The sequence below is a fragment of the Primulina tabacum genome, chromosome 11 (genome assembly GCF_025594145.1).
Source record: "Primulina tabacum isolate GXHZ01 chromosome 11, ASM2559414v2, whole genome shotgun sequence".
Taxonomy (NCBI): domain Eukaryota; kingdom Viridiplantae; phylum Streptophyta; class Magnoliopsida; order Lamiales; family Gesneriaceae; genus Primulina; species Primulina tabacum.
Window position 1 is genome coordinate 38,586,888 of NC_134560.1, and position 70,143 is coordinate 38,657,030.

Below are 70,143 nucleotides of genomic sequence, written 5' to 3' on the forward strand. Positions count from 1 at the left end.
TGATGGTCCATTATAGATCCAATTTTTATTTTTCAAGTAAAAATATCGAGTTATATGTTAAAAAAATGATCAAAGCGCAAATATTATTTTCTATGTTGGGTTGTAATAGTTGTCTCTACTAGGTACATCAAGCGAAACACGACGCTTGATCTATTTTACAATTTAGAATTTTTGAGTTACATCATTACCACAAATATTATTTTTGGTAAAATATCTTCTACTCGATCTTACATTCTATAATAAAACTTTACATCAAATTCTAAAAATATTATTAATTTTCTCCTGCAACCTCCAACTTATGATGAGTACTGAATAGATGAGTACTGAATATAGTGTCAAACGAAAAAAAACATATAAATTGTAAGCGAGTATTTTTTTTTCAAATATTTATTCTGGTCGAATCCAGCACTCAAGAATGTGGTTCGAATTTTATCAAACCATGCACTTGTTTCAATCCATAAAGAGATTTACAAAGACCACAAACGAGAGTTTTTTCCGCTGGTAATCAGTGCATATAAACTATCTCCTTAAGATCACCATAAAGAAACGTGCCTCATACTTTAATGCAACTTGGGTAGAAGATTCAATCGAAATTATGAAATATTACCATCGGTTATAGTTTTTCAATATTTTTAATTATAGTCAATAGACGAGTGAGTATATATATATATTTATATATATAATTGTTTTGTATTCATCTGTAATGTACTTGGTATATTTGATACTTAATTACCTCTCATACGAATTACAAAATGTCGATTTCGATAAATAAAAAAAAAAAGAAGAAGAAGGGAGAAAATAATTAAAAGGTATAGGTGCCCAAACAGTGAGGAAGAGAAGATGAGAGGTGTGACCCCCTTTTGTTATTAGCCTTCGCTGTCTTGCATGTGAACCCCTCGGTACTACTCCTATATATATATATACAATTATCCATCATCAAGATACATCCCCTTTTTCTCCACAATCAATTTCATAAAAAATGGACGAAATCAAATATTTTAATTTGAACCAATTATTTGTAAGGGAATTTCAATGTAATATCTACAATATCGATCTATCCACTGCTCAATTAAGACACATGTATCCCACCCCCGTTATTAAATCTCATATATAATTGAGAGACCAAGGTGAAAATTACGGAGTTCGACAATAATTTTTTTGAACAAAATACAATATGAATGTTTTTACAGCTGTCAGATGTTGATTGCCTCCTTATTGAAACATCTACTTGTATTTACATCGAGGGGAAAGATATTTTAAGTTTGGTTATGTTGTGTCTCGTAGATATTAAAGTTTGGGTTTTGGTCTAGGTTATGTTTTGATTTTTATTTTTTTCGTCTGAGAGTTGACGTGAAATTTTGAATAGGAAAGCATTCAATGTATGAAATACATATGTTCAAGATCTTGAACAATGAAGTGAAAGCTCTAAGCTAGTTATTTGATCCCAGCAATATAATAGGTGTAATCGCGAACAAGCTATCAGGATACCTCAATCTGTCAAAGAGGAAACCCCATCGAAGAGATAAAACTACCTTGGCCTATTCCCAACCCTATCTTGGCTATGGATCTTAAAGGACGTGGCAGATTTCTTTACTAAACTAATTCAACTACTGATCCGACATGAAAGATAGAATAAAATGGGTCTCCCTTTGGTTGAGCAGTTGTGCTCCTCATTGACTGGAAATGATTGAGATTGTATCGCTCACTAGAGCTCCTGATAAGCTCAGAATGCAAACCCCAGCCCCATAGTATGAAAACCAACTCATCACTTTGTATTTTTTGGATGTGATATATAAAAATATTGATATGTTTCGCGTTACGTCAGCACTCTATAAAAAAACCATAACCAAGATCCTATTAATAACTAAATTTGGTATCTAAAATTCATAGCTTTTTTCCCCAAAAAATCCCTTCCCCTCACTACTCTCATTTATTGTAAGAAACAAATAAACAACACGAAATCTTATAAATAAATAAATCTACATCCTAATTAAAAATATTAATAAAAAAATAAAACCCTCAAAATTATCATATATTATAAATACAATGACCATCCACATTACAAATCCAACTGGCACAGTGAGACCCTCAATAGTCTTAACTCCAAGACAAACCCTTGTAAGATTTCATCCTCATTCTCTTTCGTCTTTTGCCCCCCCTCGCCCTACCCCATCCCCACACGTACGCTATAAACAAAAACAACAAGAAAAACCAACGTAAAATCGACTCAAAGGAACTCCAAATTCAACAACCAAACTCGCAAGAATGGAGTACATTTGCCCTTTTGAAGATAACCAAGAACTCAGCAGCAGTAGTGGGTGTGAATCAGGTTGGACGCTTTACCTTGGACATGACTCCTCCGTCTCTCCACCACAGGCCCTTCAGCAACGTCCAAGAACACGATTTCTTCGACGATGATGATGAAGATTTATCCATGGTTTCCGATGCTTCGTCGGGACCTCCACAGTACTACTTGAACGAAGAAGACAGCTATGGTTCTACTGGAAAAGACAACAACAATGGAGGATGCTTTTATCATTGCCAGATTGTTAAGGAATCTGCATTGTCTGGAAAGAATCTCAAGAGACAGAAAATAGAAGAAAATCGACTTGGAATCAAGGATATCAACGAATATCATCAGTCTTCTTCCAATTTGCTCGATGACACCGCTAGTTCTCCTTTCTTTGGCTTCTCCAATGTAAGCTTGTTTCCTTTATCAATGTATGTTGTTCTTTTGTAATGAATCGTTTGTTTAATGTTTTGAAATATATATGAATTTACAGGAAAGATTCTCCCACACAAGATCGAATCAGGCTTCCATGGAGAATGAGTTGGATTATTCACAAGGATACTCCACGACTCATTTTGAAGTATGTATGTATGTACATATATATATATATATATATATATATATATATATATAATATATATTCAATCTTTTTTTTTAAAAAAAGTAAATTTATTATTCAATTTTATTTTTTTCAGGGTAGAGCTCATAATTACCACGAGACTCATGATTTTTTCCAGTCAGTTTCTGGAAATCAGCAGTACCAAAAGGTCCAAAACCAGTTAAGTGTGTGTATATATATATATACATATCCCAATATATATATATATATATATATATATATATATATATATTGGGATATGTACTATTTAATCCATTTACCTTAGAATTTATTTATTAATTTGGATGTTAAATAAGTGGCTTACAATCTTGTCTTGTCCTATATTTATTTAGTTTTTGGACTCAAAATCTTGCAAGGTGGTTTGAAGGGAAGCGATGGTGATTCGAAGCACATTCGATATTATTTGCATCTCCGATCCTAATTAAGTCAAAAGGGAATTCATGAAGAGATGTTTCCCTTTTTCTTTCCTTTTCTCTTCATTTGTAGCTTTGAATGTAGTACGGATTGGGATTGGGAATGAAGCTTGGTAAATGAAATTAAAAAAAAAAAAATTTGTGGGAATTGAATTTCATTTTGTTCAAAGATTTAGCATTATTTCTTGTGTACAAATTAATAATGGAAATATTTGAGCAATTTCTTTCAATCTTTCTTGTTTTTTTGTTTGTTTGTCTGTCTTTTTATATATGGAGCCCCCATGTTCCCTACATTTTTTAACATGGGAAATTAAGGATAACCTTGTCCATAAAAAATAAAAATAGAAATGAAGGGATTTGGATCCTCGTTATAGTTGAAATAGAGCACTTGATGTTGTACACTTTTTATACGAGATAAATCAGTTGATCATCTGATGGATCTCACATAGTGTCAGATAAAATTTAAAAAAAATTCAGACGAAACGAGATAATCAGTTGATCATCTCGTGTAAAAAGAGCACAACACTGGTTGATGTGTTTTCAGCCACAGCTCAGGATTCAAATCCGAAATGAAGGCCTTAATTCTTGTCCATTTTAGAATAATTTTATAGATTTAAATCAATATTTATTTAGATATGCAAAATAATTAGATGCCATTTGTAAGAAATTAATTAAACAGTTATATATATCTTGTGATTGTGAACATGCATGCATGATTAATTGTGTTGATTTTCAGCTCGATCATTAAATTGTAGCATGCATCCCCAACTAATTCTTTAAATAATAATAATAATATAATAATAATAATAATAATAATAATAATTCTTAATTAATCATAATAATTATCAAAGGTGGACAACTTTAATTTAACCTTCGATATTATTGATGTTATAATCACGTGTGACGACAGCCAATACATATTCCTATATTATCACATGCTGTTACTCAATCCGAAAAAACAAATTAAAATAAAATAAAAATAGCATGCTTCCTCTGTCCAATGTTCGTGTAACTCTATAATGATAAATAGTTTCGGATTCTGATCCGTACGTGCTACAAGAAACGAGGCTATTAGCGACAGTTTTTAAAATTTCGAGTAAATTCATAATTATATGACAAGCACTCGAGACTAAATAATGTGTAATTTTTTTGTAATGGAAATAATTTTTTCTCACTAAATTATGAGACCCTTCGACTTATAATCTATTAATATTTTTTACAATGAAAAAATTCAATTTTTAAAATAAAAAATTTAGAATGGCACATTCCAAAAGGAGTACTACTTCCAAGAGTTAATTGATTCTTTTTTTAAGAGAAACTAACAAAATAAATTAATTTGAATGCTAATTATTATATGGATTTTTATATCAAATATATTTTAATTCTAGAAAATGGGCAAGCCTAATCATTATATTTCAAGAGCTGACTCCAAATTTTTTTTAAAAAAAAAAAACTAAAATTGATTTCATTACGTCCGAATTTTAAATTTTAGTTCGGATGAAATAAAATGGTATCGTACCACTTTTGAGATAAATTGGTTAATTCGATCCTACTCATAGGACATTGTACTAATTAAGAGTTGATTCAATGATATATACAATTAAGAACATACGATTTTTCATGCGAGACACAATGTATTAGACAACATAAAAAAGACAAAAACTAGTGTGAGACGATCTCACGGGTCGTATTTTGTGAGACAGATATCTTATTTGGATCATCCATAAAAAAGTATTACTTTTTATCCAATAGTATTACTTTTTATGATAAATATCGATAGGGTTGACCCGTCTCACAGGTAAAGATTCGTGAGACTGTCTCACAATTACTCCATGAAAAATCGGCATGATCTATATTATACAATTGCATCAACACTTTAGACAGTACCTTAAAGTGTAGGATGGAACGAAATTTTTACATATTGTTGTAGGATGCAATAATTTGGTAGGATGATTGATGTGTAAAAAGGGTGTAATTAATCCTAGGTTATGGGCAGTCAGAGAAGAGTGGAAATGACAAAATAATATGTTTGGAATATTTCATAATTCATCTTTTTAAAGTGCAGAGATCCTGCCTCGTATCTTCCTGACCTAAGGCAACATGCTCCATTTTTTATATTGCCAATTATTTTTCTATTTTAATTTGGGAAGTACGTAGCTTTGTGTTAACGCAAAAAAAAGCCAAAATATTTCATTTCAGTAGCCTTTTGTGGGTTCGAATGTGTCACGATATATGATGAATGCAACAAAGACAAGCAAGCGATGTCATCCCAAAAGGGTAAAAAAAATAATGATAATAATAACAGTAAATTGTTAGTAAGATATCTTGCATCGGTTAGCTAGAGTCTCTGAAAGTTGTATATATGGACTTAAGACAATCATCCTCATTTGAGCTAGCTTTTGAGATTGAGTTAGGTTCAAGTTTCGATCTTAACATGTTATCAGAGCTTAGACCCACTATTATGCATTGGATTATCCATATATAGTTGAGACACACGATAATGTCTTTGCCCTCTAGTTGTTCATTTTTTGGCGTGAAATGAGTGTGTTAAGATGTCTCGTTGGATAGAGTTCCTGGACCACCCGTTTTTGTATCCACGCTTCAATTGTTTATTCTTGAGCGTGAGAGATGAGTGTTAATATGTCTCTTATCAGTTGGATAGAGTTCATTGAAGTTGCATATATGGACTTGGACAATCATCACTTTTTGTGCTAGCTTTTTTTTTAATCCTAACCCTAACCAAAAGAAAGAAAAAAGGTTTGTGCCGCACTCTTCTGGGGAGAGATCTTTTATGAATACATTTCATCGGTATCAGCTCTTTTATGATTGATTTAGAGTGCAAGTTACAATTTTAACAATTGCAAGTATTGATTTTACTCGACAGAATTCAATCCATCTCAGACATCCAATTCTAAATATTTTTCTAATAGGGTGTGTTTTGATGATAAATATCATCATTTTTCCAATGATTAAATATTTAAATAACTCTCCGATCCTCATGCATTGATAGTGAAATATATATACTTTCTCAGACAAGAAGAGAAAAAAGAACCAACGTGTGTGCACTATGCCCAAATAACACAAAAAAGACAATAATTTTATAATAAAAAAAGCAAGAAACAAATTATCCAAGAAACGTCCCTTGCGTTGTACCCGAACCACACACAAAAAAAAGGGTTGATTGGACAATTCACTCTCTGATAATTGACAATGTTGGGTTGAGGATGAAAACCGAGTATGGAAGACAAGTTTTTTTGTCGCAACCAAGACAAACTCCCCAATCCTTTGTCACTATTTGTAAGAGATGATTCGAACACTAGTCCGATTTTGGGTATGTGCCCCAATCAATTTTTCACCTACGACTGTTCCCAATCCACTTGACAATCCTACATTATACCCACTGCATACAGACTAACTATTATGGCATTCTACTCTTATCTCTGCATTTCTTTTTCGTCACTTTTCCTAACTTTTTTTATGGCAACACAACCGTAGTCATTGTCTTTCAGTGTACATTGAGTAAACCATGTAAACCATCTCGGGTAAACTGAATGAATCGAATTCGTCACACTCACATACTCCATCAATCGAATTAGGACACTTTTCATGCCCTCTTTCTTTGTCTGTTTATGTATATATATGTTGTAGATATTATCATTACATGAAATCATATTTTTGCAGGCCTCCAGGGGGGGCACGTGCTTTGGATCAGTGACAGTGAACATTGGTGTAATTCCCCGTCTCTTGAAGTTACGGTATTTACTGACGTAACGTGGATTAGATGCAGTTCTGAATATTTTTCATCTCAAGATTAAAATATATTATTAAACCCCATTTTTAGAGAAAAAAAATTTCACGATTCTTTTTCCTTTTCTCCAGTGAAGGGTCTCAAAAAATAATCTTGAATTCTATAAATTAAAAAGAAAAAAAGAAAGAAAGTTAGAGAATATGCATGTGTGTGTGTATATATATACATACCACAAATCAATATGATGACGACTTTACTGCAAAGTACAAGCAAGAGTGGGTGGGGGGATTGAATCATGCAAGTTGGGGTTCAATGAACGTGGCCAGTCCAATCATCCCATCGGCCATGCATGCATCCATTCGTGCAGGGGACCCGACCTCCCTATCAACGCACTCAACAATTTAGACATCTCGATCCTTGAATAGTTTTTGATATCATGTATTTAATGTTAGAGGAAACTTTCATTATTTGAGATGCCTATGACCCATAATTTATTAAAATTTTCAACTCTTGTCTTTTAATTTTTTATTTATTTTAGAAAAGAATAGACAACAAGATATAAAGGGGGAGAATACCGTGAGCCCAACTGATCCGGACCGATTTTTTTCGAACCGGATGGGCTAATGTCGTCTCAGACGAAAAAACTATAGACACCGGAAGGAGGGTATGAATCCAAGTTCAAAAATGGCTCAACTGTGTCAGTCTATGAACAACAGCATGATTTAAAAGAAGTTGGATTAGATTGAGTTTCTGTAGTCTAAAGGACCAAAATAGGTGCTACACAAATTTTTGTAGTTGTAAACAAAAATAGAGATCCTAGCATGTTATACACAAGATGTAAGTAAGAGGATGAAGAAACATATGCATGGAATGGATGCTACCGAACCTCTCCATCCTCGCACGGCTCCTGATGACTCAGCTCCTTGACATCAACATCCTTGTTCCGACCATCCCGATGATCCCTTTTTTGTTTCTTGCTCTCGTTTTCAGGATCCACATCCGCGGTCGAGGATTGCTTCTCAATCTATTAAATTACATGATTAATACTGCTAGGTGTTAAAGCCTATGATTTGTGCAAAATTTAATTAATAGCACAGAAAGATACCTGTTTCGACTTTTTGGTATCAGTGCTGTGTCTATGAGACCTAGACCTATCCTTCTCATCACCGTCGAAACTGGCATCATCGAAATGATCCATACACCGCTTCCGATGTTTCTTGCTCCTGTCTCTCGACCTTCTATTCTCTTCAAAACTGTGAGACTTAGAGTCGTCACTATCGGTTTCACCTCTCTTATGTCTCTCCCTACCCTTTTTGCTTTCAGCTCTCCGAGCTTTATTCTTTCTCTCCTTATCCTCTCTCCTTTTTTCCTTCTTTGCCTATGAAGAACGTAGTTTAGTCCACATATTGCACGGTAAACACGATATCTACATTAAATTGATCAGTCCAAGGAAAGAAGAAGAAGCAATAATTAAGTAAATCATCAAGAAGGTCTCGACCTATTTATAAAAGGTTGAAAATAGTATGGAATCGCACATAGAAAAAAGAAATAAAGGTCATCTTATTCTCGGAAACTTTAGAACAATTCTTCATTTTAATATACAAATCCCAAAATTATGTAACAAAACAAAGGTGATGAGAAATTTTATTACCTTTTCCTCTCTTCTCCTTCGCTCCTTCTCTTTTGCCTTTTCTTTTAGTTCAATAATGAAGTTGTCAAAGATTTCCTGGAAAAAGCTTTCGTCTCCAAGAAACCTGTCCAAGGGCATATTCATACAAATTGATTGACTCAAGGTTGGGAAGAAAGGGGAAGCATCAGAGGATAATGTAGAAAGCACAAACATTAAACTGCATTTATAGATAAAAATTACACATCTGTAAAAGTTTTGAGCCAATAAAGTTATTCATGTTTTACAAGATTTGAGCACAAAAAAAAACAATGAATTGAAGCCAAATCTTCAAAAGCTACAACATGCTAATTTTTGCTATTGAATACAACAGAAGTTATGATAATTTAGTAAATTAGAGGTGTACCGATCTCCAACAAGTGGTTTGCAATCCTCCCACTTCGAGAATGCTGTTATTTCCTGCTTAAACATATTAAACAGTGTTATAGGATGACTATAAAGTAAATCTAGAACTTAATGAACTTGCATTACTAATTCAACATAAGTTACTGTACCTTTAAGGTAAAAAGGAAGTCATAGAAATCTTCAGCTAGACGTTTACGCTTCTTAGCTTCTTTTTCCTCTTTCTCTTTAGTTATTTCCATCAACTCATTATATACAAGCTGCAATATTATGAAATTATTGAGTATATCATATTTATAAACACAGACAAGCAATGGAAGAAAAGGAAAGAGAACAGAACTAGCAACCAGGTTCAAGTACTTTTAGTTGATAGATCAAATGTGCTGATCAACATATATAAGATCATACATGAGATGCAAAAATTCAGCAACAATGAGCCAGATTACCAAGTGAGAAGTAATGAAAAGAGCAGTAACAAGCCACGGTAGATATTAGCGAGTGAAACGGCCTAAAACTTAGTGCAAATTTAATGAGTGACATAAGATTTATGTTGCCATTTTTAATTATAATTATGTATTCAGGTACAATGACACGAATAGGTGATTTTATAAGTGGAGATAGGGAAATAGACATTTAATTGGTGGCATCTTCATTATAAAATGCTAACGAACAAAAAACAACAACCTAAAAGGTCAATTGCACGAAAATAGGTTAGCAATAACATTCAACTGAATTTTCTGACAATATAATAGTATGGACCTCAAAACTTTCCAGTATACCTTTAAGTTGATGTCAGATATTTTTGCCGATGTAATTTCTTTGGGAAGCGCAGCCTTGATGTCTTCAAAAGTACAAGATGTAGACAATGATATCTGCAACCACAACCTAAGTTGGTATACCGATAAATTGAACAATTCCCAAAAAAGCTAAAAGGGACAGCCAATTCAAGACCTTTCCATTCTTTATTGCACCTTCAATTTTCTCCTTGTCCTCCAAATACTGAAATTGAGTTATCAAAATAACACATAATGTACAAGCACCATGACAAATGAAAGGAGGAAAATAAGTGGCAGATATATTAACTATTGATTTACAGTAAATACAAAATACGATTGTTTGCTTACATATACAAGTGGATTATAGCAAGTCGCAGATTTAAACAACGATCTACAACATTCTCCAGGAAACTTACTGTCCTCTACAATTCAAGTTCGCGATCTTTTTTCCTTATCTTTCTTTATTTTCCACACGACGTAATACATATTATACATTAGAGATCGTCAAGTGTATAGGTGGTGAACATCCTCGTATTTTTAAAGGCGTATAGGTCTATAAGAATGTAATGACTTTCAAATTCCGTAACGTACAAAGTTTTGCCCCACATAGAATCAAAACATAGTGCTTCAAAGTTCTTATATGGTATCAAAAGCAATGAAATATGTCCAAGATCATTGAGATATTAAGCTAAAATACGACAACATTGGCCATCATTCCCGTTGGATACTTTTTAAGCAAAGTATGCAAACTTCGTTTAAAACCAAACAAATGAAGGTAGAATATTTTTCAGCAGTTCTATCACATCAGGATCTCAATTCCCATTTTGGAAAACACATCCATGAGCATAAAGACACGTGGGAAGGTGTCAAAGATACATATTAATTTTTTCGGGTCACCAAGGATCAATACCATATACTAGTCATACATAATAAGAGTATTAGCAGAAAATTATTTTTCAGATTCATAATCTTTTTTCATTAAAAAAAAGGACGGACTACCTGTTTTTCAAGGTCGTCTATGACATCCTCAAACAGATCTTTTGCTTTAGACCCTGAGGTGTTCGAAGATACTGCCAGATATGCGGTCATGTCTTTCACCTAAAACAAAGTTGAAGTTAAAGCACAATAAAAGAGATGTTCTTGGTCAACCCGTGTCATATGTATAATAGAACCAACCTTTGTACAATAGTCACGCCAATGAGTATTGGCAGTAAGTACGCCATTATCAACATGTTCCTCCATCAGCTTTCGAAATTCATCACGGTTTTTACGTTCTGCTTTCCTCATGTCCTCCTATTTCAGCAATTACAAATGGTTTACAGATGAAGAGAAGGGAGAGGAAGAGAAGGGAGGGATGGGGGAAGGGAGAGAAGAAGGTGCAAATAAATGCCAGAAAAGAATCTGGTTATATTACCATTCTTAATTTTCTTTGTTCCTCTTCTACCAACTCTAGATCTCGTATATATTCCTAAAACACATCCCAACAACAATGACTACAAATCTCATGCACAAAATAACTTAATAGCGATTTCATGGGAATACAGGGACTAATATTTACTTGGAAGATTTCCAAGCGCTCAATTTTTTCTAGGCGTGAGCATCTCCCATCATTTTCTAAACGATGTTGAATTTTACGCCATTGGCTACTCGCCTTGTAAATAAGACAAGCAAGCAACATGTTAGCCTGGCCGCACAGATTCAAGGACTAACAGAATGAATAAAGAGAGAAAAATACCTTGATAAAATCACAAGATTTTAGAAACTCCAAATACTCTGTCTTATGACGTTTGCGCTCCTCCAAAGCCTTTGCTCGTTCCTAACCGAGAAAGAAATATGCAAGAAAAAAGTTACATGTATTTCTAAAATGTTCGGTCCAATTGAATGCAAATCATTGTTGTGTACGCATGTAAATTCCTTGTTATGTTATTCAGTTGCCAATGATGGACAGAATCACCCCCCACCCCTCCAAACCTCCTTTAAAAGCTTGCTTAGCTGTTCGTGACCACCTCATTTTCTTACATGCTAATAGCAAACTATCAACAATACCTTTTTCTTCAGATCCTCTAAATGGTCTTCAAAGAGGTCCTCACGATCTTTAGCTCGTTCAAAAGCTTGAAAACGTTCATCATTTTCAAACATAGATGCTGCTTTGCTGCACCATCCGTCCAATGTTATCACAAAACATCAATCAGCAACGTAAGAAAAGAAGGCTAGACCATACTTCAATATGTTAAAACAGAATTAATAATATCTTAACAACAAAACCCGAAAACAAATACAAACCTCCATCTTGTTGATGAAGTCAAATCTTCTGATTCCTGCATAAATTATTACAGGGGTGAGTGACTTGATTATGGAATCACAAGTCATAACATTCATTGATGATAAAAGAACTAATGGCAATCTTTAGTAGAGTCAGAACAATCTACTAACATCTAACATTTTCTTGAAATCTTCCTGCGCTTTCTTCTGTCTGGCCCGCCTCTCGTCAACTTCCTGTTTTTTCTTTTGTCCCACAAACTGAACCACAAATCACATACTCGAAATAATTATTGGCAGAAAATTGAAAGCAACAACTAGAGACATTTAAACTGAGGTTATAACCATCAAAAGAAAATCATTGTAGTGAATGCAAAATCACCTCATTAAAAGCTTGCTTTCTTTCACCGAGAGTTCTTAGTGCACCATATCTCCGGTCATTTATTATCACTCTCATGGCCTGCTTAGATACAGCGTCTATATCAAAGATTTTCTCACAAAATCTTCAAGAGTGTTCAAAAAAGCAACCGACCTGGTCCCAATTCCAATCTGAGCCAACATTTGCTGTTTCCAAAAGAACTTTAAAAGCATTCTTCGCCTCCTAAAGCCAAAGCCAGGGAAAGAGAGATAGAAGGAGAGAATGATGTCATTAAGCTAAATAAAGGATTAAAAAAAATTTCTAAATGATCTTTCCCTCATAAAACTTAATACCTCAAGCAAAAGTTAATTAGATATAGAACAGGAACATAACCAATCCACAATACCTCTTTGCTCTCATAGACAACAGGTCCATGCTCTACTTTTTTCTCTTCAGGTGCAATGATGCTTCCGCTCCCAGATATCACAGATATTTCATTGGTTTCCTGCATAAAAATAAACAAGCAACGTGACATTTTAAGAAAAATGAGTAACAAAATGCATCTTTTAGTACCAAAAAACATTAATAAAAACTAAAGAAGTAATACCTCCAGACCTCCATCTGAAGTTTCATCGACAGACGGTGGTGTAGCTTCCCGAGGTGACATGCTATTAGCAGTTCTCCTGTAACAGCATTGCATTTAAGCTAAGATGTTAGGGGATCAAAAGAATATTCAATGGATAACTAAAGAAAACATGGAATACATTGGTGCAGTCATGGAGCTGTCAAGCACAATGGGAACTGATGTATCTACCGCAACCATTGAAGCAGCAATTTCTAAAGGATTATGCGATCCTGTTACATCTACTCTTGTATAAGCAGCCTCCTCTTGTTTGCCCGATAATCCAGAAAAGGCTGCAGGTTCTGGATTAACAGTAGGTTCCACTGAAACTGGGCTTGAAACAATTTTTTGACCACCTTTAGAAGATGAATTATTTGCATTCGGAATTGAAGCCGGGATCTCAGAAGTAGGAACACCAGCTGAGGCCTGGGAAGTAACATGCTTCATTACTGGTGTTCCTTCACATGAAATCACAGTCGCCCGTTCACGAGCCAACTATACAGTCATTTACACGTCAGACAAAAAACACCATTAAATAAGTGGCATGGTTATTTTTCTATTTTAGCAAGTTCAATATTTGGTGAATCAGATAAGAATACCTTGACTTCATCTGGAATGGCCCACTTCGATTGTTTGGTAACTTTATTGAAGAAATACCTGTTAAAAAAATCTAGAATTAACATAATTGGTATAAAACAAAACGAATGAGTGATTTTCTTTATTTTACCGCAATAGAAGCAAACACCATAAAACTATTAAGTTACGCACTTTCTTCCTTCGGGAGTAGTGAACTCTCTCCAGCCAGTTGATGCATCAGCCCTCTGTAATATTACAACATCATGAAATGAATTGATAACGCATAGAAAAAGAACTAGAAAATATGGAAGTCTGTGATTAAGGAATGTCATTTTTGGGAATCAGATTCCAATGATGCACCAAAAGACTCAATCGAAAACATTTGGGCAAATGACACAAGGACAAGACATTTACAGAAATTGAGTCAGGGACAACTCGTGTCATTATCTCAAACAAAATGGAAAAGTACAAGAAATAAATCGAATCTACAGCAAAGGTTGAAGTATGTCTCGCCTCAGTCAGGGTCATCAATTCTAACGGCTTCTCCCACAGAGAAATCCCTGTCCGTTTGTTGTAATAATATCTGCAGTTGAGATACATCAGGATTTGACAACCGAAAATATGAGAGCATAGCTCAAACGGAATAAACTTTCTAGTCACTCATGCAGACGTAATTATAGAACATATCATACTCAAGTTAATTTATTAATCATCAAAATCATACAGCAGAGATGTTAACAAGCTCAAATACCATAAAACAAAGAAAACATGTAATCAATATGAATAGCATGATATAAGTTGCTTAACAAATAAAATACTTTTTTCCATCACGAGAGCAGTATTCTTTCCATTCTGATAAAGCCTTTTCGATGAGGGCAGGGTTGGTAATTGTCCCCTGAAATCGAAAACATCAACAATTGTAGTCTTAAACAAAAGAAAGTGGAGTGGCCAACTATTTTTTACATACAGCAGAGAAGGAATATCAGAACTACTTCAGAAAATTGTCACTGGACTGACCATGACAGTGAGTTCCTCAGTCCGCTGAGAAGGTATTCCGGATTGTACATTCTGATTTGCACTTGGAAACAATTGTTGTGCACTAGCATTTTGCTCCCCGATCTGCTGCAAAGGGGTAACCGGTTTTAAATTCTGGTTCCCAGTTGTAAACCACGGTTGTCCTCCAGCACCTTGTTCCACCTCTTGCTGTGGTTGAATGGTCGATTGCGGGTTCTGATTTCCCATAGGATACCATGGGTGTCCGCTGATAGAAAAATTGGGAACATTGGTCTGGGGCATCGACTGATTCTGAGATATTGAGCCCACGTTCATTTGCTGTAGGCCACTAGATGACGAGGATACCTGAAAAACAAAGCCATAAATGTTAATAAATAATGACCTTGAAAGACACAACTTCACAACTAGGGAGGCCTTCTGAGGATATTACAGTGTATGCTGCTGGAGAAATAACAGGACCAGAAAAACCAGGCATGAAATTATTCGAGATTTGAGGCTGAACAGGAGCAGGCATCACAGGTCTATTAGGCTGGAAATCTGTCAGCGGCAGCGGTGGTCCTTGCGGCAGAACAAGACCAGTTCTTTGAGCTGGGGGGAGTGGGGGAGGCGGTGGCGCTCCTTGAGGATACTGAATTGGCATGGAATGAGGAGGCATCCCCATGTTTGAATGTCCAACTGGCTGAAATTGCTGAGGAGTCACAGGAATGTATGGTTGAGGCGGCTGTGGCTGTGGCTGTGGCTGTGGCGGGGGCGGAACTGCTGGTCGAAACTGAAATGAAATGATAATTAAAAGTTCTTCCTGGGGCAAAGATTACAAGGAAAACCTTTAAAAATACCCAATTTGAAATAAGATCCAAGTAAACCTTACTTGCATCGACATGGGAGGAAGAGGACTAGGAGGAGGACCCACATGACCACCAACTATGCGAGGCCGGAGAGCCTTTTTCCCACGATATCATGTTAATAAAGACAAAAGGAATAAGGCTCGTTGCGTGTATAATTACTCAAAATAAAAAAAGCAGGAAAATAAGATCGTCAAAAGAGATTTAGTATTAGAAACTAAAAACAATGTATGAGTGGTGACACGTCATCAATGTTATTGAAGCAAATCCAAGTGTGTACTCAAATATGCCATGAATGCTTCTAAATTGCTGAGGGAGTTACGGTTTTTGACATGTATCTGACTAGAACACATTGCAAGGCTACAAGTGTCCATCCCCAAAATTTATTTTGCCATCATTCATATGATTTAAATTTGAAACTTGTTATCTTTTAAAATAACTTTGCACTTCATAATTTTTGGCACATTATAATGTGACAGACTGTAGGTGCAGAGGCTTCAAGAAACTGTAGTTAGTAGGATATGGAAGGCTTATCAATAAATTATAATTAGTAGGATACGATACGTGTTTATCTTTTAGTTGTTTGAGTTACTCGCCTGAAGATTCCTTTCTACTTTAGTATTATGAGATGTTTAATACGTTAAGCTAAATAGCCAACATAAGAATAACATATTACGTAGAAAATAATAGAAATGCACAAGGACCTATATACACAAACAGAACATTCAAATTTCTTCGATAACTTTAAAAACCAATCTCAAATTGAAATGTTTATGAGACCATCTAAAATCCATACCTGCATGCCAGTGAACTGAGGATTATTGACCATTTCAAGATAATGGCCAATTTCTGTAACAATGATACAAAAGCACCAAATATTAGTTTATATATTTGAACGAGCTAATGGTCATATGGAAAAAAATATTAACAAATAAAAGGGATAACGACGACAAAACCTAGTATTACAGAATAAAATGTGAAAGGAGAAAGAATACAAGGAAGATGATCCATAAAGTAACTATATAACACATATAGTTGACCACACCTGAAAAATTAATAGTAACGAATTCTGGACATAACCGTTAATTTAGTTGTGGTAACTATCATTGCTTATTTTCCTCGTGTCAACACCAAAAAATATATAAACATAAAACCATGTCTATTCCACGCGTGATTCGGACCGATAACAAAAATATTCTGAATCTTGTGATTGTTCAACAAAGAGATAACATAAAGATATCAGAACAATAGCATTTCTCAATTCTTCTACAAATATCATCAGGTATTATCACCAAGTGCAGATTATTTCATCTGAAACATTTCTATTTTCATAATTTGTAATAGCAAAATCAATGACTAATACACAACAAAGATATTATTTAACAGAGGTGCAAATTGATCTAACCTAAAGTACAGAAAGTCAGATCCAACCTACAGATCATCGCAAGAAATATTAAAAAAAGGCTATTTGAAACATACATCTCATAATGGAATTCAGATCTTCGTGAAATTATTCTCATGTTTTTTTTTACTTTTCACTTCACCTCTTCTTTTTGTCATTTTTTTCATTCAAAAATCTCCATTTTCATGCAAAGTCGCTTAAAAAGCCAATGATTAGGCATTATAAAACATGAATTCAATCAAGTTAATCATGACTGATACGGCCACAGCTAATAACTCAGCAGCCACAGGAGAACTGAATTCTAAAAAGCATACATAAACACACCTGTTTTCGAAGGTAAACCCTAAAGAAACAACCAACACAATATAAACTACTACAAAAAAGGTTGCATTTCAAGTAGTTTTTAGCCCAACAAAAAAGGTAGCAAAAACCTATCAACAATGCAAAAGTTCCATAACCCAACTCCAAAACCAAGAGCCCATTGAAGTAAAAAGAAAATCACAAATCACGGGTGGGCTAATTAGGCGATGAAATTACATTGGAATTGAAGAGCAGAGGCTCCGTTTTGTGAATGCACCAACTGGCCAAGCGTCAGTATATCACGGCAGGGCAGAATAACACTAATAATAACTGGAAAAAAAAAAAGTGAGTACGATTGGACGGAAACAACAAACAAAAAGAGTGATGATGCTGAATAATTTTCTCAGTTGTTTTGCGGGATTTTGAATCAAACAAACAACACGGGGCAGCAGGTTTGGGAGGGTTTCTTGGTGGGATGAAACTGAAACTCGCTGTTTCTTATTTATACACGCCATGACAAACAAACGAGATATTTCCAGGATCCCTTCTCGCGGTTTTGGGTGTAAGATTTTGCAGATCCTGTATTCATTTTCTTGCCCTTTTCCTCCATCATTCAAAATTTGTCTTCTCGTTTTCTTCTCATACGATCATAATGTGAAAATGCTTTTATTTCACTAAATTTTCATGTTACTAAAGGTGTTCTGTTTTTACTTTCATACAAGATTTCATCTTTCTTCAATTCTTTTTTCCTATTTTTATCATCATATTAATTAATATTTCAATTTTTTTAATTAATAGACATGAAATATGCTGGTGATATTGGATTTATATATAATCCCAACTCTAATTCATTATATCCAACCCTGCGAATTCCATAGGACCTAGATTTGTGACAGTGTGATTGTTTGGTTCGATGTATAAAACATTAATTAGTTGAGCAGGTCTCTTGATAGACGATCTCACGAATTTTTATCTGTGAGACAGGTCAATCCTACCATATTCACAATAAAAAGTAATAATTTTCTATGGATTACCCAAATAAGATATATGTCTCACAAAATACGACTCGTAAGACCGTCTCATACAAGTTTTTACCTGATGAGTGGGTCTCATTGTTTTAACCAACGGTTGCATCATATTTAAAAAAATTAAAGTATAAATGATTATGTTATATGTATTATATGATTATGTCATATGATGAGTAGACAACCTGCTCTTGGAAGTGCAACAATCAAAGTTGTGACACAACCCGCTTCAACCTTAGGGTTTATCCACTGCCTAAGTTAAAACATATAATAACTTCATATAACCGTTGAGACACACAATCTGAAAACCAATATAATACAAAAATAAGATGATGAATCCTTTTAATTTTCAAATTGTCTAAAAACTTCTCAAACGATATTGGCAATGAACGTTCGAGTAGTTTGACAAAATCCTTGATGATTTGAATAAGTATTTTTTGGAGCGAGAGCTGAGCAGTTAGAAAGTACCAAAGTGATTGAAAGTCATTTTAAGAACGCAAGCTTGAATCGTCTATCTATTTTTAGCTCCTCTTGGCATTTTCTATTTATATTAACTTTTGCAATTTTCCGTTCAACGTTTGATTATAGCTCATTAAATGAGTTGATGCAAAAACATTGTTGTCGTTGTTATTTCTTGCTTTATCATACCTCTCAATTAATTAGCATATTGACATTTACCAAATATAATAGAAAACGGCCACTAACAGCATAAAGTAACTAGTTAGGCGCGTAAAATTTTGTGGAAAACATTATGATCTTCTGAAATTCTGTTTATTGAGTATAGTCAGTCTACCAACGTTTCTGATAAAATAGGTAAGATCTTTTTAAGATGCATTGACTCATCCGTTTATAGATATTATTTGATACAATGAATGGTTGAGTAGTTTGCCACAAACTGATGCGTAAACGGCGACGAGTAATTTAGTATTACGAGACTAGTTGAAAGGATTCTATTGAAGCAGTTGAATATCTGTAATAAAAATCAAACGACAGCTTGATCTAATACAATAAGTTATTACTTGTCATCATCAAAACTAAATATCGACCAAATATTTATTAGTAATTTATTATCAATAAATTAATGAGTAAAGCAAATAAAAAATTTAATATATACTTTTTTTTTAAATTATGGGGTATTTATCATATTTGGAAGAGTCAATTTGAGTTTGACCCGTGAAATCGATCCAACTCGTCATTAAAAAAATGTGAGTTGGTTTACGATTTTACCAAATTTGGAGGCAAATCAAAACAGACCAACATGTTTGGATAGCTTGTTGAGACGAATTGGACCATATTCACTGAAAAAATAATTTTTTATCAATTATTAAACAAATAATTTTCTTCTTCCATTCTCAATTTTTATTAATTATTTAAAAATAATTTTATTTACAAATTATGTAATATTTAGTTGATTTATTGATATTTTAATTTTTAACAAGTTTTTTTTTATCTTTTATGTATTTTATATGTAGATAATGGAGATAGTATAAATATATGAAGATAATCTTATTCGTCGAGGGTTCAAATATTTTGAAAATGATTCATGAAGAAAAATAAAAATATAAAGAGAAAATAACAAAATTTAAATGATATAATTTTTTTTATGGTCAATGAAATTGAATGATAAGTTAGATTTTTGTTTAACTGTATTCAATTTCAAATTTCAATTTCTTATTATAATGATATTATTATTTGATTAAATGTAAATATAAATAATAAATATTTTTACGGTTGTTTTTACTTATAGTTTTTTTTTTAACGGATTCGCCAACTCAATGCGAGTTGGGCATTAAGGTTTTCCCAATCCGCCAAAATATAAGCCGTTCCGGCCTATTTGGTGATGGGGTGAACAGATTCTTTTGACTCTCCAAAGTCTAACATGATCAATTAATTAATTTCTTAAAATAGATGTATTCAATTAATTATTAATTTCACAATCTACATCAAAATTAATTACAGAAGGTCGTCTCACATGTCAAGTTAGAAAATATTAATTTTGTAAGATGTATCTCCAACTTGGCAAAAATTTGTGTGAGACGATCTCACGTGTCGTATTTTGTGAGACATATATCTTATTTGGGTCATCTAAACTATGAAGAAGTCGTTTTGTCCACCTTAAGACACATTGAAGCATCACTTCTGCAAAAGTACTTTTAGCTCAGGGTCCTAACGTAAAAAGTAGACATTATGACGGAAATTTCCTTGTTATGGAACTGAAAATGTATTACTTTTTATGCCAAGAGTATTACTTTTATTGTGAATATCGGTAGAATTGACCCGTCTCATAGATAAAGATTCTTGATACCGTCTCATAAGAGACCTACTACTCCAACTTGACTTAGGGCACCAATATCGGTGTTCAAACCAAGAACACCAATGTGGTTTGAACACCAATAAAATGTTCATATCAATGTGGGTGGGTGATGCACTTGTGTCACATCATGTGGGAGTTTAATTCTTTGAACATCCCACGTCATACCATTTTTTTTTAATATTTTATTATTATTTTTTGAATTTAAAAGAAAGAGTGGTCCATATTAATTATTACATGTATTTATATATTTAATATATATATATATATTTATTAATTTAATAATTTATTTAAATTGTTAAAATAAAGATTATTTATTTGTAAAAGTATTTATTCTTAAATTAAAATAAGATGAATGAGTGGACAGCGAGACCTACAAATAATGAGTGTTAATATTAAAATGAATGTGGAAGAATATATGTGTTAATATAATGTATATGTCGCATGTGGATACTACGTTTTTTGATGAGTTGGTGGGTGTTATAATGGTAACGAATACGGATGTCCTTAGTTAATGAAAAATATTATTTTTTATTAATATTATTTTTTTATACACGATATGATGGACTAGTCTAATAGATATTTATTCCCGAATTTATTATTAAGTTGAGATAATTTTGTAGATAAAATTATATATTTTTTGATTTTAAAGAAAATTGAAACAATAAAACAAGATCCTCTAACTTTCCTAAAACCTTGAGTGAAGTCCTCACATAAACACAACCAAATTAGTCCCTGCCGGTTTCATTCGGTAGAGAAAGCTCCAGTCGCCGGTCTCATGGCGGCGACAATCGTCTCTATCCAACCTCGGCCTTGCTCCGCTAACTTCCAAGCACTGTCTCTCTATTCCTCCACCAACTCTCATCTTCCAATCAGCACCTTCCTGCAATTGCAGCGCCGGCCCGCCGCTACTCTTCTTCTCCTCCTCCAGGTCGCACTCTTCCTTGAAGTGTGCAATAGCAACTTAACATCTTATAATGCAATTTATTTAATACCTGAATTTCTTAAAATGAACAGAAAGGTCGGAATCCAATTCACAATAATGGTTTTTGGGGAGTGAGCTCGCGAAGTGGTATGGTGATGGGTGACTATGGAGGTGAGTTTGATGACAATGACGAGGATGATGAAGAAGATGAAGAGGAAGACAGGAGCTTGGATCTCCTGATCAGGTTTGTGGAGAATGTGTTCAAAAAGGTATCAAGGAAAGCACGGAAGGCAGTTAAATCTGTTCTTCCTATTCCCATCTCCACCAAATTGGTAGGACTGATTTCTCTGTTAATTGCTTTTTAGGTGTGTTTTGTCTAGTTAATCATCGGTCAGAAAGGTGGCGTAGTATGGAGTTGTTATATTTGCCATTTCCATTTCATATTTGATTTCTTCTGACTTGAATGGTCGAGAATAAATTCGAATTCTTTGCGTATTTGCTATTCTGAAAGCCATCAAAGTTTCCACCTGAGAGTGGATGATTGATTCTTAATCTTGATGTTTGAATTTGCTATAAAGCATTTAGATTGCGAGTACTGTATCCAAACTCCAAGACGTTGAATAAAAGTTGGCATCTAAAATTTCACTCTTTTTTCATGTTCGGAGCTTGGTCAATGAAAATATTTTGTCAAGCTTGCTGTGAATCGTTTCCAACAATCTAGTCGCCATTATGGCTGCAAAGTTTGTTTTTAGATTCATGACATCGCATGATTTTAATTGGCATTGGTCCAATTGTTTGTTTAGAGTGCTTTTTTAGCCAAGTCGTATGCACTTGTACAATAGGTTTGTTTGCAAAGAAACTGAAACCTTGTGGAAAAAGTAAACGACCAGCATTAATCAAGGTTTATAGAGCTGTGAAACTTACTGTTGGGTTTGTTTTATTTGTTTAAAACAACCGGTTTTAGTTTTTATCTGAAAGAGAGTTTTCGTTCTTGAAATTGGTTGTTAATTTCTTTTGGGATGTAGGTCGGATTTGCGGTCAATGGAACTATAATTCTAACCTTTTTGTGGGTTCTGAAGGCATTCTTGGAGGTAATGGAATTCTTCTTTAGCTCTCTTGCTTTCAAATTTGTTTTATATAAATGGAACGTTCTGCACTCTATCTGCTTGTTTTATTGTCCTTTTTATGTACCAATCCTTAGCAGGAAACAAAACTTTTTGTTATTCATCGTTAGCTTTGATCATTTAACAGAATGTAAGTTATTTTCTTCGTTCTGGGATTTTTGTATTACCTGTTCAAACAAAGTATTTTATGGTCTCTTGGCGTAATTTCTAGAAAACTTTAGTTACCTTTGTATATTTTGGATTGATTAAGGATGTCAATATTAAAGATGAGTTTGAAACCGATGTTTTAATATATTCAAAGGTTGGGTAGTAGCAAGGACGGTTAATATGGGAGTTATGATTTTGTCCTTCATAACAAAGTTGAAATTCTCACACTCATCGATGCATTTATATGAAGGGAGTACAGTCTCTGCCTGGGGAATCTTTTTCCTATAACTCTCTTCCTGACTGGTTTGATAGCTGCTTTTAACTAGAGGTTGATTCTATATTTTTCAACCATAAAGTACTATTTAAAATATTTGAATTATGTCTTTACCGTCAACTATAATTTTTGGTGTGATGGCATGCCCGATACTAGAATGTTACCACTTAATTTTCTTATTTTTAACTCAAATAATGCATATTTTAATTACGAAACATAATAAAATAATTTTTTGGATATTCCCGGAGCTTAAAATAGCAGGGTGGACAAAATTGAAGTGCAGATGTTTTTCAGGTAACAAAAGGGATTCAGCGTTCTCTCATCTGCAAAACATTAAAGAGTCTATGTGTCATCATTTCTTTATAATTTTCTACTTCAGAATAATTGTTTTCTTATTGTGTATCCATGCGAACAGAATTTCTCCTTTGGGGCAGGGAGGATTCGTTCGAGAAGAATGAATTACCTCTTGAATTTGCACCAATCTGCAGTTGAGTTGTCGGGCTTAGGATTTTTCCCTTATTCCCCGTTCCCTCCAATACTCGACCCATCCATGCTCCATGTGCCATATTCTATATATATATGGATTTTAGTCATGTATTCCTGTTCCCAGAAAAGCAGTTTCTGGCAATGGTTTTGCAAAACATGATTGCACCAACTGATTGGATGCATAGACTACATTCTGTTGCAATATGTATATACTTACATGATGTGCATGTTCTCCTTCAGTTTTTATGTCAGAGGATGATCATTCATGAATCGTGCTAGTTTTGATAATTCGGATCTCCAATTTGAAGATCAAAATTCTCATATTCGTTAGTTTTTTTGGTGCTCCGTTCAACACCTGATTGCTTCGGTTCCAACATCCCTTTTCTCGTTAGGTAATATGCACCCTTGGCAGTGTCGTATTTACAAGTATTCTGTTGATTCGTGGAATCTGGACTGGGATTTCCTACTTCCAAGAAACCCGCAGTTATAGACCTGAGGATGATGAGCCTGAAGCTTGGACTGGCACCCAACCTGCCATTTGAATGATCATTTGCACCAAGAAGAATGGTTCACAAGTCTCATACTTAAGTGGACACCTGAGACAAAGGTAAACATAGTCTACAGTTCAAGTGTAAGACTATATGTGAAGTTTCTGGTTCGTTGTTTCGTTAGATCTCACCCGCATCAAGCTTGCTAGCCCATAAAGATTACTAGAAGTCAAAACCGCAAATCTTTATACTTCTTGTTTTATTTTGTAATGGAAGCAAAGCAATAACTTTTATCTTCTCCACTTGGAACCCGGGAACAACAGCAGTATTTATTGAATCTGTACACATGAGAATGTGACTGAAATTACAGATAATGAAATGGCTTGTATATGTTCAAAATATAGATACCCACTGTATCTCCATGTTCTTTTAATTTTGTCAATTCTTGTGCATCCATTCACCTCGTGTTTTGTAGTTTAAAGTTTAAAAGCTAAAAATGTGTGTGCATTGATGGAAAAACTAAAGGTTCTGATATTGTTCATGCTAAAAATTTTGAAAGAATATTTATTTTATGTAAAGGCTAGTCGAGAAGCTGATTCAATTAATTAAAACCAAAATTAAGCACAGACATAGAGCATAGAGACGTAGAAAAGAAGAGGGTATCTGATGCTGTGGTGCAAGATGTCTTTTTGGCACATTGGGATCATCTCAAACCAAAAAAGACAAATATCCAAATTGGCTGGATTTTGAGAATTCTTTGGTCTTGACATCATTTTGTTTAGGCAATTAATAAACTAGGGAAGTCGATATTCGATTCTAATTTGATTTTCCATGCGAAAATTATCTACTTTCAAATTATTTCAAAAAAAAATACAATTTTGATTATGGTGAGTTCGTTCTATAAGATGTATGAGACAGTTTGTCATTAAATAAAATTTATCGCGAAGTTTTACTCTAAATTTTAGATTTTCATGACTATTCCATGTGAATCAACAAGACTATACGAGTGTTGAACTTATTTTTTAGATTTTCATGTATTTTAAGTAATCAACGTGTCAATTTTTTTATTATATGATTCCGATACATCATTTGTCTTTGGAATCTTATTGTTAGACACAGAAACTCATTTGAGACCGTCTCATTGTTTAATTTTGTGATACAGATTTCATATTTGACCAGACCCGTGAAAAATATTATTTTCATTCTAGATGTGAAACTGATTGACATTTCATACATATATAGATACGTGAAACTATTTTATGAGACACTCGTTGATAAAAATAAAAAAAATAAAAAATAAAAAGACACTCTTAGTACTACTAAGTTTTATCAAGTGTCACAACTCATTTAATTTGGAAAGAATCGGACCAGGAGCAGGACATGTAACTAATCTTTACAAAAAAAAAAAAAAAAAACAAAAACAAAAACTTGTGTGAGACGATCTCACGGGTCGTGTCTTGTGAAACGAATCTCTTATTTGGGTCATCAATGAAAAAATATTAATCTTTATGATAAGAGTATTAATTTTTATTGTGAATATCGGTAGGGTTGATCCGTCTCACAGATAAAGATTTCTGAGACCCGTCTCACAAAAGAGCTACTAAAAAAACAAATATATATCTTATCAAAACATTTTTTATTTGATTTAATTTTGTTTTTTTTAGAAAAATGTGACCATCATCAGAATAAGTGGATAACCACTTAGGATTTAGAAATTTTTTTCGTACGTCTATACTGAAAAAAAAAAGAAAAAAAAAAAGAAAGAAAACTTCACAAGCCACGGAGCTAGCATAATTTAAATTTAGGTAACATGAAAAGCCACATCTCATTTATTTATGTTAGGAAAATAATATTTGTTATTCACCTAAATAAATTGTTCAGAGCAATAGATTTTTTTAATATACATAAAAAATATATCGATTCACATTAAAAATCATGACTGAGTTACTTAGATGGTGAGATGGTCGCATAGATCTTTATTTGCGATACCGGTCGTCCCAACTCATATTTATAATAAAAAAAATAACATTTTTAGCATAAAAAAATAATGTTTTTGCATGGATGACCCAATTAGAATATATATCTCACAAAACTAACCCGTGAGACCGTCTCACATGAGTTTTTGTATGAACACAAACAAACAAATCATAAACCAAGAACGCCAGTTTTTACTCGATGTATTCTATTTCCATAAAAGTTGAAATAACAAGCATTCTAAAAATATTTGGTACATCTGGATATAATTTGATATAAACTCAATCCAATTTAGTAATTACTACTGTTGAAAATATTTTAAAACCCCATTAAATTAATGTTCATTTATGTGTAAAATCCATGCATAAACAATGGCCCAAATTTTAATTTTGTTTCACCATTATTGTTGGAAACCTTTTGAATACTTTCGGGTCTGTTGCTAACAGTCACTCACCTCTGGTATTAATCGTCCTTTGACTTTATTATAAATGAACATGAAACCCTTTTTTTTTTTCATTTCTCGCCTTGTAAGAAATTAATAGAAATTTTTATTGGTTTTCTTACATTCAATTTAAGTTCTAAATCAGTTATGAAGATATAGATTTTTATTAGTTAAGCTAAATAAAGAAAACATTTTATAAATTTAGAAAATGAGGAGTAAATTTGGAATGAGAACGAATAACACCATTATATTGCAATGTTATACCAATCATGAGTACAAGTTCTTTTCTACCAAAAGCCACATTTGTTACAAGTGAAACAAGTACTATGAATGACATTCAAGATTTTTGGTTGAAAGGAAGCCTAAAAGTGTAAGGCAAAACAAGAAACCAACAACAGATGCAGCAAGCACACTACACTACGATTAGTTAGTGTTTCAAACTTACACCACCCACCACCAATCACTAAAACCAAGTTCAAACTACAAACAACTCTTTGTTCAAAGCGATTATTATGGAGAAGTGATCTGATTCCTGAGACGGCTAGAACGTCTCACCGGTGTAACAACTTCCACGTCTTCGTCTCTATTCGCCTGCGATTTTTTTTTTTTTAAAAAGAATAATGTGCAATTTAGGATTAATAAACTAGCAACAACAAAAAAACACAGATAGATAGAGTTAAAAGTAAATTACATGTTTAGTGGGAATTCTTTCGTATGTGGTGAAGCTTCCATATGATGGGGAGCCAGCGGAATACCCTGATGAAGAAGCCAACGACTCCCTTTTCGAATACCTCTTTGGTTTGTTCTCTAAACTTTGAACTTCATCGGCTCCTTTCATCTCTCTGTAACTTTTTTGAAAGCTGCTGATTTCGGAAGGGCATGATCCACCGAGCAAATCGACCTCTGTGTGAGTGGATGATAGCCGCCTTTCTTCCGAAATGTGCTCTGTACCACCAGCAAATTTATTTTCATTGTCCAGCTTCTTCACCGTCAATGGTTGGGTTTGCGAAACAACTTCGGCCAGACTTGGTTTTTTCTTGTTCAAGTATATGAGCGCTGCAACTGTCGATAGAGCCACCAAGACGCCAATGATGTAATTTGTGTGAAATTTTTCTTCTGATGTCTGAGGTGGTGGCGACTCCAGTAGTGGTGAGCTTTCGACATTTGCTTCACCAGACGAATCAACTTCTAATGAACTTTCATCGTTCAACAAATTAACATCAGTAGAAGAAGAACCAACATTAGTTTCAGCGTCCAAATTTTCAGCATCAGTGATCTCAGTCCCCATTTCTACATCATCTTTGGCTTCAAATCTACTTTCTTGATCCTGACAAGCAGCAGCTAATTGATCATCTTCAGGGGCAACTCCATCGGCACCTTCTACATTTTCTGATATCTCAGGCTCTAATTCAGAAAATATTTCAGAAAAAGGAGAGATTTCTTCAGTTTCTACTTCAATTTCCTCATCAAATCTTTCATCGGCATCTACTGCATATTCTTCTTCCTCTGCAAATTCCTCCAACTCATCTTCTTCTTCTTCTTCAAGATCCTCCATCAATCCTTGATGGATCTGGAAATGTTCCTCGCTCCAAATTTTCTTTTGAAGATCAGTAAGATTCATGAACTGCAGAGGGCCTATCATTTCTCCTTCCCTGAGCTTGTTCATAAGGGCAGAAATGAAAGACAAAGAATCAACTTGGAACTGATTGATATGTCTTGCAACCCAATCAAATTTCTCCTTTGATTGGTGATAAAGATCACTAAAATCAGAGAAGCCCGTATTTTTTAAAACGAATTCATCAACTAATGGAGAATGAGTAATGTAAATTGATGCAAAAGCAATCACGAAAATCAGAAACATAGAGCCACAAATCAATCTAGAGAAACCCCGTGGTTTCTTATCAATTCTCTGCACCGAATTTTCTGGCATGTCATCAGTAGAAGGCAAGCTGACCGGTAAAGATTCAGGCAGTTCAACGCCAGAGGAAAATTCTTCCATTTCGGTTACGCCTACTACCATATCAGCTGAAGCAGTAAGCCCAGATTCCTCCTCTTGCAGATCCTCGGCCTGGGATTCTTCTGTGCGCTCGGAATCTGATATGGTTTCAGACATGGAATCTTCAGTAAAATCATATTCTAGTTGCATGAATTCATCCGAATCCAGCCTATTCTTGTTCAAGAGCATGTCGATCCTGGAATTTGGTTTGTAATAAAGAAATTGAGGCCTTGGAGAAAGGTAATTGGTTTTAGGATCATAAGGAGGCATGGATGGATCTGCATCGAGTGGGGCTATGGACGGGGAAACATCTGAACAACAAGTCTTGTTCTTTAAGCTGGATTCGAGAAAATTTTCATCAGTAACCACTGATTCAGAATCTGTAGGTGCATCTAAAAATGTCACCTTTTTTGAAGGCTTGGAAACTGCAGGATCTTCAGGAACAGCCTCAATTTTCTGAGAATCGACAACTTCTGCATCCACGAAACTATCAATGGAGTGATTCTGGTCAAATCCCAGGTCAGATTTTGGCTCTAAATTTTCAGAAACATCTGTGGACGAGGTGGAAAAAAACACAGCTTTTCCATCAGATAAGGACATCGAGGTTCGAACAGGATCATTTCTCTCCACCAAGACCCTTTTTCTTGGAGATGGGGTAAATTTTGAGGCGGCCGAAATAGTAGGCAACATGAAATTCTTGGAATTTTTCGCCGGAGACCGGAGTTTTGCGGCCTTGAAATTCATATCTTTTTCATCGTTCTCCTTTTCTTCACAAACGTTAAAAAATGAATCCACGCAGCTTTCTTTTCCCACCGATCTCCTTGTAAAATCTGAAGATTCTTCCAAACACAAACGAACGAACAATCAAAACCCACGTCTGAAAATTGAAACTAAAGCAGTACTCATACCAAAATCAAGAAACTAGCAACCACACTGGTACAATAAATTTCAGATGAATAAACTATGGAAAATGGATAAATTGAAATTAGGCTGCCTCGTACTAAAATCAAGAAACTACAACTAGAGTCACAATAAATGCCAGAAAAAATGAATTCAAAAGAATATAAACCAACCTGATGGGGTATTGGCAGGGGTGACGGGATCAAATCTCCTCAGATTAGTAAGAATAGAGGGTTTTCCTAAAGGATTGTTGCCACCACTGAAACTTTTCCTAGTTTCCGGGCTGTTTTCTTGATTTCTGGAATTGGGATTGAGATTACTAGGCCTGGATGCATTTGAGGAAGGAGATCTGTTTGAAACAGCCGCCATTAGAGAGACGAGAGTGAGTTTCTACTCGATCAGAATGGAAAGAATGGAGAAAAAGATCTTGAAACGATTTGATTTGTGATTATGATTCTGAATTTTGATTCGAAAATGTGATGTAACGGCTACTTACCGAACAAGGACGAGGGTTTAAAATTTTGAATGTTCAATTTCGACCGTTGGGATTAAAGAAATTAGGTAAAAAGAAAGATATCCGTTGGATTAAATTATCTTTGTTCAGCAGCTTTTGACTTTTTTTTATTTGTTTTTTCCTTCTCACTTTATATTCGGTACCAACCTTTTTTTCCCAGGGAGGAGTTTAGGCGGGACGAATCCCCGAGTACACGGAAGAATGGTTAGATGTCTCAACACCTAAAATAAATTTGTTACAATCGAGTCTCGAGTTTGATAACTCGTCTTAAATTTGAGATATCGTTATTATAAGCAGTCGGCACACCAGATTTTAGAAAAATAACAAAGAGAAAGAGTTAGAACACAAGTAAAGTCTCTCTCTTCATTTCTATTTTGATATATTTTTTATTCATTATTTCGACAAAATAAATATACATATTTTTACATTTTACCAAAATCTCAATCTAACTAATTAGATTTAATATTTTAAACTTTTTTTGAGTGAGTTTGACTCTTACTATTTTAATCGAGTAGGTATCTTGTGAGACAATCTCACGAATCTTTATCTGTGAAACGAGTCAACCTACTGATATTCACATAGCGTAGTAATATTTTTCATGAATGACCCAAATAAGATATATGTCTCACAAAATACGAACTATGAAACCGTCTCACACAAGTTTTTGTCATTTTAATCTAACTTTCAAAGACAAACGAAGAATAAACAGAAGTATATAGAATAGAAAGTAGAAGATAGAATGAATGACGAGAAGAGAGGAACTAGAGAACGCAAATATAAACCCCATATAATATAAAGATATTTTTCCCTTTTTTCTCAATACAAACCCCATAAAAATTTTAAAGCATTCATTAGCAATTCTTAAAATTCTACGATATAAACTATACTACTTGGGAACGTAATCCTTCATCCAACACAGAGCTTTACGAGTCCTTGCAATTTCATCTCCCAAATAGTTGGCTTGCTTTGTTTCTTTTTCTTGTGCTTCTCCAACTTTCTCAATTTCATTGATATTTTCAAGTTCTCGAGAATAATCGATAATAATATTTTAGAGTGAACCTCTCTATCTTTAGGATAGTAATCGACAATAATATTTCTCGACAATAATCGACAAATAGTATGTTTGGATCACTTAATTTATGGCAAAAACTTGTGTGAGACGGTCTCACAGGTCGTATTTTATGAGATGAATCTCTTTGTTTGGGTAATCCATAAAAAAACATTACTTTTTATGCTAAGAGTATTACTTTTTATTGTGAATATCGTTAATGTTGACCCATCTCACATATAAATATTCGTGAGACCGTCTCACAAGAGACTTAGTCATAATTTATTTATAACAGTGAGTTTCAAATATTTTGTTTTTTTAGTCATTTGAAATTTCTAGTCCAAATGAAATTATTCAATCCGACTATTATGTATTTATTTATTTTGCTAGACCAATAAACCATTCCTGGCTTTTCAGATTGGGCTACAAAAGGCCCAAAACCTTTCGCCAGGTCCAAATTGCTCGATTATTTTGGACCAAACTGGTTTCGGCCCGTGAAAGTTTTTGCAGTCAACCTATAACCTGTAAATTGTGTGTCCAATTGAGATTGGTCAAATCTTATTTTTGAAAAAATAATTATCTCCAATGTATTTGACTGTATTTAAGTAAGTTTTCTGTCAGATATGTCGACCATGTTCATACCTGGGGAGTGAAGAATAATTTTTTTTTTGCATAAAATATGATATTTTTTCATGATTCTGGTCGAGTAAGATATTCATATCATAAAATTAACCGATCAAACTGTCTCATACGAATTTTATGTTTAAATACACATAATAAAATTATTTTTTACAAAGAGTGAGTCTCATGTGAGACCGTCTCACGAATCTTAATAAGTGAGACATGTCACCCTACCCATATTCAAAATAAAAAGTAATACTCTTATAATAAAAAATAATATTTTTTCATGGATGACCCAAATAAGAGATCTGTCTCACAAATATGACCCGTGAGACCGTCTCACATAAGTTTTTACCTTTTACAAAATGTTTGCCCAAAGTTATTTGCAAACTATCCCTGTTACCGGTTTCCTCTCTTTTATGTTCTTATTTTTCCCTGTATTTTATATATATACAAATTCATTGCATGTCAAAAATTTGTGTGAGATTATCTCACGAGTCGTATTTTATGAGACATATCTCTTATTTGGATAATCCATGAAAAATATTATTTTTTATACTAAGAGTATTACTTTTTATTGTGAATATCAGTAAGGTTGACCCGTCTCACATATAAAGATTCGTGAGATCGTATCATAAGATACATACTCTTCATGCATGAGTTCAATGTGAAATGTTAATGGTCGATTCACATGAATTTTAAAAACGATTTAATATTTGAAATTCCTAAAATAGTACGATGATTAGTTGTACAAATATTATGTCTATCATAAATGTTAAAAAATAATAATGTCACCTGGATATTTGGTAATGATTTTCAAATTTATTTTGTTTGAATATGATATATCGCCTAATTATTTGTAATTGACTCTGTAAATTTTTTGTGATTCAAGGTATATTCGTTTTTTTTGTCGAATGGAAAGGATAAGGGTAAATAACATATATAAAATAACAAAGGTATTTATCGATACAAATTCTAAATAAAGACTATGTGGATAATTTTGTTTATTTAGAAAATAAAAGCAAAAACTTGTGTGAGACGGTCTCACGGGTCGTATTTTGTGAGACAAATATCTTATTTATGTTATCCATGAAAAATTATTACTTTTTATGCTAAAAATATTACTTTTTATTGTGAATATCGGTAGGGTTAACACGTCTCACAAATAAAGATTCGTGAGACGGTCTCACAAGAGACCTACTCGAAAATAAAATAAACGAATTGTTCATTTTTAGTGTAAAAATATTAATCCAAGAGTTTATAATTTATTTTATGTCCCATGATTGGAATCTACTTATCCAATCAAAACTTAATAATTATTTGACAAAGGAACCGAATAAATAGCTCCCTCCCGCAAATTAAGATACAACTCTCCAGTTGAGCTATAGCTCATCAATCATCCATTCAATTGCTTTGAGCAAAATGTTAAAGATAACGTAAAAAAAATAATCACACGAAAATTCTTGTAATACCATCTCACATATTATTTGAAAGACGAATTTTCTATCCGAACTCGTCTCATGAAAAATATTAATTTTTATGTCGAAAACATTTTTTTTACACTCCAAATAAATTTGATAATTCAAACTCGAGGAATAAGATCGAAACTGAGCTCGAATGCTGTTGGCTTTCTTGCACTTATTCATGTTTGCTATAAAATTATATCTGTTGTTTAAATATGATAATTCTTCGAGTAGGTCTCTTGTGAGACAGTCTCACGAATCTTTATCTGTGAGACGGGTCAACCCTACCGATGATCCAAATAAGAGATCCGTCTCACAAAATACGATCCGTGAGACCGTGTTACAAATTTTTTTCCCTAATTCATAACATATTCAAATTTCAAGATACTTTGTCATAACTTTGTGACTAGAGACGGCGTGAGTCGTTATTTTATGTACCTACTCTCGATAGAGAAATCAACAAAATTTTAAAATAAATAATAAAAAAATTTAAATTGAAATTTGAAAAATTTTAAAGGGCATGGACTTGTTTGGGAATTTCACATTAATACCAAGAAATACAGCTGCTTCCCAATTGGGATTTAAGTGTGTCCCAGCTGGCCAATACACAACACAGAATTCCACAAACCAACAAAACACCTTTTTCCAAACAACACCTAGCAAATAGCAATTGACAGGCAGATCAAAAATTGCCAACAATCCCATCTATTCTTTTTCTTTTTTTTTCCTAAATAAAAATAAAATATTGATAGCTACTTGGGAAAATTTTATATGGCGAATATTATTACAAAAGTTAATGGGAAATTTCATCTCAAATCAAGGGTCGGAAAAAATATCGAATTTTTATTATATCAAGATTATTGTATTAAAAAATTTTCGTTATATCGAAATTTTATGTGAAATGTAACATAGACACGTGCTAATGTAAAATATGAATGGAAATTGGTTGAAGAATAAATATTCATATTTTTTTTGCTATATTTATTTATTATTATATTAAATTATATTAAGCAGCAAAAAATTGATTAACCTAACCAATAGTATAATATATATTTAATTTATTGTTTATTACTCATATTTAATAATAATAATAACAATGAAATAAAGGGGTGTATTGGCTATTAACCTCGACAGATATGTCGTATGTATCGGATACCCCTCGCTGGCACTTCCCGTACGTGCAAACCAGCTCATATCGCGCGCATGCCCATGCAACCCCCCTACTCCTCCACCCCCCACTCCACCCCACCCCCGCTGCCAGAGCCATGTACAATTCTCATATATGCGCTGCTTCTCCATGATTACATCATTTTATTAGTACACATCTTCTTCTGGGAAGAAATTAGTTTGTTGTTTTTGGTTACTGTGTTGCTATCTAGTAGGAGTTTCCGCGAGAGGCAAGTGATGGATCCATGTTCTTTTGTACGAATTTATTGGGGCAATTTGGCGTTGAAGTTTCCGGATAAAACCCATCTCTCGTCCCTTTCGTTTTTCTGCAAATTCAAGCTCAAAGGGTTTCCGACCCAGGTTTCAGATGTCACGGCCCTTGCCGAGGAAATCGGCTCATTTGAGAGCAGAATTCAGGGTTGTCTCACCTTGAGTAAGGCGGAATTGGAGAGTTCGATGGAGAGATCGAGTAAGTTTTCTTGTCTGAAGTGTGAGATTTACAGGAGAAGTACTAGAGGAAGTGGCGGTTGTGGGGTTGTCAATGGCGTGAAGCTCTTGGTGTGCGTTGTGGTGCCATTGGATTTGAGGAGTATTATGGAAAATAATCGGAATAATCGAAGAAGCGTGATTCAGAATGGTTGGGTTTTGATTGGTGGTTCGGGGTTGAAATTACATTTGAATGTGAGAGCCGAGCCCGACCCGAGATTTGTCTTTCGGTTTGATGGGGAACCCGAGTGCAGCCCGCAGGTTTTCCAGGTCAATGGACATGTGCGACAGCCTGTTTTTACTTGCAAGTTCGGGTTCAGGAATTCTGGGGATAGGATTTTGAGATCCAGGTAAACTTAGTTTCTTGGTTTTGTTTTATTAAATTTAGTCATTTTACGAGTAACCAAGATCCTGTTTTTCTTTTCCCGGAGTAGGGGTTGGTCTGAATTGGTATTTATATCTGATTTTGAACAAGAAGTCTGACAAAAAAATTGTTCTAAATGGATTTCAGTCCAAGCAAAATTCTAATTTAGTCTGCAGCGGGTTGAAAATGGGTGAATATTATACCTGATTTTAAACTATAAAAACCTGAAATGAAGTCCATGAGTGTGTTTAATTTCCAGTAAGCTCTGATTTCTTGAATGCAATCTTGATATTTGGTTTATTGTTGAAATTAGATCATCGCTGTCGGAACCAAGTACCTCAACCGGCTGTTTCAGTGCATTTGCAGAAGAAAAAGAAGTGGCCCCGGAAGAACGAAAAGGGTGGTCAATCACTGTCCACGACCTTTCCGGCTCACCTGTGGCTGCTGCATCGATGGTTACACCATTTGTTCCATCACCTGGCACTAATAGCGTCAGCAAATCGAATCCTGGAGCATGGCTCATTCTAAGACAAGGCCACAGCACATTCCAGCCTTGGGGCCGCCTAGAGGCATGGCGTCAGGGAAAAGACGTTGGATACCGATTCGAGCTCATACCCGACGATGGCATGGATTCTATCCGAGTTGCAAATTCCTCCATTAGCACAAAATATGGGGGAAATTTCAGTATAGACATCAGTAACGGTCCAACTCCAATAACTAGTCCTAATAGTAGCTTTGATCTCAGTTCGGGGTCGGGGTCAGGGTCCGAGTTGGGGTCAACGTCAGGATTGGGATCTTGGGCGAATTTTTTGTATAGAGGATTCGTGATGTCATCTACAGTGGAGGGCAACGGCAAGTGCAGCAAGCCAGAGGTGGAAGTTGGGGTGCAACATGTGACCTGCACGGAGGATGCTGCAGTTTTTGTGGCGTTGGCTGCTGCCATGGATTTAAGCATGGATGCTTGTAAGCTGTTTTCTCGGAAGCTCAGGAAAGAACTGAGACAAGTGGATCTTGATTAGCCGGATCGGGTTGTATTGACAGTTGGATTTTGAATTTTGAAATTGGATTTGCATTCAATTCAGTGCAACAGCTAAGAGCTTGTTCAAATTTTCATTCTTCAAGAGTGTGTACAGTAGTGATTAACTGCTGTTTGTTTTCTTATTTTTTGCTTTCAATGTAATAATTTTTTCATTTGTAGGTTAATTGACAGGTTTCCATATGAAGCTTGTTTTGTAATTTGTAAAGTTGCCTGGAGAAAGTATTAGTAATTACAGCTATTAGTATCAAGATTTGTTGGAAAAATGTATTTAAGAGAATGAAAAAATTTATTAGTAGCTGCAGCTTCTAATAGAGCTGGAACTCAATTGTAGTTTAACAACAAACAATGTATTTAAACTCTAATCTAACTCATGTTGATCCATGTTTACGCTGGACAGATTAAAATGTTAGAGTAGATGTCCTGCAAGCCAACAGTTGGCTAGAGAATTTATTGACTCAAGTGTAATAAACAATCTTTATTTTATATAATTTAACTTTTTATGGTTTTGTTATACTTTATCTGTATACCCATGCAAACAGCATAGATAAAGTCATTGATTATGTTTTAATACAAATGAATCGTAATTCGATGTTGAAACTCATTTGTAAACACTGCATATTCTAAATTCGTTCCTAGTCGATTCAGCCGCCTAAAACAGGGATAAAGGTCGCTTGAGCTCGAGACTAACATATGTGATGTTGTGTACTGCGTTTTTGGTAAGGGCATGGAAATGTCCAAATATGCAGATGGATAGTCATATGATGATTATACTGAACAACCCTCCCTCGGACTTTTCAAGTGGTTATCATTCATCGAGAGGATAAGTCTGTGGTTATGATTTATCATTAGTCCTTACGACCCGGGACAACACTGATGCTCTACATGCTAGGACTGTGCTTTGACTCGTTTACCGGCTCCATAAGAGTCATCAGGTGGCGAGGTTGGGTACAGTTGCGACACATATAGGAGCCAGTGCATTGTTGTCGGGGATTCACTGCTCACCTACGGGTGTAGATATCCTGTGTGATCTGATGAAATAATAGTGCATGGAATCTATGGCCAGAGTATGAGATGTACGTTAGAGAATGAGTTCTCAAATAGTACACGCGATGCCACTATTATAGTTATCACATAGTTATCGAATTATTATGCAACCCTCGATGAACCAATGGTTGCAGATTCGATCGGGATATATGAGATGAAGGGACCGTACTGTACGTTAATCATAATCGACTGGTTCTTGCAGGCACTATCAGTGATACCTATGGGATCATGGGGTGATGCTACTAGACGCTCTTACCATGATCCGATGGGTGCAATCATAAATGAGTTCTGACATTCTTAATCAATGTGTTGATGAAAAGAGTGGGGCTAACTAGGGTAAGCCCGAATAAGAATAAATGTTATTCTGAATCACAAAGAGTTGTGAACCCACGGCTAGCTGTATCCCTGAACCATTGAGGGTCACACAAGCACTGGATCGTTTGTTCTCGTTGAGAGAATAAATTCAAGGAGTTGAATTTATATTATGATATAATAAATTCAAAGAGTTGAATTTATGATAATTAAATTTTGAAAAAATAAATTCAAGGAGTTGAATTTATGATATAGTAAATTCAAGAAGTTGAATTTATGAAATTTGGAGAGAATAAATTCAAGGAGTTGAATTTATAAAATTTGATAATTTAATTTATTAAACTCAAAAGTTGGATTTATTAAATATTAAATTTTGGAGGTGATAAATTCAAAGAGTTGAATTTATAATTTAAATAATACATTCAAATGTTGAATTTATAATTAATTTAATTTATTAAGCTCAAAAGTTTAGTTTATTAAACATTAAATTAAATATAGTGAGTAATGTGTTTAATGGGCTTGTAGGAGTACAAGTCCAAGATACTAAATAATTAAAGTTATTAATGGACTTTGATTAATTAATTAAATTAGTTGGACTATCTCAATTAATTAATCAAGCACATTAATGTTAATTATGGAATTTAGGTCAAGGCAATTGTTTTTAAAGAAACAAAAAATTAACCTAGCCTCCAGTAATTGAAGTGTGATTCACGAGAGTTTCACAAAATTCCTCCAAAATATTTTGGCCACTTTTTCAAGGAAAAGCGATTTGAGTCATCTCACAATTTTTAATCTCCAACGCAAAATCTCTTCTACTTTTCTAGTGCAAATTAGAAAAGGATCAAACCATCTAGTCGTGGACCTGATTAGAAGAAATGAGTCCTTGAAGAAAGTTCGTAGGGATTTCATCAAGAGCGATCTCCGCCAAATCCGGAATAGTTGGATCCGTCTGATTAATTCACCAAAGGTATAAAATTCTAAATGCCCTATGAATGTTTATGTTAAAATCATACGAGCGCCCAAAGCAAAACATATTTTGATTGTCAAAATAAACAAAATTTTTAAACTTCCGCTGCGTTTGGACGTGTAGAAAACCCAGATCCAACATAAAATCCTTTACCATCAAATTTAGGTTCGAGATATATGATAAAGCAGGAACAATATACGTTCAAACTTGCAGGTATTTTACCAGCAATGTCGAGATTGAATTCTTAGACAATTGAAACACTTCAACTCATATTTTCATATCTCATGCCGCCGCTGCATCTTCACTGTTTGTATCTGTATGTAAAATCCAAGAATTTTAATTTTTATCATTTAAGTTTTATCACGATAATATATTTTGGATACCAGGATTTATCTCATTTGAGGATGTGAGATTTGTAAGATTTTACCAAGATTGAGTGAATAATAATATCGTGTATATTATTATTTGAAATTTCGCAGATAAATGCCTAAGATTTGAGTTGATATGGAGATACCTGGATAAAAATCAGGCAAAGGATAATAAAATCCCTAGAATTCGAAATTTACAGTGTATATATTTGAGAATTTCGAAAATTGAGAGATAAAAGATTTAGAGTTCCAATTTATATCACGGATAGATCACGATTCTCGATAAAGATTTGATTCAGATTCAAACGCGATATCACTCGATCACGATAGCAGCCAACCCCTATAAATAGGAGGGCCCTGTAGACTCGAAAATCACACCACATATCACACCAAATTTTCGAAAATTTGTGCTCTACTCTCCTTAGGAATTTTCGAGCGCAGCGAAGCCCTGCCGCCGTCCAACCAGTGAAGTAGGAATTTCGAAGAACCCTAGCCTTTTTACGTTTTTCATCAAGAATTTAAGGTAAGTGGGCTTGTTTTAAATTATTGAATGTCGATGCATATATTTTCGGTTTTATAAAAATTCGGGCGAGTACAATTCTTCTTCTACACCCTTCTGGTTACGATATTTTGCATGAATAAATGTTTTGACACTGTGAGAATTCAACTTGATATGGGTGGGAATCTCAACCATACGTACCCTTACGCGGTGGGGGAGATAACCGCTATACGGTCTCGTCCCCTTAGAGGAGTAAAAATTAGGGACTGATATCAGTAAACCATTGAAAATAGATAAATCTCAGTGTCGGGTTAATGATGCGCACGTGATAAGAATTATGTTTGCATGGTATGTATATTTCGAAATTGCATGTTGTTTTGTTGTACTCGAACGGCCCCCACTTGCTGAGTATTTCCCAAAATACTCACCCCTTACAACCTTCCCAGATAAATCCGAAGAGCAGATTGAAGAAGAAGAATCGGAACAATTTTGGGGCTGGTGAATTGTTTTAATCTCGAGAGTTGCTAGTAAAGAGGTTTCTGAATTTTGGTACTCAAGTTTTATGTAAAAACGTTTCCGCATTTATTTCATTAGTTATGTCAGTTGTAAAGACTTTGGTTTTTGAGATTATGATTAATAAACTGGTATTTCGGTTTATACTATGCTACGAGGCTGGTTGTTTCAATTGTGTGATTGTTAAACGACGCCGATGTCAAATCCCGAGTTTCGGGCCGTGACATGTAAGTCAGGGAGTGTATCAAGATCCGAGCCGACATCTTCGGTGTCTTTCTCATATGAGGAATCTGAGGAATCAGATGAGTCTAGAACTGAATCCTGCTGAATTTCTTCGAGATTTTCGGTCCATTCATATTACGAGATTTTGGTTTTCATCAGGACCTGTTGAGCCAGAGTCTAAATTGTTATCATCCACATTTAAGTTCGAATAGTTGGCCTTCTCTAAATCAGTATCTTAGAGGTTCAAGTCGTCTGCAGATGTATCTAAGGTGAGAATTTCAGGAACATATTCTGATTCAGACTCGCTCGTTTCCGAGTGATGATTCGACCACATATTTTCCTCGTTTTCATTGTAAGTCACATTTGACTCTGTATCATCTTTAATCATTTCACCAACTTACACTTCCAATTCCAACTCTTTCTTTTCTCTCACCTTCATCAAGTTCCTCACTAGTGTTCTCTCCCAATCCATGTTCAAGAATGTCCTCAACTTGTTCATTCGAATTTTCGTCATGTTCATTCTCATTTTCCATACCATCCATTCGTGTTTCATGACTCACTGCACTAGAAGCATCATCGGCCTTGCAATGTTCCTCGCGTGACTTGTGCGAATTCGTATCATCTCCATCACGATCTGTTTCCTCCACTGAACTTTCTTTCTCCATTTGATCATTAATATCTTCCGAATCTTTTTATTCAACAGTTTCATTCTCATCACCTTCTTCCCCCTCCCTTTTTTCATCAGCAGAATTTTCTCGTTCAACTTCATCATCATCAAACGTCTCATCTCCACCATCCATCCCTCCACTCTCGTTTTCTTAGTCTTTCTTGTTTTCTATCCCATCTTCTTCGAGATGCTCATTTCCTTCTACATCTTCCACAGTCATTCCATCCACTAGAGAATGGATGATACCTTTTCTTCCGGGTTTTACAAAAATGTAAATATGACCACTAGCAAATCAAACTCCGACATCACTTTCATCAAATCCTTTCTTCTCATCGTGAGAAAGCTTCACTTGGTATATTAACCATAAGCAGACACCAAGGAATAAACATAATTTCCAGACGTGCTTAACCTTGATTTCCTTCGATCTCTGGTTCGTATTCGGATACTGCCTGTACATAATGACTTCCAAAGAACCGATTTTTTATCAAGCTATTACCCTTTTCTCACCACCAACTGCAACACAACCTGCCACAACATTAAGGAACATTCTTACGGGAAAAATAATCTTATGGACTTGTGGAGTGGTAGAAAACCCGAACCTCGACGACTGAAACAAGAAAATCGTGATCTTTCCACTATAAAGAGCACAGGATGATACTAGAAATACAAATTATGTCTCACCTTTTTACTTCTTGAGCTTATAGAGCATTAAAATTACACAATTTTCCTGCATAACTTTTTGCTGTAAGCTCTGAACAAATATCATCCCCATTCAATATTCCTCCTCTTGTTTCAGTTATGCGTGTGTGTGAGAGAAAGAGAGAGAGACTGTAAAATCTGGCAGTTCAGTGAAAGAAACAAAGGTTAAGGTCAAATCCAATCAATGAAGAAACTACACAAGCTTGAACATCAAATGCTAAAAACCCATTTCAAGAAATGATCTAATGAATCAAGCAAGTGAAAGGTCCTCTGTTCTTGTATGATACATTCGATCAACATTAATGGTTGGAAGCTGGCTAAATTCTTTCCTTTAATGCTACAACAGACCATGGACACAGATTAAGATTTGGAGTTGGATTCTTTCCCGGGTTCTAAATGGATTATTTTTTGGTATTTTGCTAAAATTCGAGTTAGTTTTTAAATCATTTAAACTTATTCTTTTTATTTTACAAGATTAATTTTTTTTATAAATAATATAATATTTAATACAATTATGTTTTGCCACAACTAGTTTAGTTATGATTGGTTTTGCATTACCGGGAGATCTTAGACTATAATCGTTTTCGATAAGAGCATAGTTTGCATGGTCATTTACACGCACAAAAAAATAAAAAATCAAAAAGGGCAGACCAGAAACTAGACAAACAAAATTTTCAAGATACAATAATATTGTGGTCTTATACTTAGATATATAAAATAAAACAAGGTGACACTTTCAACAATTACAATTTGTAAAAAACAATACTACAAGAACTAAACACGCTATTTATTTAGCACCTAATGTCACAAAGAATACAACCTACACGATCAAAATAATCAATGCAATGGTTTGAGGTGGAAAATCTGGCAAGCCGACTTGTACGATCTCTTGGCAGCAGCCTGCTCGAACTTCTTCACAAATGCTTCATTCTCTTCCAAGCTTGTTTGAATGAAAAATCTAATCCACCAAGATGAGCTTCGCAATTTTGCCTATACCATGAAAACCGAACGTTAAGTTGCAAGAATTGAAGTATGGAAATGAAACACAAAATATGGTATGTTATATAGTTCTTCTAATCTGAAAGAAAGGTAATCCAATCCACCCCAAATTACAGTCCATTCCAATCAAACAAGGAGAAGAAATAAATTCAAACATTCTTGCAACATACTCCTCACACTTGCACTAAGAATTACATGCTTATGAGAAATAGTCAATCCATCAAGGATGAAACATCAATGCCTCAACAATTTGGAGCTTACCATTTCACAAATAATTGAATTTCTTATTCTTGGATTTTTACCGTCTATATCACAAAAAAAAAACTATAGTTAACTATCTGCTGTATTAATCAATGAAATTATTAATTCTCCATATAGTGAAAAAGAAAAGATTAGGCCAATGGGAATATCTGGTGAAGAGGCAAATGGTATATCAACTAGGAATTTGAACAGTTAGAAATTCAAAAATTCATGCTGATACTATAAATTCTCAGATATTCTATTAGCCTTGTCTATTTATAGCCATTCATGCAGGATACAGGAAACCAGGTTGAAGGAAAAAAGTGGCACTCACAGGGCGACCAAACTTGGACAGCTCAACCACCTTAGCTTTTTGCTGACCTGGTAACCCTGCAAGCAAAAGAAATTTGGATAAAAGCACTCGTCACCATAATAATGCTATGATCAGGTCCCCTCACCGTTAAACTTTCCTATGTTTGTAAATTATTGTATGCTATACACGAGATAAAAATGTTTTTCACCACCTTGAAATTTAAAATATCTTCTAGTGCTTAGGTTTCACCCCATTCATGACATTTTTGGATCAAAAATTCCTAGGAGGGATTAGAGGAACTTATAAGGTGGCTATCCCCATTTTCAAGTATTTAATAAACTCTCAGATCACTCTTGCTAGAGAATGTGCTGAATGGGAGATTCCATGGTAGAATTAAAAAAAATTGTAATAGGATTTTTAAATACAGACGAATTCAAGAAACCAACCAATGAAGTCAGCTGAGTCTCAACTTCCAGATATTTCCCTTACGAACAATGTAATTAGTAATTACTAATTAGTCATGGAGAGTTACCAGATAATATAACTAAACCGTCAGCAGATACCCTTGCTAGTTCTGGAACTGTTTTGTTAAGGTATTTGGGTGACAAGTAATCCAGTGCATCTGACACTATGACAAGAGAAAATGACTTTGGCCTGTAGGGAAGAGGGAACTTAATATCAGCCACACGAACAACACCCCTGTGCACTAGACCCCTGCAGTTTGCATCAGCATCATCTAGCTCGTAAGGTTCCACACCCCACGCTTCAGTATCTTCTTCTTTTAATAGTTGTGAGACTACCGAACAGGTTTCAGGGCCTACATGCAACACTTTCTTCATGCTGTCACCATATGCTTTCTTAAGAATAGGGATTAATCTTAGAGTTTCTGATGAGCATGAAACACCACCTGCATATGCATGCGCAAGTTACTGAAAAAATGCAGCTTATCTCCACAAAGTCAAAGGAAACCACAAGCAGAATAGAAATACATAAACAGATGAGGAAACCATGCCAAGCAGGTAGTTTATATTTTCACCAACAATAGGAAATATACAAATATCAAATCCATTATAATATGCAGCATTTACCTAAGGATATCACCCGATGAAAATCTCATGATCCAAGTAAAATAAATTAACACATCCTTAGCTTAAACAGATTGAGACTTCCTAAATGAAAAAGTTGCAGCTGCAGTGACTGCAGGTACTACAACAGAACATTATATGAGTACGCTTGCATTGCCTTGTTCTGATTCTCTAACAAGGAAATAATGGTACTAAGTACACTTATTTTCACCATTATGTCTGCCTTTGATTAGTTAAATTAAGAAATAATATTATATGGTAGAGCGCCTTCGTTTGTAACTAATACCAAAATGTGCATCCTTGCATCTTAAATATGCAGAATGATAGTGATTTGCATTAGAGGCTCTTGACAAGATAGAGAAAGCTATTTTATATCACGTGCAATTACCATCAACTCTATCAAAAGCAGCTATGCCACCACTCCTGCCACCTGTCAAAAAACAATTTAAAACTTAGATCTCACTAAAACAACAAAATTCATGATCAAACGTTTTCAATGGAAATCATTATCATAATGAATAGAGGTACTAAGGATAAATGCTAAGTTCCCATTCCGCCAGGACTTCCATCTCATCAAAATTTAGGGGAAAAAACAATTACATAAAAGTTCAGCTAAATAGGAAATAATGACAAAATAAAGTACAATATTATTTGATGAATCTTGCTAGGATATGTGTTGGGTGGGGGTAAAACCAAAAGATCAACGCAGACCTGAATCATGATACACATATCCAACAACCAATAGCGCTCCCTGAAAATGACAAAAAAATAAGGTAGCTAATCAGTTTTCTTGCAACAAAGAAAATCAACAAGATAGCGCCTGCCGGCTGGGCCATCATCAGAATTCATAAAGAAATTAAAATTTCGAAATCAGTGGCATCCATCAAACATAGATTACATGATCCACATGAAATACTAATGTTAAAAATTATATTACAGAGTGTATTTATAGCAATGAAGGAATGTAGGCGTGCTTGTGAATGCCAAGATTGTGTACATAATGCTGGGAAGTGAACTAGTAAGAAACAGTTAATGGAAAAACCAATATTTACCACAACAAGAAGGCCAATAGATAATATGGGAGATGGGCGAGATTTTGGGTGCAATGAACCCACTAAAGGAATGCTCCCATTATCTGCAAATCGGCGAGAAGTATTGGGCCTTCTAGACATTGTTTTAATACCCTGCAAAACAAAATTTATGGCACTAATATGTAAATGTCAGCCCGATTAAACAAGAAATATAATGGTAAAACAATACAAAAAAGCGTTTACCATAATAACGCATCTAATTTCAACTAATGTATAGTATGAAGATCCCTAAACTAACTAACACTCCTTGCAGCACCCAAAACCCGCGAGGGAGAACGGGACATCTGATCTCATTGCCCAAAACTCCTGGACTAAAAGATTCTTAAATGCACTAGACACAAACACAGACACTCTGACCATCTCAAGCAAAATAAATTTCTGACAAACTAATGGTAAGAGATATCCAATGCCAACCCACAAGAAGCATTCAATGCAGCCAAAGCAGGTCAAAAATATAATACAGTACAAAAGGTCGAATTACATACAGATTGGCTAACACGCTTTGACACCGCAATAAAATTCCAATATCAATTTCCATTCCTCGCCGTCAAGCAACCGAAAACAACAAAACAGCTTATTGCACTTAACGAACACGGGATTCTGGTAAACCCACGACGCAGCAGAAACAAAATCAGATTTTAACCAAATAACGAACCAAATTGACAGCTCAACATCTCGTATTTCACTTAATCTTTGAAAAAAACACGAACCCACAACTTCACGAACAGAACAACGTCGCATCTTCCCAACAAAGAAAGGGGAAAATAAAATCAATGAACAAGAATTGTACCAGAGGTGTTACCTGGAATGGCGATAAGTGGATGTGGGATCTGGATCTGCTCGTTTGATTTCAAGGGAGAGGACAGAAAAAAGAGCTAGAATTTATTTCGATAATATTAATTTAATTTTATTTGACTTAATATTATGAATTAAGTCAAATGCCATTTAATATCTCTATTAATGGAACTTAAACTTTAGATTGATTAGTGGGAAATTTAATTTTATTTTAATTACGTCGGCAGAAGACACGTGATAAGGTTCTTGGCTACATGTAAACTCAAATTAATTATATTTGAAATGAATTTTCGAATTGTTTTTTGAACCAGATGATTGTTATAAGAGTAGGTTTTTTGTAAGACGAGTCAACTATGTCTATATTGATCGAACTATTTTTTTTTTGTTGAACCAGATGATTGTTATAAGAGTATGTTTCTTGTAAAACGGTGTCGTGGATTTTTATTCGCGAGACATATCAATTTTGCTCATATTTATAATAAAAAAATATTTTTGGTATAAAAGTAATATTTTTTCGTAAGTAATCAAAATACAATATATGTCTCACAAAATTGATTTATGAGACTATCTTATAAGAATTTTTATGTTATTTATAATTGGATCTGGAAATCGATTCATCGTTTCGAATTAAGACTTACTATCATATTTAAGTAAGAGTCATGATAATGAAATAAGATAAAAACTTGTGGGAGACGGTCTCACGGGTCGTATTTTGTGAGACGAATATCTTATTTGGATCATCCATGAAAAAATGTTACTTTTTATGCTAAGAGTATTATTTTTTATTGTGAATATCGGTAGGGTTGACCCGTCTCACAGATAAATATTCGTGAGACCGTCTCACAAGAGACCTACTCATTAAACAATGGAATTATAATAACTAAATTAATGGATGATTTAGAAGTTGAATTGATTTAATGCAAAAAAAATTTCTAAGTGGGTAATTACAAAGTCATAAAAACTCATATGATATCGTCTCACAGGTCAATTTCGTTAGACATATCTCCTATTCAACTCGACCAATGAAAAAATATTACATTTGTACCAAAAATATTAATTTCACTATATGTATAGATTATGTCGACTCGTCTCATAATATAAATCTGTGAGACAGTCAGTTTCGGATGCGGTTCGTCCTTTTTCAATTTTTTAAAAAAAATTGAAAAAAAGAATCGAAAATTTAGTGAAAGAAGAGTGATTGCAAGTCTATAAAATGAGAAATCAACCCCTTTAAAAAATTGAAAAAAATGGATAAAAAAATTAGTGAAAGAGAAAATGATAACGAGTCTATAAAACGAGAAGTCAATTTCTTAAATTCTCGACATTGTTATCCCTAATTCTCATCTTTATATTATAATTATAAACATAAAAAGGATTTTTTGCACAACTATCACTCTATTTTAATTTTATATTTTTAAAAAACAGAACAACTCGTCGAGTTCGTCTTAAAGCAGTTTCGATTATGATTTCAGGTCAAACCTGTTGACATGATTAATCGGCCAGTGGGCCGATTTCGATCTTGGTCCGGGTCAGACCGGCCTCTTGACCAGGTCTAGCATATATGACGAGTTATAGGTCAGTTTAATTATTCAGTCCACTTAATATGTTACATTCAACCTAATCATTTTGTGGATCTTTTAATTATAAAATTAGTAGATTTCAGTTTATCACGGATGTGGGGAGTTGAACAAATATCTTCTCAATTCTCTATACACGTGATTTATCATTTTATATTACACTCTACACAAAAACTCATGTGAAACGGTATCACGGGTTAATTTTTCGAAACATATATTATATATAGGTCACCCACGAAAAAGTATTACTTTTTATGTCAAATATATTAATTTTTATTGTGAATATTGACATGATTGATCCGTCTCACGAATAAAGATCCGTGAGACCGTGTTATGAAAAACCTACTTTTCAATCAATGTGAGAACTTCATCATGTGATAATCAAAGAGTTTTTTTCCAGTAATTTCGACACTTCTAATGTTTGTTCACCATATAAATAATAACAATCCAAACAAATTTATGTATCGAAAATTATTGGAGGGACGTATATATGTCTATATTGTTGTGAAAAAGTAAAAATTTATGGTAAAAATTAAAATCTCAAACTCTCAAAATTTACCAAACAACACACTTTATAATATTTTTTTCTCTACTCAATTGTGATTTTCTTCACAAATGAGAGATATATTTATAGAAAATCTTTACAAATAATCCAAAAATAAATTCATCATTACCTACATCATCACACACTAATTTTCAATATTTACAACTCTTATTTTCAACATTCAAATATTCGACATTCAAATATTCAATACACACATTTTAAATATTATTTTTCAACATTCCCCCTTGTGATGATGATCATAATGATTGTCTTCATTACGTGTTTTTATACTGCCTCGTTAAAAACCTTACTAGGAAAAACCCATTGGGATAAAAGCCATAGTAAGGGAAAAAGAGTGCAGTCACGTAAACTCCCCCTCATGTTGACACGAACAATTCTTCACAAATTTCGTAGATTGCGCATCCCAATATTATATATGTGCTTTCTGAATATTGTCGTAGGAAGTGTCTTTGTGAAGAGATCTGATGAGTTTTCACTTGATTGAATGTGACGAACATCAATATATTTATTCTTCTCAAGCTTCTTGGTGAATGCGAAGAACTTAGGATGAATATGTTTAGCTCTGTCGCTTTTTATGTATCATTCTTTCATTTGAGCAACACATGCAGCATTATCTTCATATAGTATCACAGGCTTCTCGTCAAATGATAATCCGCATGAGATTTGGATATGTTGGGTCATTGATTTTAACCACACACATTCACGACTTGCTTCATGTAGTGCAATAATCTCGGCATGATTTGATGAAGTTGTTACGAGCGTTTGTTTCTGTGAACGCCAAGAAATTGCAGTGCCTCCACGAGTAAATACATATCCAGTTTGGGAACGTGCCTTGTGTGGATCAGATAAGTATCCAGCATCGACATAACCAATTATACTTGGATTAGCATCTTTTGAATACAAAAGTCCCAAGTCTGTCGTTCCTCGTAGATAACGGAATATGTGTTTAATTCTGTTCCAGTGTCTCTTTGTTGGATATGTGCTAAATCTTGCCAATAAATTTACTGCAAAAGATATATCGGGCCTTGTACAATTTGTAAGATACATAAGGGCACCGATAGCACTTAGACATGGTACTTCTGGACCAAGAATATCTTCATCATCTTCACATGGACGGAATGGATCTTTTTCTATATTTAATGATCTAACAACCATTGGAGTACTTAAATGATTTGATTTATCCATATTAAAACGTTTAAGGATCTTTTCTGTATAATTTGTCTGGTGAACAAATATTCCACATTCTTTTTGTTCAATTTGTAAACCCAAACAATACTTGGTTTTTCCAAGATCCTTCATTTCAAATTCTTCCTTCAAGTATGACACAACTTCTTGAATTTCCTTATTCGTTCCAATGATGTTTAAATCATTAACATATACAACAATAATTACGCATCTGGATATTGTTTTCTTAATGAAAACACAAGGGCATATTGAATTATTTACATATCACTTTTTCATCAAGTGATCACTTAGCCGATTATACCACATTCAGCCGGATTGCTTTAACCCATATAATGATCTTTGTAATTTCACAGAATAACATTCTCTGGGTTTTGAACTTTGTGCTTCAGGCATCTAAAATCCTTCAGGGATTTTCATATATATATATATATTACTATCAAGTGATCCATATAAGTAAGCTGTAACAACATCCATAAGACGCATTTCTAAATTTTCAGATATCGCCAAGCTAATCAAATACCGAAACGTAATTGCATCCATCACGGGGAATACGTTTCTTCATAATCAATTCCAGGCCTTTGAGAAAAACCTTGTGCAACAAGTCGAGCTTTATATCTTACTATTTCATTTTTCTCATTTCCCTTTCGAATAAAAACCCATTTGTATCCAACAGGTTTTACACCTTCAGGTGTAAGGACTATAGGTCCAAAAACATTACGTTTATTTACCGAATCTAATTCAACCTGGATGACATCTTTCCATTTTATCCAATCCTGCCGATTTTTACATTCACCAAAAGATTTTGTTTCATGATCTTAATTATCATTTATGATGTCGATTGCCACATTATAAGAAAATATATCATCAATTTCTTCTATATCTTTTCGTCTCCATATTTTTCCAGTATTAATGTAATTGATAGATATTTCATGATTCTCGTCAGTTTGTGTTTCTGACAGAACATTTTCATCATCATGTGTTTCTTCAGGAACATCATTCTCTATTTTGTGTTGCTATTCTTTGCAAGTGCACAATTTGTTGTACATCTTTTTCACATTGTTTTGTTATTGTATCCAGATGTAACAATGATGATACATACCATGTAATTTCCTTTTCCGTATGTTTCTGTTCTCCCCCTAACATTGGGAATATTTCCTCATTAAAATGACAATCAGCAAAACGTGATGTGAACACGTCGCCTGTCTGAGGTTCAAAATATCGAATGATTGATGAACTATCATAACCGATATAAATTCCAACCTTTCTTTGAGGTCCCGTTTTCTTTCGTTGCGGTGGTGCAATAGGCACATACACCATACATCCAAAAATTCTCAGATGAGAAATGTCTGGTTCTTTACCAAATGCAAGCTGCAATGGGGAATATTTATGATATGCACTTGGTCTGATACGAATTAATGCAGCAGCATGTAAAATTGTATGTCCCCATATAGAAATAGAGATCTCTGTTTTCATAATCATTGGTCTAGCAATCATTTGCAGACGTTTAATCAATGATTCAGCCAATCCATTCTGTGTATGTACATGAGCAACATGATGCTCAACAATGATTCTCATATACATACAATAATCATTGAAAGTCTGGGAAGTAAGTTCATCAGCATTATCAAGTCTAATTTTCTTGATTGTATAATCGGGAAATTGATTCCTCAATTTTATTATTTGAGCAAATAATCTTGCAAATGCAACATTTCGAGTTGACAATAAACATACATGTGACCATCTGCTGGAGGCATCAATCAATACCATAAAGTATCTGAATGGTCCACATGGTGGATGGATTGGTCCACAAATATCACCCTGAATACGTTCAAGAAACATTGGTGATTCAGTTTGGATTTTGGCTGGTGATGGTCTTATAATAAGTTTTCCAAGAGAACATGCTTTACATTGAAACTTATTATTCTGAAAGATCTTCTGGTCTTTCAATGGATGACCATGTGTATTTTCTATAATTTTTCGCATCATTGTTGAACCAAGATGTCCTAATCGATCATGCCAATTGATCAGTATTGAAGAATTATCAACTACCATGTTTGATTCAATTGGACTTATATATGTATAATGCAATCCAGTAGGTAACATTGGTAGTTTTTCAACTACATATTTCTTTCCTGATTTGTATGTGGTAAGACACATATATTTCTCATTCCCTTCATTCATTGTTTGAGTATCATACCCATGGGAATATATATCATTAAAACTCAACAAATTTCTTTTTGATTTTGGTGAATACAAAGCATCATTGATAAAAAAATTTGTACCATTAGGTAACAAAAATTGTGCTTTACCACATATTTTAATCAAGTCTACAGGATTTGATATTGTATTTACCATTGTTTTTGTTGGTTTTAGTTCCAAGAAATACCTTTTATCTCGGAGGATAGTGTGCGTTATACCACTATCAGGTATGCAAGCTTCAGCTTTGTTCGTAGCATTTTCCATATTTGAATTTCAAAAAAATATACAATGAAAAAAAATTATTGACAATACGTATGCAATAAATTGAAAAATACAACACATATCATACTTGTACAATGAAACATTATCATATGAGTACATGAAAAATAAATTATTTTATAATTATATTCTACCAATATATTGTTCATTTTCAGAAAAATAATTGAGAAAATCTCCAGCGTCAATATTTTTCATTTCTATTCCACCAGCATATTGATCATTTTCAGAGAAATCATTCAGGAAATCTGCAGCATCAAAATGAGTTGAATCACTCAAACGGCCACTGTGTTAAGTGAAGTTGGTCTCTTTTTCTTTCCCTTTTATCGATTCTTTATAAAGCTTGCAAAGGTGCTCGGGGGCTCGACAAATACGAGACCAATGTCCTGGAGTGCCGCATTTAAAACAAGAACTTTCAAATCTTTTTGAGTGATTTTCATTTACACTCATGTTCTCATGATGCCTTTTTGGTGGGTGGTTCGTGACGCCCTTTTGAGATGAGTTATAATAATAACTATCTCGATTGTTTTCAAAACCACGGCCGCGACCACGACCACGACCACTTCCACGTCCACGTCCACGTCCACGACCACGACCTTGACCTCGACCAAAATCTTGTCTCTGGATTTGATTTTGGTTTTCAGGTTTAAATTCATTTTTACTCACAGCATTTACTTCTAGAAATACTGTTGATCCAGTGGGTGGGGACTGATGATTTCTCATTAATAGCTCGTTGTTCTTTTCCGCCACAAGAAGACAGGCGATAAGTTCAGAATATCTCGCAAATCCACGAACTCTATATTGTTGCTGTAAAGTTATATTTGATGCGTGAAACGTGGAAAATATTTTTTCAAGCATTTCTGATTCCGTAACCTCATGTCCACAAAATTTTAATTGCGAGATTATTCGATACATCGTCGAATTGTAATCACTAACTTTCTTGAAATCTTGGAATTTTAACATATTCCATTCATCACGGGCGGTCGGAAGTATAACTTCCCTTATATGTTCGAATCTTTCTTTCAATCTTTTCCACAGAGCCATGAGATCTTTTTCGATGAGATATTCACATTTTAAACCTTCATCGAGATGTCGACGCAAAAATATTATAGCTTTTGCTTTTTCTTGTGATGAAGATATACCATTTTCTTTAGTGGTCTCGCTTAGACCCAATGACTCAAGATACATTTCTACATCGAGAGTCCATGGCATATAATTTTTTCCCGTGATGTCGAGCGCAACAAATTCGAGCTTTGTCAAATTTGACATGGTGATACTAAAAAAATTACGATGCATTCTATTAGTTAATGAATATTGCATACAAAGTAATGGATAAACAACAAGTACAAGCATTCGTAAAAATAAAGAAAACACAAGAGGAGGATATTCTCCAATAAATACAAGACTTGTGAGTATGATAACCAAAATAATTAAAAATAACCTTGAGAAAGCCATCTTCTTTTTTCTTTGAAAAATTTGATGAAAAATAATTTTTAGAGAAGAAGAGAAAGTTGGAGTGATTGAATGTGTTTATGAGATCATATTTATAGGGCAAAAACTAGCCGTTTTGTTACCATTTATGACCGTTGGTGTACAAAAAATAAATGTATGTATTTGTACAATTTTATGGTAATAATATGATGTATATAATATTAGTCATGTTTAAATAATTATGTATATCATATCATATTATTATAATGAGGTGTCATAAGTTATTTTGTTAAAAAATCTTATAGGCTTTTATACTTGTCGTATCCCTTACCGGGAGTGTGGGATGTCGTCTTAACATCCTCCCAGGATTTATAACAAGTTTTTGAAAAAATTATTATTATTATTTCTAATTTTTATTATATAATAACATTATATTATATATTAAATATATACACAATAAATAAATAACAGTAAAATAATATTATTACTTTTGTTACCTTTTTCTTCTGTTTGAAGCTTGGAAAAGTATGGAGGACTTTTAGAGTTTCGTGCTGATAACGTGTTGTGAAAAAGTAAAAATTTATGGTAAAAAGAAAAAATCTCAAACTCTCAAAATTTACCGAACAACACACTTTATAATATTTTTTTTCTCTTTACTCAATTGTGATTTTCTTCACAAATGAGAGATCTATTTATAGAAAATCTTTACAAATAATCCAAAAATAAATTCATCATTATCTACATCATCACACACTAATTTTCAATATTTACAACTCTTATTTTCAACATTCAAATATTCAATACATACATTTTAAATATTATTTTTCAACATATATCACTTATATTTTTTTGTTTTGGGTAATATTATTTTTCGACGACATCAATATTTATTATCTCAATTTCAATAAAAAACTTTGACAAAATATAATTTTTTTAAAAATCATAAATTATTTTAAAAAAATAAAATCACAATTAAATTAAATCATCCAAGCGATTATACTCCCAGGGTTGGAAAAAAATATCGAAATATCGAAATACCGAAAAATCGTACCGAAAAAAATACCGAACTTACCGAAAAAATCGGTATACCGAACATTTCGATACCGTACCGAAATGTTCGGTATCGGTATCGGTATGAAATATTTTTTTTTCGGAATTTCGGTATATATCGAAATACCGAAAATAATTTTTTATTATTATTATTTTTATACCGACATTTTTTCGGTATACCGATAAAATTTTCGGTATACCAAATATGCGGTATACCGAAATTTCGGTATCGGTATCAAAAATTCCATACCGATATTTTCGATACGGTATACCGCCCCTAAATTCCTCCCTCCCATTCCCGCACATTGGTAAATATTCTTCTCGAAAATCATATTATTCCTCGTCCAACGTCAGTCGGGGAATTGATTCTCCAACAACAATAAAATCTACCCGCGGAAGTGAACAGTAGCACACTTAGCAGCTGAATTCGTGGCGCGTCGCTGTTTTGGTGTTGAATGGCGGTGGAGTACAAATGTTGCGGGGGCGGATTCTTCATTCACATTGCTGGGATCGTGCTTTTGGTGGCGTTTGCGGGCCTAATGTCCGGGCTTACTCTGGGCTTGATGTCGCTTAGCCTTGTCGATCTCGAAGTGCTTGCCAAGTCCGGAACTCCCAAGGACAGGCGGCATGCCCGTAAGCTTCATCTTCCCGTCTATGTTCTTTTTGCCTTTTTTTTTTTAATGTTATTGTTTTGAGTTTGAAGTTACCCGCGTGCTGAATTTGTGATTAACCACGGTTCTGGGAAGTTTCTGTGCTGTTGGAGCTTTGTGTTCAATCTGTTTGGGATGAAAACATTCTTAACCTTATCATCTGGAGAGTTTTGGTGCAAAAGATGTTCTTTGATAACAAAAAAAAGAGACTTTAATAATGAAATTAGTTTATTATAAAAAATACATATAAAATAATAGCACCAGGAACAAAAAGAAGCAATGCTGCCACCGTCATATCACTCTCCCTCTTAATTTTCCTGCACTCTGATTTTTTTACATTCATGCTACCCTGTAAAAGTTTTTTTTTTCTCTCTTTTCGTGTTAGCAGTGTCTGAATCATGATTTTGATGTAAGAGTTACACTGGTTTGAGTTTGTGTAAAATAAATTGATACTTAAAAAAGCAATTGGATATCAAACAGGGACATTTATAGAAGTTAATTTGTGATAATGACTGACAATTCTGCCAGTCATTTGGTTGTGCTTCCTTTAATTTTCAGATGCTGATGGTATGGATTTTGATGTTATGGTATCATCTTTTCATAACAGTGAAGATATTGCCAGTTGTCAAGAATCAACATTTGTTGCTTTGTACACTGCTTCTCTGCAATGCCGCTGCAATGGAGGTGAAATAGTGAAGGCATTATGCTTCATAAAGTTATTGAATCTTGTCAAAAATGATTTATTTGTTGAGTTATTTTTCCTTTCAGGCACTTCCTATTTTACTTGACGGTCTAATTTTAGCTTGGGGTGCAATTCTCATTTCTGTAACTTTGATATTGCTGTTCGGTGAGGTAAGTCATCTCTAGTTGTTTAACTATGTACGAGTACCTTTCTGTTGAATTTAAGTAGCTTAGGAGCACTGTGAATTTAGTTTGATCAGCAAAGATGTCTTGTACTAGAGATCTACTTACAATGACACTTGCAGGCACCTCTATAAAAGATAAAAAAAATGACGATACCGTTGGTCGTTTATTATATCTTTGGGATGAGCACATGATCTTATTGGGTTTAGTTGATGATGGAATCAATATTGATGGATAAATTTATTACACAAAAAATTGGAAAGGGTGTTGATTTTTGAAGATGTGTCGAAGTATAAGACTAAATATGAGGGAGTCCTTTAGTTGCGGCAAAATGAAAGGATAAATAGTAAAATTGAAGGTTTATATGATGCAAATATCCTAGACTTAAATATGCCATTCTGATATTGGTGGGGAAACAAAGGTTTGTGTAAAAGGGACAGCCCATTCATATGATTCCTTTAGTCGTGCCAAAATGAAAGGATCAGCGGTAAATACAGAGGTTTATATGATGCAAATGTCCCAAGACTTGTTATGTCATTCTTCATTGGTGTAGAAACTAAGGTTGTTTAAAATGCATACAGCTATACATGATTTGGAAATAAGGAATCTGTAAAGCCTTTATGTACTAAATTTGAATAATACACGAGAAATTAAATTATTGTTTACTTTCAAGTTACTATTATCGTGTAGAAAATAGCAAGCTTCTAGATGAGATAGGCTAAGAATATGCATGAACTGATTATGTCTCACCAGATCATTCCACAATCTGTTTGTTCTAGACATGGACTTGCTATTGGTGCAGCTGTGGCTCCAGTAGTTCGCGTCCTTGTCTGGATCTGTTTTCCAGTTGCATATCCAATAAGCAAGGTACATGTTTCGTTTTCCATAGATTTCCATAGTTGCATTTTCTGACAAAGACTTGTGCAATATATGTTGTCTGATTTCCAGTTGTTAGACTTACTGCTTGGACATGGTCACAGAGCTCTATTTCGTCGAGCTGAGTTGAAAACACTTGTTAATTTACATGGCAATGAGGTATGGATGTATAAACAATGGGCATTTGTGGAATCTCTTGTTTTCCGTTTCTGTTGCTTTGTATTTTGTAAATCATGAAATTGTTTTCCTTTAAGTTGATTGCTTGTGCTGCATCTGCATCATTATGCAGACTTTCTTATAAGGAGATTTTTCACTTTTCTGCCTGATATTCTAAAGCTAATGCCGCATGTATGCAGGCAGGTAAAGGTGGAGAACTCACGCATGATGAGACCACGATCATTGCTGGGGCACTTGAACTCAGGGATAAAACTGCTGGTGATGCTATGACTCCAATTTCTGAAACTTTTGCAATTGATATAAATGCAAAGCTTGATAGGTGATGCATATTTTGGTATTTAGCCACCATGTTCTCTTAGTTTCTAATACTAACAAGAACATTGGCATTTGTTATAAGGTTCTTGATGAATCTAATTCTATCAAAAGGAAATAGCAGAATTCCTGTCTACTTCGAGGAACCCACGAACGTCATAGGGCTTGTTTTGGTACTTGTTCCTCTTTACGTGCAATTCATTGAGTAAATAGTTACCCCACCTTAATGTCATATCTATTTTATGCTGCACTGCCGCTTGTTGTTGCCATGGTATTGTCTGTTATTCCGATTTTCTATCCAGTGTAATCGAGCAATGATGGGTTATAGATATTGCTTGTTTTCTTGGTTGGTATAGATGTCAACATTTAGAAGAGCTAATAAGTTCAAATGGCCCCAGAATAGTTCCACTATCTAATGTTGATTACTTTCGGAGGAAATCCTTTTTTTTTTAATAACTATTGCAGTTCGACACCATTGACAATTTTCGCAAAGATTCTCTATATTTCTTAACAATTATTGAAGCCGTGTGCAAGCAAAACTCCATTTTGTCAACTGTTTTACATAACTAATCATAAGCCCTGTATTCGGGATTTCTCATATTTGAGTCTTATTACATTTACAGAAACATCAAATACGATCTAAGAATTTCTGCATAAGTTTGTAAAGCTGGTTCGATTATGTTTTAACTTGAAGATTTAATTATACCATCTGCTATTCTTATGATTGTGGTCTTGCTTGCCATGATCTTCATTTGTGAAATCTGTTCATATAGTGGCAGTTCTTGCTCTATGTGTACATAGTTTTAAATTACTGAAACTCAAAACAGCTCTTGGAATAATTCGAGCTATGAAGTAATGCATTCAGTTTTTCCCTCATAGTTTTAAACATCATTAAACCGGCCAAATGGCATATTGAAATGGTTGTTCCTACAAGTTCTGGCTGACATAAGTTTATCTAAGCAATTTTTTTTTTGTCTCTGACCTTTTAGGTCAAAAACTTGTTAACGGTCCGTCCCGAGGATGAAATCCCAGTGAAGAGCGTCACTATACGTAGAATTCCAAGGTATCTTATTAATTTTGAAACTTTGGATATGTTACGAAATTAAATTGACTATAAAAACCAACACACTGCTTCATCAAGATCTTGGCACAGAACACCATGTTCAGGTATTTGAGGGCCCTTATTTTTTGAATTTCATATGTTTCGTGATTCGTTGTCCAAAATGAGATGTGCCGGTGACAAGTTTATTTACTAATTATTTGTTTGATGCCAATGCATTTTGCTTACAAATTAGTAACAATGCGTGCATCTGGTTACAGCAACATTTGGTCTTCTCCACACACACACATGGACAATTTTTTGGTTCTTGTTTTATCACTGAATTCATGATTTATAAAGACACTATCCTTTTATATTTTTTAACGACTCTTGAACACCTTCATTGCATTAATTAGCTTAATATATTGCGCCTTTATCACCAGAATGTAAGGATCTTGCGCTTCAGGATGCTTATGAGATACGGTAGAATTGACATAGCTGAAACGGATAAGAAACTGATGATGCAACTCACTGTTGTATTTGTATTATGTCATAGGGTTCCAGAAACCATGCCATTATATGACATCTTGAATGAATTCCAGAAGGGTCACAGTCACATGGCTGTTGTTCTAAGACACTACACCAAAGGGATGGCCCTTCCTACTAGCTCTGGAGCTTCAGAAAGTAAGTGCTTTTTGGTTTTCCTGATCAGTGTTTTATACCCAGAAACTATTTTTGACTCATAAAGGATAAGGTTGGTTTAGTTTTTTCCATTTTCAGAAAGCGTTTCTGAAAGATGGGGGCATATTTGATTTGTTTTATGAATGAGATTTTTTTTATTGTAGAAGTAAGGATGTATTGGGTTAGTCATGTGACATCATATATATTTAGTTTTTACTAGTGTTTGGCTTATTTGAAAACTTTAAAAAATAGTATATTGAGTTGCAAAGTGACGTACTAATGGAGTATTATTGTGAATGACAGACATATTAAATTGAAAGTACAATACTTGGAGATCTGAAGATGTTGAAATATTTTTGGGGAAAAGAAACTGAAAATTAGAGTGTAATGTTTGGTTTTATCTTCAGGAATGGAAAGGGGTGAGGGAAAATGAGACCAAAAATGCCTCAAGTGTTTTTAGTTTTCTGGCTGATTTTATACGAGACTTTACGAGACGTCATCCAAACTATAGCTTGGTCAGATATAAAATCAGCCTGATGTATAAATAATTCAGCCTCTAGAAAAGTTGGGGCTATGTGTAATGTTTGAAGAAGAAACCATTTGAGTATTTGACAGTTAGCTATAATTAGGATATATTCGATACGTGTAGGGTTTTGGATTCAAATTTCACTATGCTATAATTAGGATATATTCGATACGTGTAGGGTTTTGGATTCAAATTTCACTATGTATTTGTGTTATTATGTGCTCTTCAAGATTATTGTTCTAGGATGTATGCTTGGATTTAACTTATTATATGATCGACTTGAGTTTCTATCGTAGGGAACATCAAAGATGTGAGAATAGACGTTCACAGTGAGAAGCCTTACCCGGATAAAATTTCCAAAACAAAAATACCTATACAAAAATGGAAGAGTTCCCCAAACACCGGCAACAATCCTGTCAAGGTTTCTCAAAGGAGCAAGAAGTGGACAGAAAACATGTATTCAGACATCCTGGAAATAGATGGAAGTCCTCTGCCGAAAATCCCCGAAGAAGAAGAGGCCGTAGGAATAATAACCATGGAAGATGTCATCGAAGAGCTATTGCAGGTGAAGTAATAATATATATGTTAAATTCCCTTGGTTCTGAAATGTGGTTTTACCTTGTCTGATTTGAAATCTCCAATGATTCATCGCAGGAGGAGATCTTTGATGAAACTGATCGCCATGTTGAAGAATTGTGATATTTTATTGGACATCACATCAGTATGGTAAATATTACAGAATGTATTTTTGCGAGAAGTGGTTTTAGTTGCAATTTGCATGCCTGTATTTTGTAGTGCTTGTAATGTGTGTGCAAATTGCAAAGTCTTATCAAAGATTTATATTGAAGTGAGAAGATAACAAAATAGAGGCCGTTTTAAGCAAATTTCTTCTGACTGGTGCTTTAAATTTTTTACTATTCTTGATTTTTTTCCCCTACAATATACTTTCTATCAAAGATAAAAAAAGCTTTTTTGTTTTTACTTATTTGTACTTGTTCACCAAAAATGCATTTTTTGCTCATTTTTGTATCTTCTTGGATGATGCTTTTCAATTCATGTTTTTTAAAATTAAAAATAACTACATTAGTACATTATAAATTTTATGTTGAGATGGAGATGCCAGTTGCCAAACACCACTTTTTTTTTTTTTTTTTTTAAGTTTAAAACATCCATCTATTAAAAAAATACTGTCATATGATATCATTTTTGCTAATAAATTCTTCAATTGTATAACTAATACAATAAAAAAATCTCTTATAAAATAAATCAAGACATATTTTGCTGAATAATATTCAACCTTAGAGCATATCTTCGCAGACTATATAACAAGAGGAACCTAACTAATCACAAGTTGATCACATTTTCCTGCTACATTGCATATGGCAACTTCTGCATGTAGCTCTGTTCAGCCTCACCCTCAGGAGCATGTGCACTTTGAAAGCTTAAAATGTTGAGCTAGTGGAGTACTTACAGAGCCATTCCAAACCTGGCCAAGATTTTGTTCACATAAGCCTCTTGAGACAACACCAGTTTCTTCAAGTTTCTGTCACGTATAATATCAATTCCTAAGAGTCTACCAGCTGGCCCCAAGTCTTTCATTTCGAACTCAGAGTTGAGTTTCATTTTAAGTTTATCAATCTTTGATCTGTTTTTACTAGCAAGTAACATGTCATCTACGTACAACACCACATATACTTGGCTTCCTGTTTCTACCCCTTTGAAATACATACAACTATCATGGCTTGACCGAGTAAATCCAATCATTTCCATGAACTGATCAAATCGCAAATACCACTGCCTTGGTCACTGTTTAAATCCATAAAGTGACCTTTTTAGTAAGCACACTTCGTCCTCTCCACCTTGTTCAAAACCATTTGGTTGTTTCATGTATATGGTCTCTTGAAGTTCCCCATGCAAGAAAGCCGCTTTCACATCCATTTGATCCAACTCCATATCTGGTTGATTCAGCAAAGCTAATATGGTTCGAATGGAGGCTTTGTTTGACTACAGGAGAGAATATATTTCGTTGTAGTCCACTCCTTTTTGGGTGAACCCCTTTTGCAACCAACCTCTCTTTGTATCTGGCTCCTTCTACCCCTGGCACTCCCTCCTTCCTCTTAAAGATCCACTTACACCCTACCAACTTCTGGTTCTGTGGTTTATCAACTTCCCAGGTTTCATTTTTCATCAATGAGTCAATCTCCTCCTCCATGGCATGGATCCATTTGTTCCTTTCTTTATAGTTTATAGCTTGTTCAAAGCTCAATGGTTCTTCAATATCAGCAGCAACCCTAAGAGCAAATGCCATTGAGTCAGCATATCCAAATCTTTGGTGAGGTTTGATTGTCCTCCTTGTTCTATACCTGACTAATTGATAGTCCCCTCCTGGCTTGAGTTTTGGAATGAAAAGTTTAATCAATATTGCAAAAGAGAAGGCATATCGAGGCACTATGCCGTACCAGGAACACCTCAACAAAACAGGCTTGCAGAAAGAATGAATCGGACCATTCTTGAGAGGGTGTGTTGTATGCTCACAAATGCAGGGTTGCCTAGAGTTTTTTGGGCAGAAGCTGAGAATTGTTTGATCAGCCGAGATGTTGTGTTCAATGAGAATGAAATGCCACTAAAGTTGTTGAACACTGAAGTAAATAACAGAGACATTACAGATAGCACTTGGGATATGGAGTTGGGTATTGGCAATGCCCAAGGAGTTCAAAAGGGACATGAAAATGATGGTGAAACACTTGGTGAACTCGATTTTCTTAACCTTGCGGCCCATTTGATTTTCTACCACAACTTTCCAGTCCTTAAAATCTTGCAGTGCTTGATCGTTACTCGAGAGAGTTGTGACCCACACCTTCTGAGAATGGTTATCAATTATTGAGAGGAAATATATGGCTCCTCCACCTTTCCATTTAACTCTTGCAGGTCCCCACAAATACGAGTGTATGTATTCTAAATTTCCCTTTCCAAGCACACATTCTTCACAAAATTTTAGCTCTCCAGCTTTGTCTCCACAAAGCAGATTCTGCTTACTCAGTTCGGCTAGTCCAAGTTCACTCACATGGCCTAGCCTCAAATCCTACAGTCGAGTTTTATCCTCCTTTTCCCTCGTAGAATAGTGTCTGCTGTACCAACAATGGTTTCACCTTCGAGAATATACAAGCCATTTTTCCTTGATCTTTTCACGATGGTCAGTGACCCCTTTTGGACTTTCATAATTCCATTTTCAACCTTGATCTTGAACCCATCTGCACCTCGGGGTTTTTTTTTTTATAATTAATATAAAAATAAAAAAATAATTCAAAAAAAAATTATTTTACAAAACTGCTTTAATCCGCGCCGGACGAAGCGAGGACGCTCGCTTACGTGTAAGCGCGGACGCTCGTCCATGTAAACATTATTATAATTATTATTTATTATAATTTTTAATAATTAATTTAATTCGAATATATTATTATTATTTATTATAATTTTTAATAATTAATTTAATTCGAATGAAAAATATAAATATAAATATTTATAATATATATTAATTATTAAATATTTTGTATTATTTGGTTGGGTGATTGAAAAATTAGAGATATGAGAGGATTGAAAGGAGAAAATTAAAGAGATATGAGAGAATTGAAGGGAAGAAAATTAAGGAGAATAAAAATAGTAGTCTTTCACCAATACACCAATAAGAGGTTTAACTTTAGCATATAGTATCGATAAAATTTACGCTGTATTATAATATTTTCATTCTATTATTAAATTTACATTGTTTATTTTATATTAAGCTATTATTATTAATTAATTTCAATCACAATATAAAAACTCACACGGCATGAAAGTATATTTATAGATATATTATTATTATTATTATTAATTAATTTAATTCGAATGAAAAAAATATATAAATATTTATAATGTAGGGTAATTATTAAATATTTTGTATTATTTGTTTGAATGATTGAAAAATTAGAGATATGAGAGGATTGAAGTAAGAAAATTAAGGAGAATAAAAATAGTAGTCTTTCATCAATACACCAATAAGATGTCTAACTTTAGCATATATTATCGATAAAACTTACACTGAATTACAATATTTGCATTATATTCGTAAATATACATTGTTTATTTTCTATTTAAGCTATTATTATTAATTGAATTTCAATCACAACATTAAAATAAAATATTAATCACAACATAAAAATACAATATTAATATATTATACAAGTAATTATTAATGATTGCTTGCTTCCTTCACTGTTGGTCTTCTCATTTTTATAGATTGATTTATTTAATAAATCTATTCATAATAATAAACCCATTATATATAATTATATGTTTTACAATTAATTTTTTTATGAAATATGTGTTTATATAATTTTAAGAGAATTCGAGATGAGTCTTTCTAAAATATCATTTTCACCAACAGTACGCTACTAACTTCTGTCTCATTAAAGGGGGTGTATTCAATGTAGGAGATTTATTGACTTTTAATGACTTTTGTAGATTTTAAAAGTCTAGATGTATTCAATTAAAATTTTTACAAACTCTACAGAAGTCTAGCTGTATTCAAAATAGACTTTCATAGAGTTTTAAAAAGTCAAATAGGTATTCAACATTGACTTTTAAAAACTCTATAAAAGTCTATAGGATATTCAAATTTTCAATAGACTTTTAATAACTTCATGTAATTCATTAACATACAAATATGAAAGCCTAAGGTACAACTATAAATTGTTAAAAATTGTATTTAGTTCAACCAAAGATTTGGATGGATTTTTAAAACTTCTATCTCATACATAAGCTATTTATTTCTTTCTATGTCACTTCATATCATCTCTCTTCTTATATTCTCTCCTTTCATCTATTTATATATCTCACTCAAATTTTCGAAGTGTATCTCTATAAATATTTTCATATTTCATTTTCAAATTTTTCATTTTTTGGCTAATTGTATATTTAATAATTTTTTATTTTAATATCATAGGAAATGTTGAATTTTAGAATTGATTTTGTGATTTTTAATTTATAATTTATAATTTATACAATTAATATAATATTCAATAATAATAAAATATGATCCAAAAAATGTCGCTTGATTATCCTAAACCATTAGACGATGGGGGCTAAATTGCTCAACCGCTCTCATACTATGATCATAGTATAATAATTGAATAACCTTGCAAAAACCATTATTTTTTAAATTCTTTTTAGCATTTTTAATTAATATGTAAGCTATGATATTTTTATACAAAATTATATCCACACAATGCTAAATAATATTCTTTTCACATTTATATTATCAATTCAAAAACAAGATTACAGATTAATCAATTGATGTATTTTAAAAAATTTACAAACATGCATACAAACCCACATATATACACATGTAAATATTAAATGATTTAAATTTTAAATAAGTAAATTTATTTATTAATATAAATATTGAAAAACTATTTCAAACTGAATATTTTATATATGTCAATTAATTATTGGTTCAAAGAAATTAATAAAAAATAATATTTTATAATTAAGTACAAAATTTATAAAATTCTATAAAAAAAAATTCACAAAAATCTATAAAAATCTTGCAAAAAAGTCTACACGAATCCACATAAATATGTTTATAAATCTGTGAGATTATGTAAAAGTCAATAAAAATCTATCAAATTCATAAAAGTCTATCATTTGAAAAAGTCATTAAAAGTCATTCAAAACTCTGAATTGAATACACCCCACTGAGATCATGGAACCAATCTCGATTTGGACTCATATGAAATGAACAACCAGATTCCATTACCCAGACTTTGCATGCGTCAAAAATGAATATTTTATCTTATAACTTCATCATTCTCACATCATTTTTTAATATTTAATTCATATGATCTCTTTATCAATTGTAATTTTTAGAAAGATATCATTAAAATCAATTATAATATATATTTACTTATATGTAAAAAAAATTGTTATTTATTCATATTATTTGAAATTTAATATTTTAATAATCAATATTTTCCACAATATTGCTAATAAAAAAAGAGTTACTCAAGTTGATTCAGTATATTCTTCTTAGTCGTATTTCTCTCTTATATTTATTTTCAGTTCTATATACATTTACCTAATTATTTTGTGAAATTTGTTGAAATTACATAATCTGAATCAACTTGAATTTTATCTATTTAAACAAGTCAATAATTGTGAAATCGATAGATCTAAAATTCATCAATCTAAATGCAACACAAAGGCTCAAATCCAAAAATCAGAAGACAAAAAACATTGAATCAAAACACCTCAAGGACCATATCAGAAACACCTCAATGAATCTTTTATCAGAGTTTAATCATCATAAAATAATAGATTATGATTCAATCTAACTCGAGGATATTACCTTCATGGTAGATCCAATGATTACCATTGTACTAAAATTTTTTTTATCCCACATATTGAGTCAATTATGATCACTGAATTTGTAATGCATGCAAAACCTTTAACATATGATTGTACTAAAAATAATAACAATTTATATTTAATGTAGATATGTATATATATTTATTTAAATATATGTTATTTTTCGTTATAAAATAAAAAGATAAAATTTTAAAATTTGTGTTTTAAATTTGAATTTCAGTCATTAGGCTTAGCTTTTATTTTATTTTTTAGTCATTATCCACATCAACTAATTATCCATAATCATTATCCACATCAACAAATTATCCATATGGATGAGCCAATAATACTATTTTACATATATTTTATCTCTAATTATTTCTTCAAAATATATATATTTTTAAAAAATTGCTGACATAATTTTTTAAATTCCATATCACCGGGATAAATTCTTGAACATATATCTAAGTAGATATAGAAAGATCTCCTCGAAACATATATAAAGAAAGCTGTAAGTACCATACATTAACGACTCACAAGAGAGAAAGAAAGCTGTAAGTTTTTCATATTTTCTCTCTATCTGCGTCCCTTACTTCTTCAATTCCATCTTCGCTGGGGGATCATTTGAAATGAGTTTTCGACTCTTGATTTACGGGTCTTGGAATCAACTTTTTTTTTAACCAATTCCTACCAAAGATTTATGGTTTCCTTGCCGTTTTTCGATTTTTGTAATCTTGATTGATATTAGTACTTGGGTCGGGTGGTATATTAGTTGCTTGCGTGATTTCGTGAAGAAAAACCAAGAAAAAATATGGTAAAATTTTTAAAAATACAAAAGCCTTTGATACAGAAATAAAAGATATAGTTTCATTCTGTTCTTAGAACATTATTATGAAATTCACTAAAACAAATTGATTTTCCATCCGAAAATCTTCCCAACGTTTGATGTATCTGATTTAGTTAACACAGTCGATCACAAATAGATTAGTTTTGCTTATTTCGATTGCATGAATGAGACGATGATCGTATACGTACTTGCAGGTGTCGAGGTGATCATTATCTTGTTCAGTGAGTATATATAACAAACTTCAAATTCGTCGTCGAGGTTTACGCATCAGTACATCGATAAAGACTTTCTTTTGCCGGAAGAATGGAAAGGTTTGATATATAGTTTGTAAACTAGCACTTTTTATTATGTTTTATTTCTCATTCATCCAATTGAGATCACGAGCATTGCGCGCAGGTACAATTTTGTCGAGGAAGTTGGCAGTGGTTCGTATGGAAATGTTTGGAAGGCTGTGAGTAAGCAATCTGGTGAAGTGGTAGGTGTCACTATATTTTGGATTTCAAAGTTAAACTTCTGAACAGCCGAACATTTAATCCATAACATGATGCACAGGTTGCTATCAAGAAGCTGAAAACAAAATATCGTTCGTGGGAACAGTGCATGAACCTGAGAGAAGTCAAGGTTGGCGATTTGTTTCTTTCTTTGTTTATCATCGGATTTTTTCATTTTGTTCGGCGTGACTTATTGGTTTTCTTCTTGGCAGACGCTGAGAGCAATGAACCATTCAAATATAATAAAGCTCAAAGAAGTTATCCTGGAATATGGTGACTTATATTTTGTTTTTGAATACATGGTAGATTAACACACATTATTATTAATTCCCTGTCTTTATTTGCTTTGCTTCCTGTTTACGATCTTTTGTCTTTCAGGACTGCAATCTACTTCAAGTGATGAACAACAGCCGAAAACGATTTTCTGAACCTGAAGTGAGAATATGGTGCTTCCAAGTATTTGAAGGTCTTGCACACATGCATCAACGTGGATACTTCCATCGTGACCTCAAGCCAGGTTAACTAACTGTAGTCTTCATCAAGCTCTGTTAGTTAGTTTATCAATTGGATGAAGTCTGTCAAGTATGTAAAATCTAGTGTTGAATTGCCTTTGTAATGTTTGGTCAAAACATCTTGTTCATTTATTTTGACAGAAAACTTGTTGGCATCAAAAGATATCATAAAAATTGCAGATCTTGGTATGGCCCGTGAGATTGATTCTCACCCTCTATTTACAGATTATGTCACAACACGCTGGTGAGTAGTTGCTGTTAATTCTCTCATGTAAATAACTACTTGCGATTTTTCTTGTCACTCAACCTGGTTTTATCTTGCAGGTATCGGGCCCCTGAAGTTCTACTCGGTTCTCCAACTTACGGTCCGCCAGTCGGTACGTATACGACACAAATTAGTTGATGATATATAAATTTGTTTTCTCCTTTTGACATTATATTTTCTTTCTACTTGGTAGACATGTGGGCTATGGGTGCTATAATGGCTGAACTGTTTACTCTTCGCGTTTTGTTTCCGGGCTCAAGGTACGTACATTCGTCGTCCTCCTTTGAAGATAATGGTGTGCTAGCTCGTTGGAACATATTTTCTTGTCTGGTTTGCAGCGATAGAATTCATGATTTACCTCTCAAGGTTTTGGCCTTTTTAAAACATTGAATATTTTAATGCAGTGAAGCAGACCAACTTCATAAAATAAGTTGCATAATAGGGAGTCCGACCAAGAATGAATGGCCGGAGGGCCTTGAACTCGCCAAAGCCATGAATTACAACTTTCCGCAGGTGAGTGTTTGATTGGCTCCCTAACACTATTTTTTTTTTTATGTACTGTACGTATATTTTTAAAATTTTATATGTATTAGGTTTCCGGTGTCCTCCTTTCGGCATCGATGCCGGGTGTTAGCAAGGACGCGATTGATCTTATTAAAGTAAGACAAACTTTTTTGATATCATATTTGTTTTTAAGATCATATTTCTCAATCTCACAAGTTTTTCCCCGCTAAATATATATAGTCTCTTTGTTCTTGGAATCCATCCAAGAGGCCGACGGCGATAGAGGCTCTCAAACACCCTTTTTTCCAGGTTTAGTTTCGTTTTTTTTTTAAAAAATTTATCCTAAAAACTATTTAAATTCTAAATTTAAAACCAAGTTTGATATCTTCTCGACAACATTATATTGCAGAGTCGCTGCTTCGTCCGACCATTTTTAAGCTATTCAGATGTTCTTCAAAGTTCACCTCATCCCGCGGGTATTGAAGACCACCACATTATCATGGTGTAGGCGGTTGGATAGACTTGTCAGATGTTATATATAATGATTTGGATAGAATTAACATTTATATAGTCTGTGTTTTTGTCTTTAAAAATGGGAATTGGTTGTCTTTGTTTAAATATAGATTATCTAGAAAAATTTTGTAATTCAATTCGTGGACAGTTAAATCATGAATTGTAATATTAATTGATTGGAATTTGCATAGAAAAATGATTGTGTAAATGTAGAAATTATAAACCAGAGTCAACTTAGCAACAAGTGAAATATTAAAACTGACAATGCTATAACTTACAAAAATAAAATCGTGTGTGTATATATACAGATAATACGTATATATAGAAAACAATCGATGAAGAAAGCATAAGATTAATAATTATGACTTTCTAGAACATTGGTAAATGATTAATTAAAAAAAACAAGTGGAGATTAAAGTTTTTGCCTATAATGATCATGATTAAGAAACTTCTTTCATTATATAAAGTCCATTTTAATAAGCAGACATCATAAATTGATTGGCAAAGGTGTTGAGATTTTATTCTGTCTCTGTTAGTTTCCCACCATAGTTTCACGTGCACCTCTCCAAATATTTCTCGACTGCATCGAATATATCGATCATTGTCAGCAGAAGCCAAGATTGTAGCAAGTTTTATGAATTTAGAACTTGTTTTTACCTAAATCTCACACGACGTAGCTCTCTCATGTCATCAACAAGTTAAGAATTTTGAATAATTATTTGTATAACTTAATATGAATTTGATTTGATATTCATTTCGATTTTGTCGAACAATTTAAGAATTTTGAATAAATGGATTTGAAATACATCCATCAATCCAATATAACATAAGATTATTAAAATCCAACGTAAACCCAAATCTATTCTATATATATATATATGCAATGTTTTTGTCAAAATAGGAAAGTTCCTCCCAAATTACTTACTAAAAAAAAAATACAATATTTAATTAGTTTATTTAATTTTTCTTATAAAAATAGGTGGAGTATTAAAAGTTATCACTTAAAGAAGGTTTTCTAATGGACATTAAATTACTATTTAGTAATCATAAATATTTGACCTAAATGCACGCTATTTCGAGATTGCTTTTGTATGTATGTGTCGAAAAGATATGTAAATGAGAATTGTGTAAATGTAACGTTGGACTGAAATTTTTTTATGATTGTAAATTGTATGTATGTGTCCAAAAGATATAGCTGAAAACTTATTTAAGTATTAGTTTAGTTTATTTATTGATAAAATATATGTCTAAACTAAAGATAACTTTAGATAATTAAACAAAAAAAAACACAAGTTTCATTTTAGATTAGACTAATTAATTACTAAGAACAATGATGTTTTGTCAATGGTGGTGAAAGATGTGGAGA

General features: G+C 33.6%; 8 protein-coding genes and 1 pseudogene across 15 annotated transcripts; 5 read left to right on the forward strand and 4 right to left on the reverse strand.

Annotated features, from left to right (window-relative positions):
* The first annotated feature begins 2,077 nt into the window (after nt 1-2,077).
* Nucleotides 2,078-3,443, forward strand: LOC142519851 (protein SOB FIVE-LIKE 5-like; annotated as a pseudogene).
* A 3,856-nt stretch (nt 3,444-7,299) lies between these two features.
* On the reverse strand, nt 7,300-17,916 carry LOC142517861 (pre-mRNA-processing protein 40A-like). Of its 3 annotated transcripts, XM_075620347.1 has the most exons (30): nt 17,486-17,915; nt 16,343-16,395; nt 15,573-15,644; nt 15,135-15,473; nt 14,708-15,049; nt 14,509-14,585; nt 14,204-14,273; nt 13,883-13,935; nt 13,714-13,771; nt 13,257-13,609; nt 13,100-13,175; nt 12,899-12,997; nt 12,667-12,735; nt 12,517-12,594; nt 12,309-12,395; nt 12,159-12,193; nt 11,922-12,027; nt 11,611-11,691; nt 11,434-11,526; nt 11,290-11,343; nt 11,052-11,168; nt 10,875-10,973; nt 10,051-10,098; nt 9,879-9,971; nt 9,252-9,359; nt 9,104-9,156; nt 8,722-8,824; nt 8,176-8,448; nt 7,957-8,094; nt 7,300-7,451 (listed from the first exon to the last, which is right to left on the reverse strand). In XM_075620347.1, the coding sequence occupies exons 2-30, from the start codon at nt 16,373-16,375 to the stop codon at nt 7,380-7,382; spliced, it is 3,279 nt and encodes a 1,092-aa protein (XP_075476462.1). In that variant the 5' UTR covers nt 16,376-16,395; nt 17,486-17,915; the 3' UTR covers nt 7,300-7,379. The 3 variants fall into 3 exon arrangements, with proteins under 3 accessions (XP_075476462.1, XP_075476464.1, XP_075476465.1); XM_075620349.1 differs by lacking the exon at nt 7,300-7,451 and having other exon boundaries at nt 7,789-8,094; nt 17,486-17,914; XM_075620350.1 differs by lacking the exon at nt 7,300-7,451 and having other exon boundaries at nt 7,945-8,133; nt 17,486-17,916.
* A 3,348-nt stretch (nt 17,917-21,264) lies between these two features.
* LOC142518790 (uncharacterized) lies at nt 21,265-24,461 on the forward strand. 2 transcript variants are annotated; one of them, XM_075621605.1, is made up of 4 exons: nt 21,265-21,515; nt 21,602-21,841; nt 22,535-22,600; nt 23,470-23,923. In XM_075621605.1, exons 1-4 carry the CDS (start codon nt 21,363-21,365, stop codon nt 23,698-23,700), a joined length of 690 nt encoding a protein of 229 aa, XP_075477720.1. In that variant the 5' UTR covers nt 21,265-21,362; the 3' UTR covers nt 23,701-23,923. The 2 variants fall into 2 exon arrangements, with proteins under 2 accessions (XP_075477720.1, XP_075477721.1); XM_075621606.1 differs by lacking the exon at nt 23,470-23,923 and adding an exon at nt 23,933-24,461 and having other exon boundaries at nt 21,270-21,515.
* A 2,254-nt stretch (nt 24,462-26,715) lies between these two features.
* Nucleotides 26,716-29,826, reverse strand: LOC142519208 (uncharacterized). 2 transcript variants are annotated; one of them, XM_075622147.1, is made up of 3 exons: nt 29,514-29,826; nt 27,136-29,279; nt 26,716-27,035 (listed from the first exon to the last, which is right to left on the reverse strand). In XM_075622147.1, the coding sequence occupies exons 1-3, from the start codon at nt 29,707-29,709 to the stop codon at nt 26,955-26,957; spliced, it is 2,421 nt and encodes an 806-aa protein (XP_075478262.1). In that variant the 5' UTR covers nt 29,710-29,826; the 3' UTR covers nt 26,716-26,954. The 2 variants fall into 2 exon arrangements, with proteins under 2 accessions (XP_075478262.1, XP_075478264.1); XM_075622149.1 differs by having other exon boundaries at nt 27,136-29,270; nt 29,514-29,825.
* A 4,429-nt stretch (nt 29,827-34,255) lies between these two features.
* LOC142518804 (uncharacterized) lies at nt 34,256-36,290 on the forward strand. The gene is made up of 2 exons (XM_075621621.1): nt 34,256-34,989; nt 35,317-36,290. Exons 1-2 carry the CDS (start codon nt 34,391-34,393, stop codon nt 36,020-36,022), a joined length of 1,305 nt encoding a protein of 434 aa, XP_075477736.1. The 5' UTR covers nt 34,256-34,390; the 3' UTR covers nt 36,023-36,290.
* A 3,699-nt stretch (nt 36,291-39,989) lies between these two features.
* On the reverse strand, nt 39,990-41,220 carry LOC142519852 (uncharacterized). The gene is made up of 2 exons (XM_075622870.1): nt 40,933-41,220; nt 39,990-40,659 (listed from the first exon to the last, which is right to left on the reverse strand). The coding sequence occupies exons 1-2, from the start codon at nt 41,089-41,091 to the stop codon at nt 40,357-40,359; spliced, it is 462 nt and encodes a 153-aa protein (XP_075478985.1). The 5' UTR covers nt 41,092-41,220; the 3' UTR covers nt 39,990-40,356.
* A 771-nt stretch (nt 41,221-41,991) lies between these two features.
* Nucleotides 41,992-45,984, reverse strand: LOC142518607 (putative pectin methylesterase CGR3). Of its 2 annotated transcripts, none has more exons than XM_075621400.1 (7): nt 45,864-45,984; nt 45,023-45,154; nt 44,682-44,721; nt 44,359-44,400; nt 43,418-43,792; nt 42,907-42,962; nt 41,992-42,323 (listed from the first exon to the last, which is right to left on the reverse strand). In XM_075621400.1, exons 2-7 carry the CDS (start codon nt 45,140-45,142, stop codon nt 42,171-42,173), a joined length of 786 nt encoding a protein of 261 aa, XP_075477515.1. In that variant the 5' UTR covers nt 45,143-45,154; nt 45,864-45,984; the 3' UTR covers nt 41,992-42,170. The 2 variants fall into 2 exon arrangements, with proteins under 2 accessions (XP_075477515.1, XP_075477514.1); XM_075621399.1 differs by lacking the exon at nt 45,864-45,984 and adding an exon at nt 45,245-45,267.
* An 8,445-nt stretch (nt 45,985-54,429) lies between these two features.
* LOC142518239 (DUF21 domain-containing protein At2g14520-like) lies at nt 54,430-60,152 on the forward strand. 2 transcript variants are annotated; one of them, XM_075620983.1, is made up of 11 exons: nt 54,430-54,772; nt 55,397-55,473; nt 55,558-55,641; nt 56,407-56,520; nt 56,602-56,688; nt 56,886-57,025; nt 57,104-57,191; nt 58,008-58,081; nt 58,614-58,741; nt 59,561-59,829; nt 59,919-60,152. In XM_075620983.1, exons 1-11 carry the CDS (start codon nt 54,595-54,597, stop codon nt 59,961-59,963), a joined length of 1,284 nt encoding a protein of 427 aa, XP_075477098.1. In that variant the 5' UTR covers nt 54,430-54,594; the 3' UTR covers nt 59,964-60,152. The 2 variants fall into 2 exon arrangements, with proteins under 2 accessions (XP_075477098.1, XP_075477099.1); XM_075620984.1 differs by lacking the exons at nt 59,561-59,829; nt 59,919-60,152 and adding an exon at nt 59,042-59,554.
* Nucleotides 60,153-66,697: 6,545 nt separating this feature from the next.
* On the forward strand, nt 66,698-68,800 carry LOC142518687 (cyclin-dependent kinase F-4-like). Of its 2 annotated transcripts, XM_075621484.1 has the most exons (12): nt 66,698-66,803; nt 66,889-66,967; nt 67,045-67,113; nt 67,196-67,285; nt 67,362-67,500; nt 67,637-67,739; nt 67,820-67,872; nt 67,954-68,020; nt 68,165-68,273; nt 68,354-68,419; nt 68,505-68,573; nt 68,674-68,800. In XM_075621484.1, the coding sequence occupies exons 1-12, from the start codon at nt 66,796-66,798 to the stop codon at nt 68,770-68,772; spliced, it is 951 nt and encodes a 316-aa protein (XP_075477599.1). In that variant the 5' UTR covers nt 66,698-66,795; the 3' UTR covers nt 68,773-68,800. The 2 variants fall into 2 exon arrangements, with proteins under 2 accessions (XP_075477599.1, XP_075477601.1); XM_075621486.1 differs by lacking the exon at nt 68,674-68,800 and having other exon boundaries at nt 68,505-68,579.
* The last annotated feature ends 1,343 nt before the right edge of the window (nt 68,801-70,143 follow it).

Bases quoted from the DNA above. Each gene is read 5' to 3' on its own strand.
- LOC142517861 (XM_075620347.1), bottom strand. From the start codon at position 16,375: ATGGTCAATAATCCTCAGTTCACTGGCATGCAG. The intron at 12,595-12,666 runs GTCGGTTGCTTT...GTATCTAAGCAG, and splicing joins CAGATTGGAATTGGGACCAG to GCCATGAGAGTGATAATAAA. The intron at 12,028-12,158 runs GTTTGTATTTGT...CGGATGGTGCAG, and splicing joins ACTTCATCAACAAGATGGAG to CAAAGCAGCATCTATGTTTG.
- LOC142518790 (XM_075621605.1), top strand. From the start codon at position 21,363: ATGGCGGCGACAATCGTCTCTATCCAACCTCGGCCTTGCTCCGCTAAC. The intron at 21,842-22,534 runs GTAGGACTGATT...TTTGGGATGTAG, and splicing joins TTCCCATCTCCACCAAATTG to GTCGGATTTGCGGTCAATGG. The intron at 22,601-23,469 runs GTAATGGAATTC...CCATGCGAACAG, and splicing joins TTCTGAAGGCATTCTTGGAG to AATTTCTCCTTTGGGGCAGG.
- LOC142519208 (XM_075622147.1), bottom strand. From the start codon at position 29,709: ATGGCGGCTGTTTCAAACAGATCTCCTTCCTCAAATGCATCCAGGCCT. The intron at 29,280-29,513 runs GTTGGTTTATAT...TGTGTTTGGAAG, and splicing joins CCCTGCCAATACCCCATCAG to AATCTTCAGATTTTACAAGG. The intron at 27,036-27,135 runs GTAATTTACTTT...AAAAAATCGCAG, and splicing joins AAAGAATTCCCACTAAACAT to GCGAATAGAGACGAAGACGT.
- LOC142518804 (XM_075621621.1), top strand. From the start codon at position 34,391: ATGGATCCATGTTCTTTTGTACGAATTTATTGGGGCAATTTGGCGTTG. The intron at 34,990-35,316 runs GTAAACTTAGTT...TGTTGAAATTAG, and splicing joins GATAGGATTTTGAGATCCAG to ATCATCGCTGTCGGAACCAA.
- LOC142519852 (XM_075622870.1), bottom strand. From the start codon at position 41,091: ATGTACAGGCAGTATCCGAATACGAACCAGAGATCGAAGGAAATCAAG. The intron at 40,660-40,932 runs GTTTGATTTGCT...ACTGTTGAATAA, and splicing joins TTGATGAAAGTGATGTCGGA to AAAGATTCGGAAGATATTAA.
- LOC142518607 (XM_075621399.1), bottom strand. The intron at 44,401-44,681 runs GTCTGCGTTGAT...GTTTTTTGACAG, and splicing joins ATATGTGTATCATGATTCAG to GTGGCAGGAGTGGTGGCATA. The intron at 43,793-44,358 runs GTAATTGCACGT...ATGCATATGCAG, and splicing joins TGCTTTTGATAGAGTTGATG to GTGGTGTTTCATGCTCATCA.
- LOC142518239 (XM_075620983.1), top strand. From the start codon at position 54,595: ATGGCGGTGGAGTACAAATGTTGCGGGGGCGGATTCTTCATTCACATT. The intron at 55,642-56,406 runs GTAAGTCATCTC...ATGTCTCACCAG, and splicing joins TGATATTGCTGTTCGGTGAG to ATCATTCCACAATCTGTTTG. The intron at 57,026-57,103 runs GTGATGCATATT...ATTTGTTATAAG, and splicing joins ATAAATGCAAAGCTTGATAG to GTTCTTGATGAATCTAATTC.
- LOC142518687 (XM_075621484.1), top strand. The intron at 68,274-68,353 runs GTGAGTGTTTGA...TATATGTATTAG, and splicing joins TGAATTACAACTTTCCGCAG to GTTTCCGGTGTCCTCCTTTC. The intron at 68,574-68,673 runs GTTTAGTTTCGT...ATTATATTGCAG, and splicing joins TCAAACACCCTTTTTTCCAG to AGTCGCTGCTTCGTCCGACC.